This window comes from Corvus kubaryi, unplaced genomic scaffold (assembly GCF_017639235.1).
Source record: "Corvus kubaryi isolate FWS band 111438036 unplaced genomic scaffold, C.kubaryi_AGA036_p1.0 37354, whole genome shotgun sequence".
NCBI classification, from domain to species: Eukaryota; Metazoa; Chordata; class Aves; order Passeriformes; family Corvidae; genus Corvus; species Corvus kubaryi.
The window spans coordinates 4,184,943-4,250,770 of record NW_024581116.1 but is presented as its reverse complement, the minus strand read 5'-3'; the positions used below and the strand labels follow the sequence as shown (position 1 = coordinate 4,250,770).

General features: G+C 40.5%; 1 protein-coding gene across 1 annotated transcript; it reads right to left on the bottom strand.

Annotated features, from left to right (window-relative positions):
- Window positions 1-15,420: 15,420 nt before the first annotated feature.
- Window positions 15,421-52,264, bottom strand: OPN5 (opsin 5). Its single transcript, XM_042032961.1, has 7 exons — window positions 51,917-52,264; window positions 41,023-41,175; window positions 34,796-34,915; window positions 29,249-29,419; window positions 26,515-26,849; window positions 24,125-24,360; window positions 15,421-23,536 (listed from the first exon to the last, which is right to left on the bottom strand). The coding sequence occupies exons 2-7, from the start codon at window positions 41,159-41,161 to the stop codon at window positions 23,473-23,475; spliced, it is 1,065 nt and encodes a 354-aa protein (XP_041888895.1). The 5' UTR covers window positions 41,162-41,175; window positions 51,917-52,264; the 3' UTR covers window positions 15,421-23,472.
- Between the last annotated feature and the right edge of the window lie 13,564 nt (window positions 52,265-65,828).

Genomic DNA, 65,828 nt, shown 5'->3' with positions numbered 1-65,828 from the left:
GATCATCAGTGGGCTTTTAGAACAAGCCTTCTGAGAGAACAATCTGAGACTGTGTTGACAAATGCACCTCAGAAGAGGTCTGGATACGTACAAGGGAATCAGCAATGAGGTATCTACCAAGAAGAGCTGCATTATTGCTATGTTCATTGCTGATGCCAATCTTGGGGTGACAACAATTAATTGTTTTCAGTAGGGCTTCCATTACAATCCAGTCTTAAAACTGTATGTATATTTGTAGCTTGGGGGGAGGGGGGTAAAATCACAGAAAAATATCTAGACAGTGTCTAAAAGTTGGTAATTTAACAGTGACTATTTTAGACAGTGCAATATACTTGCTCAGTGTAGTAATAAATTATGTACAGTTTGCCAAGTAATTTACCCAGTCCTCTTTTCATCATTTCAGCTTCAAAATGCTTTAAATAAACTGTGACATTATGTAAATGACTGTGTATTTATTTAACTGTTTCTCTTAGACACTAATCATGCAAGCGAGAAAATACCGGGTATTAAATGGACTATGCAAAATAGATACAAAATCCCAGACTTTAGACTCTGTTCTATTAATTAGATATGAATGATAAACTGTTCATCATTTTAATGAGGAACATAAGGCAATATAGATACTGTATATTCATTTTTCATAAGAGATTTCATTCCACTGCTTGGGTTCTTCTTTCCAGGGAAGCAGCTGCTTTGTAAACATGCTGTAAGCCAACTTTGGGCCATTTCCAAGTGCCCTCGCATGGGTGAGTTCAGGAGTGGTCACGTCCTTCGATGCAGTTCTATAAAAATGTCCAGGTTTCAGTCCTGCACCTTCAGTCAAAGTCTCTTTGTGTCAGTCCCGTGTGGCTGGAGCCCCGCCGCGTTCAGCTGGAGCATCCCCATCCATAGGCATGCCCACAGCTCATAGCAGCACAGCACACCAGCACCACGTTAGCAGCACCCTGCTGCCAAATCTGTAATGTGAAACTGCAAGCTCGACTGTGTAATTGATTCAATGTTTTCATGCTAATTAGCACTGGAGTTTTCTTTTTAAAAAGACAGTGTTATAATCATCAAGTTCACTATGTGCCCCCTGCAGGCTGTTGTTTTGCTGAGTTTAGAACATTAAAATTCCATGTATGGGTTAAGATCTAAGCTTGCTGTGTTTCCACTCCTGCCATTAAGTCACAGAAAATGATTAATAAATCATCAAATATTAATATCATCCCTTCAAGTCATAAAAGGCTGCAATATACATCTATGGTTTTTAAATACAAATTGATGAATATAAGTTTTTTTGTAATTGGGAACATAGTGGGAGGGGGAAGAGATAATCTGATGAATGCTTTTATTTATTTTAACTTTTATATTAGGTTCATGAAAAAAATATTCTCTCTATAACATACCAAGATTTATCAGCCTGTGAAATTTTATAATAAAGAAAAGACTGGTTTTCTAATTAAAGATTTATCAAAGAAAGAAAATAAGTGTGCATGTATTTTCTGTCTTTGGGGTACAGTCATGTAAAATAAAATCGTTGAGCTGCATTTGCAAAGTGCTGTGACAATGCATTTCCTTGCTCTGTGCACATCCATTCCCACTGCCCTGCCTGAAAGTGGTTGTCAGTGCATGTGGATAAAACACAGAACAGGCCCATCTCTCTAAATGATTAACCTGGCATTAAATTCAAATTTAGCCTACCCATTTTTTGATGCATGTGCCTGATGTTCTGAAAGCAGCAGAGCTGTGCCAGGGGATTATATCACTGTTACATTGGTGCATGGCAGATTATCCTGTCTTTATCTCCCTCCACTGACTGCCCAAAGAAACCAGAGACAAGGTTTGTGCTTAAAATTTTGCTCTATAAGAGATGGGATGAATCCAAGCTCAAGATTTCCATGAGTGAGGTGAAATTCCTTATCAAGTCCTACTGAAAACACAGACATGCCACATAAGCTTCTTTCTGTGGCAGGGACTTGTCAATGCCATCAAGAAAAAGTGAATGCCCACAAGGTGCAAATTAAATGTCTGGAAGACAAGGTTCAAAACCTCTAACAAAGGCAAAGGGCTTTTTTGTTCTTATTTATTAGAATTCCTCTTGCCATTCTTGCTATCTTTGCAATAATTCACTCCCTCTTTGAAGGTCACTATGGTCCACATAGTACTGCTGCTGAGAGCAGGAATTCCACAGACCATAAATCATCTGAAAAGAAGTATTCTATTCCAGGGTGTGAAATTTGCCACAACTTGATTTCATTGACAATCTTGTTGTCCTTGTGATGTACACTTCTCTTTTGCTACCCCAAAATCAGTTACTGACAACCCATGTCAGAAACTCAGCCTTCCTGTGAGATCCTGTTAATCAAAATAACCCCTCCAATTCCTATTCTTTTCTTCCCTTTCACAAGGAGAGAAAATTCACTCCTGGGACTCTTGAGACAGAAATATATTTTTCAGAAGGACCTGTTTATTTTAGGAGTCTTGGACACACTGGCATTTTTGGCCTTTCAGAGAAAGGTTAATCCCATTTTCTATTTTCTGTTTCACTTTTCCTCCCTCTATCTACTCCTGTTTACTTCATTTTTGAAACCACAGAATCAGCCTCACGTGAAAGGCAGCTCTTTGCAGACACAAACAGTCCATTAACCCCACTTTGGAATACCTACTATCCCTTACCTCTGTAAAAGCAGGACCAAGCAGTGGTCACAGCACATTTTCTGGGCCATAGTTTATAACAGCTGCAATGCTGAAGATCAGTTTTCTGACATCCTTTCCAAATTAATACCTACATGATAATTACAGCAGCCAGAGTGAGATAATGTTAGAAAATCAGCATTATTTCAGCCATTTTTTATAGTGCTTAAGCTTTGGTACTTCCTATGTTGCCTGTTTGATGTTCTTGTCTTTGCTTTCACCCCAAACAGATCACTGTTTTGCAGAGCCCACCAATTTTCTTCAATTATTTGTGAATAAAGGTGAGAATTTTTATTGGGACCCACACAGTGACTGTAACCAGCAGACTTCTGTCTGTGGGGAACAGAAGTTCTCAAAGGTGGGATGAATTCTCTCCTCAGGCAGCTGTGCCATGGCTGATGTGAAGTTAACCTCTGGTGCAGCTCCATAAACACCCAGACAGGAGTCTGAAAGGAGATAATTTCCCCACACAAAGTTTGGTGTGATGAATTCCTTAAGTTGTTCCCTAAGTCAAGTGAACTGGTTCCCATCAGTGTAACAATGGGGGAAGGTACCCAAAGAGAGTCATATTTGAATCATTTGAAGTTTTATAAGTCAGTCACTTTGCATCATTGTGAGGAAGGATTTTGCAGTGGTTGCAATCCTGCATCTGTAATCTGCCTTGGACATGAGACCAAGGGGACAAGCAGAGGGACACAGCCACTGCCCAGACTCCCCTGCCAGCCGAGACACTGATGGAAATGTATGTTCTTCAAAAATGGGATCTTCTCCTCATACAGTGCTCTGCAGTCTGCATTTATTAGTGTCAGCATTAGTAAATGTAGGGAAAATTGATACAGAGCATTTGTTTTCAGCACACTAAATCACAGTGCCTTCAGTAATAAGGGTAACAAATGAAAAACCGGTTCAATGAGATTGCTCAGCACAGCTTTGCTGTGATGACTAAATTCTCTGGGATCTCCAAAGGACCCTAAAATCCACATTTTTCTGCTATGCATTATGTATAAATATGAATTTCTAATCAAGATATGCACTCTCCTTCTGGTATATATAGAACAGTCCTGAGTTAGTAAGAAATAGATTTCTGCTCTCTTAAAAACTGAGATTCTTCTCTAGTGGGTCTTTAAATCTTTGTTCCAGGAATTGATCATCCTGTTTTGACGTCAATGGCCCATACTGAGGTTATTGAGTACAGCAATTTTACAGCCAGCTCCTCTGTTTTCCTTCATGTTTTACAATTAGCCAAAGTTTTAGCAGAAATATCAGCTGGGGAGAGAGCCTCTTGTCATTTCAGATTCATCAGCTGCAGAAGCCACCAAGAAAGGTCAAAACCAAAAGCAAACATATGTCTTCATATTTACATTTAAAGCAGGCAGCCCAAACAGCAGAGAGCTCTTTGCCTTTGTTAAGTACAAACAAAATGTTCTCAAGTAGTGAAGTGTGAAGGTGACTGGTAAATCAACCAACAATATTTTATGTTAAGTGTTTACAAAAAGAATAACTTAGGATGGAAAACACCACTTCTCCCTGAGAGTATACTACCCATGATTCCACCTTCAAAATGGCTCCACATTAAGAAAAAGAAGGAACTATCTTAACATCTTCATTTCTTTGCTTCTATTGTTTATCTAGGTGCCATTTTTTCCTTTTATTCCATACTTTTTATCTCTGAAGATGAACCTTCTTTCCAGATTGCTGTTATTGCTTTTTTTTTTTCACTAACACATAATTTTCCTTCTTCCCCAATATGTAGAGCTACACAGTTGATAAACCAGAGTAATTTTTACCTATTTACCTATTGTTTTATAGTTTTACCATTTTGGTTTACCTATTGTTTTATTTATTTACCTATGGTTTTCCATAAAAATCACACCCAAGCTAAATTTCACAAGTTTTCTGTTCACCTGGAAAAAGTATGCATACCTTTCATAACCTGGGATTAAACTTGCTGACATTCTGCAGTGGCCCAAATTCTGACAGAAAAATATTTTCATATTTTTCTCTTTGTAGTAGCAGAGCCCATTGCCTGAACCATTTGCACCATTAGAGTTCTATGGCTGCACACTGTGATGGGTATAAAGTGGACTCACGAATAAAAATGTGATGCATTTGGTCTAAATTTTGTGGTGTAGTATGGAATTACATACCTCCCCTCCCAGTACAACAACGACATTGCCAAACTGGGGAGATTCCAGCTGAACATCCCTGAGATGTTCAGGAAGGTGGAGATGCACATGATATCCACAGATATGTTGAGGGAGGGGGGGGTTTTCAGATTATTAAAAAGAAATGTCAGGTCCTCACAGGAGATTTCCATAGTCTAATTTGGGCTACTTAATACAGATAAAGCCAGACTTTTTCCAGAGAAGTAAAATGAGAGGACAAGTGACAGTGGGCATGAAACATTACATAGGAAATTTTGATGAGAAAAAAGATAAAAATGGTTTCACCATAAGGGTAGTCAAACATGGAAACAAGTTGATCAGGGAAGTCATGGAATTGCCATATTTGGAGACACTCAAGCTCAGTTGAACATGGAACTGCCCTGTGAAACCCAAATGGCCTTGAAGACAGCCCTATTTGAGGTTTGGGCTACCTGACTTCCACCTGATTGCTCTCTACAGCTCCATGAAAGGCGGTTGAACCCAGGTCGGGGCTGGTCTTTTGTCCCAAGAAACAAGTGACAGAATGAGAGGACCTGGCCTCAAGCTGGGCCAGGGGAGTGTCGGGATGGACATCAGGAAGAAGTTCTTGATGTAAAAAGTTGTTTAAGATTGAAATGGACTGCCCAAGGAAGTGGTGGATTCACCATCGCTGGAGGTGTTCAAGAAATGACTTGATGTGTCACTAAGCTGTCAAGATGGTGTCAGTCAAAGGTAGGACTTAATCTTGAAGGTCTTTTCCAGCTTAAAAGATCGTGTGATTCTGTGTGATTCTGTGATCTCCAAAGCTAACTCAGTTGAAAATAAAGAAATAGCTACACACATATAGCATGTGCCTAACCTACACTGACACTTTATTGGGTTTCTCTCCTCAGCTCTAGTGCCAGGAAGGAGAGGACCTCTCTGGAAGAGGTTTGGAGCTCTCCTTCCCTTACCACATGGCCTGTATGTCAACAGATCAACTGCAAGAGATCTCAGAACACTCAAGTCCTGAAAAGCACTTTGTGTACAACATCAAAACAGAGTGTAGGAAAGATTTTTTTTGTAACTTGGAATTATTCTATGTTTGCTACCATTGAGATATTATTTGTTGGACATACCGTAGCTTTTGATACCAATTTGCTGACCTTGATCCAATTAAAACTGGAATGTCAGAAACACAGTAGAGTTTTCATGACTTTTTCTAAATTAAGTTGGTCACACACATTGAATATTTAAGAAGATGATAGTGTGAGATTCTGGATTTTTCATTCTTTTTAATTTTTCCTAAAATAGAAAGCAACATTTATGAAAGCCTTTGTGGTTTTTTTCTTCTTCCTTTTAATCGTGATCAAAGTTTTCAGTGGGAAATAAAAATAGAAAAAGCCTTGCCTAATAATGTAAAATTCCCTTTCTGTTCTACACAAAGGCTTGTTGATGCAGTTTTATACTTTATATATTTATATAGTTCCATGTATCGGCATTGTGAATAGTCACAGAAGACATGGAAGGAAAAAAGTCTTCTGACACCCAGTGCCCAAATTTTTGAGCAGAAAAGCTACATCTGTACAAGGATTAAATAGTGTTAGGGACCATTTTCTGTTGCAGAAGTCAACTGGCACAATCTGAGCAGGTCTACAATATTAAAATAAAGTATTAAAACACAAAATCTGAATACCTGTGCACCAGACTCTTCCCCAGCTCCATGATGCCCTTCCCTGGGTTGACTCCAGCCCCTCAATGTCTTTCTTGAAGTGGGACGCCAAGGACTGGCCACAGTACTTGAGCTGCTGCCTCACCAGTGCTGAGTACAGATGGCCATGGTAAAGTTCTTCTCCTGTGTTCCTCTTTGTCTTCCTCTTTGCTCTTATTGAGATCAGTGTTAAATTCTCATTGGCTTTCCCAGGGGAGAGCTGGATCTCCCACAGCTGGATCTCCCACAGCTGGATCTACCATGTGTATCTCATCTTTAATGCTTGAAGGATCAGTAAACTCTTCCATATGCACATAAGAAGACACACATCCAAGTGACCATTCAAGTCTTTTCCTTCCTAATTAAGACCTGAATCACTGAACTAGTTAATATATACAATAACCCCTGTACTGTGCCTCTACCCCCAAGGAACAATGACTGTGATTCATAAGGTTCATTATGTGCTACATTTGGCACATTGTCAACAGTGCTGCCTTTTAAAGAGCCAGGATAAAGGGTAATGGAATGGAAAATTTCCTTTTATCCCATCACTGGGTCAGTCTGGGTGTATCCCATGTGTTAGTTTACAGCCAAGAGGCAGAGTGTGTGTCTTCAAATCACATACCCATTGGGAATTTCTAAAGGGAATACTACTGGCACAAAGGAAAAGGAAACAAAGTAATGTTCAGCAACTCTAAAGAATTCTTTTATTTTCTTTCCTTTTTCTTTTCAGTTGTTCTTTCTAAGTCCTAATTAAAAGCATAATTCACTCAGTGGCTGTCTTCCTTTCTAATGCTAAATATGTAGGTTGAACAGTACATATTGCCTGGAATTTGGGGTTACAGATGAAAACCATTCACATTCCTTTGACAATGCAACCAGTGCCTGGCATCAGAACTTGGGCTGATTTTACAAGATTGTACAAATTGTCTTTGAAAAATCCACCAAAACCAAAGAGATTTTTTGTATTCAATCCTGAATTTTCATTCCATCCAAGCCAGCATTGCCATATTCCAGTTATTACCTATTTTTATCTCAGATATGGCAAACCTGTTTCCCCCAAATTGCCTGTCTACCCTGTGATGCAAGGCAGTTCAACAGCTGTGCCAGCTACAACATCACACCTGAAGGCTTGGGCTCTGTGAGCAGTTGCTGCTTTCCAGGATTCAGCTTAAGACAGAAAACTTAGAACATTTAAGAATGTGAATTAGTGAAAATAAGTATTTTCAGCAATTTAACATTCTATACAAACTGCACATTTGCCATTGCTGCATCATTAAAAGTGGAGCTGAAGTCTGTATGGATAAGCTGGCTATTGAATAGTCACACCAACAGGTTAATTTAAAGGATTTTGCACAAAAGAAGCAGTGATGAATAATGATGATTTATTAAACTCAGTAGCAGAAAAAAATTGAAAAAAAAATACCCCAACATTTTGAAGAGTCTCCATCCATCAACATTTCTGTTTGAGGAACCAGGTATTACACATCAGGAAAAATGGCATCCAAGATCTTGCTCTTGGTTTTTCCCTCTTAGTTTTGTTGCATTTGCTACAGACAGAAGCAACATCACACTCACTCCTAGAAAAATGCTGTTCCCTTGTCTTTTCTTAAGCTTTCGGGTAAATTCTTTGACTCTCTGTCTGTCTAAAATAATGTTCATGGCCTCAGGAATGTCTTTATCTCATTCCTGCTGCATGCTAGGCTATATTCCATTCAGCTGGCCTGATCCATATGCATTTCTATTTTCCAGATAATTACATTGTTCTACTTGTATCATTAGCTTTATTGTTGCTGTTTCTAAGAGGCTTTTCCCACCTTACAAATTTCCTGGTTTTCTTTTTTGAATTTTCCTGAGATACTGAGTTAGAGGAGAAAGCAGCAAACTTCTTCTGCTCCTAATCATAATCCCCAGTTTCTGAAACCTTGAAGGCTTTCTCATTACTACTCCTAACAAAAAGCATTTTAAAGCCATTATTTCCCTTCTTGATGCTCTGTAGAAAAAAACTGTTTTCCTGATATAAAAATTCCAGGTTTGAACTAAAGACATCAAGGAATGGGGAATCCACCCCTTCCCACCATAATTTGTTTCAACCCTTAGTCAAGAGCTGTGCTTAAAACAGATTATCCTAGTTTTTATTATTTATTATATTTATTATTTATGCTCTCTGTTTGTACACTGCAAACACAGTCTCCTCTGAAACATCTGCCAGACTCCATAACCGGACACAGTGACTTTTTTTCTGGGATGGAGGAAAAATGCTCCTACTCAGCTGCTCCTGGAAAAAGGTGATTGTTGCTACCCTGTCCTACAGTTAAGAGCCAGCTACCATTGTTTAACCTGCTGGTGTGAGTTGGTGTCTCCCCAGTCCAAAGCAAGGAGGCAGCTCAGACTGGCTGAAGAGGGTTAGTTTGCCCAGGACATGTGTCCATGGCCTCCTCTATCAGTATCAGTTCAACTCTGGAAGCCCCAAAAGTATAGGAGACTTGTTCTGACTTTGCAGGTATTGCAGCAAAACCTCCACAAGCAGAAATGACCCTGAAAAACCTCTACTGCGAATTGGTGTTACTTAATCTGGTTATTACTCTTCTAGCAAGCATCCCAAAAGACAAATGCACATTAAATGTGGGTATTCCAACTCAGCTTTGATCCCACCAAGTTGGCAGTACTTTTAATATCAGTGCTTGAATGAACACAGTCTTCACGGTGATATTCATCAAAGTTTAATTACGATTCTGGTGTACACATGGTCCCTATTAACAGCAGAGGAGAAAGGAAATTTAGTTGTGACTAGCAAAAGGATTTTTCTCTGGACAATAACTTTCCATTCTTAAGTACTTTCACAGGCTTGGGAGTCTGGATTTTTCTCTTGCAGAAACACTGCTTTGCCAAGTATCCCTTTTATTAATGCAAATCTATCAGAGGTGCCACACCATTCCTGACTTGAGCTGAACCTGACCTTGCAGGAGCACAAGGCTCATTTGGTATTTGAAAACAGATAAACACCCTGTCCTTCCCTAGTTGCCCCACAACTTTCTTTGTATCCAATTGCCATCCTTTAATAAGTAAAGGAACTCTACAGGAAGGTAAACAAATATAATAAACCAATTTCTTTGAAGATGAACTGCATCTTCTTTTCATTTTTTTCTTCCTGTAAGTCTTCAAGACTGAAATTCTAATAAACAGCAGTTCATAGGATATCTCCTGTCACTTTTTATTTGTCTGAAACATTTTTTTCCCATTGGTATATGTTTCAGCATTTACCTAAGCCAGAAAAATGCTACTTACTGACATTAACAGGCTTGTAATATTTAAGTAAAGCATATAAGCTATTTACAAAAAACAGGTTGACAGCAACATTTCAAAAATGAGACTATAATGTAATGAAAACATTATCCTGACTCATGTCTGATGAGGGAATAAGAAAATGAATGAAATATTGTGGCAAATGAGAACTTGGAGAATTTTCCAGAGAAGGGAAAAATTAAAGTGGAGCTAGAGAAAAACAAGGCAAAACCTTCCAAAAAGGCCATGTTTGACTACCAGAATTTATGGCTTCTCTTCTTATCTCAGTGCACCCTCTGTGGAAGCACTCACCATACCAAACCTGAATGATTCGTCAGCTACCCACTAAACCCTTTTTCTTCAAAGGGCTTAAGCACAGTTACATGTCCACTGTATTTCCACAGAATGGTGCATCCATGTTTCAAACAGCAGAGCTTAATTCCTCCCTGAAAGCGTCCCTGCCACTGATGTTAACAGCAATAAATGTGGCAGACTGAAGGTGTATTCCCAGCAGGGCTGTGGCAGTGCTTAATGCAGGTCCCTGTATGCCCACCTGTGTGGAAACAGATCTGTTACTTGATGATGTCTCTTTCTATTCAGCCGTTCAGGTGCAAACCTTTCTCTTGTTGTCGTTCCTTGGTGAGATACAGCTTTTCTGTAAATAGCACCACAGGTTTATTTCTTACTTCTGTTCCTTCAAATCATGAAGCATAATCTCTGGAAGCAACAGGTTCTGCCACCAAAAGTGGGTGAAGTTTCTGATACTCAACATGACTTTTATTATGCTATGCTATGCCTCTGTGCCATGCAGCCCTTTCTGGCATCAATCCCAGCAGCATCCCAGCAGGGTTGTTCGTCTTAATCAATCTCTTTATAGAGATGGAAGAGAAATGAGTGATAGGAATCTGCACAGTTACTCAACAACATAGCCAATGGACTATTGCCCAACCTAGCTATATAGACAAGTCAAACTGGCACTGAAACTGAGAGGAACCTTTGGAATAAAGGCAGTTACCTGAGGAGACAGAGAAAATGGCAGCCAACAAAAAAAGTAGGGGTGTTGGAGTACAGCCAGAATATTAGTGTGCTGCAGATATTTTTGCTTGCCTGTCTTTGAGATTTACTGTGACCTTGGAAGGGTTTGCAATGGCATGAAGTTGTCCCACCCTTCTATGCACAAGGCAAGAATAAAACAGATGTTAAGCCAGCTTGGTGTGCTTCTATTTCTGCTCAGCAGAGTTCAGCCAGACCGTATCCAGGTTTCTCTGCTCGTGCAGTGCCCCAGCAGTGGGGCATCAGAAGAAAGAGGCAGGTAGTGAGTGTGCAGCTCCTGCACATCCACTCGTGCCCCACTGTAGATCATGAGGAAGAGCTTGGTGTGACCAGTGGATAAACAATTTCATTTTGCTCTTTTAAGCCTCAAGTCTTGTTTAACACACCATGGAAGTGGGCATCATCATTTTCTCACTCTCTTTTCCAATGAAACATGGCTCACTGTCTGCTCAAAGATGACTGTGATTCATTAGAGCACTAATTCCTATCAATTTCTATGCAAAACTCCACATGAGTAAAATCCAGTGTGTATTTCTCACCTCTGGAAGATTATGAATTGGATGAGAATGGAAGAGGAATAGAAAACTTCAAAGCTACAAAACTTTAAACTCTTTTATTTAAAGCTGGAGGTTTTGTCTCTGTCATTTGTGATGTCTTTAGCCTTTATTCCACTTCCTTTCAATAATCATCAAGACTTTAAATTTTTTTTTGTTATCCCCAAATGTACCTTACTGTACATGTGGACAGAGCAGCAAACTGCTTTCACCTAGAGTATAATTTTCTTCCTTTTTTTCCCTCATTGTTCTTCTTTCTTTTTCCTGCTGATTTTCTTCTTCACATAGTAGTAGTTCATGTGGGTTCCTGAGATAGGCACAAAACTACATCCCGTGGCTATTGATTTATACAAAACCCTAAACACCTTTCCAGGCACTCCACTAAGGGATTTTAAAACCCACACAATTATTCCAGGAGAAATTCTAAGTACTGCAAGATTCATCTCTATTTAAATGAATGAATGCCTTGCTAAAAGACTTTTCTTTCACCATGGTAAGGAAGAACTGTTCTAGGAAATAATTCCAGCAAAGACTGATTTCATAGTTTAAGATACTGGTCCCTAAGAGTGAATTTGGCAAAGACAACATTCAGAGAAGTAGAAATTGAGCCTCACATCCATATGAAAAAAGTTTGTGTATGGTTTTTGGGGTAGAGCTTTCAAGGTTACAGTCTAGTTCCTTGGACAAGAGCCCTTGTTGCACAAAAATATTTAATGGAAAGATATGGATATCCATCTCAACTTCTCCTTCTCACTCTCTTCGGATGGGCAGCACACTTTGTCTAAACAGTTAAAGAGCGATTGGACCAGAGGAAAATAGAGAAACTAATGGTACAGGCATGTGACCCAGATTCTTTGAAATACAGTAGTACCTGATTAAAATCCCTTTTCCCAATGGGAGGGAAAGGATGCTTGGACCTCCATCATCCCCTTGCTCTGTGTGCACCCTACACTACTCAGCGTGACGGATCCCAAGTAAAGCTTTCAAAAGTCATAATAGAAAATGGGGAAAACATCTTTATTACACTTGCTATTTACGTGAGGTATTTAGACTAGAGTCTGACATTTGATTCCCACTGGATATGTACAGCCTTTAAGTCCCCCACAGTTTTCCTTCTGACTGTCATATTTTAAGAAGGAAAAAAATCTGAAAAGTTATTTTTAACCAGTATAGCTGGAATCAAAAGTTGTCCCTATCCATCAGCACAAAATCAAAATTAGAGAAGTCAAGATATAAAATATAATGATCCGGAGGAACAAGATCAGTGAATAACCCACTTAAAACTTTGTCCAATTGAGTCATTCCACTTTCTGATTTAATTCTTGTTCTTTTTGACAGTTAAAGAGAAAAAATTGAGGGGGAAAAAAATCTAACACAAAACTTAATTATTGTTGACCGCCCTGAAACATCCTAAAAGGGAATTGCCTTCCACAAGGTGAATATCCATCTGCTTTAAACATTAGGTCTGTAGGAGAAATCTTGCCTTCACCACACCACCATCCTTTCTACATGCTGAACACCTGGAAAAATGGCAGCAAAACTAAAGGTGGGTTCACACAAATTTGTTTTCTTGTTGCACAGCAATTTTATGAATGTGTTTCTGGCCCACCCAGATTCCCACAAACCACGGCCCTGCACCCTCAGGGACTGCAGCTATAGCCAAGATGGGCTTGTAAAATCTCAGGGGTAGCCCAAACTGACTCAGTGAGACTTAGGGCTGCTCCAGCACCACATCATAGAAGTACTCATGGTTCACAGCATTTTACATCTGAAAATCAAAATCAGATAAAGAACTAGTCTTAGTTTAATACAACAGTAAAACCAGTAATTCGTATTGGGATTCAAACCCCTGTTTCATTTCTAACTGCAAACTGTGGTTGTTTTAACATCCATGTGTAGGTGTTAGATGCACCAGAACCACTTCTTTTTATTAAATCCTCATTTAATTCTTCTTTTATTTTCAGCTTCAACTCCAGAAAAAGCTTACCATAAGCAGAAAGCTCCTCACTAATCTCCAAATCTCCATGGAGAGCGCATCTGTTATGGTGCTCCCTCTGATCTTATAGTTTTTCTACTGATCTAAAAATAAATATTTGCTCATAATTTATTTTAAAAAACCAGTTTCTTTTTCAGGATATCAGAGTAATGTCTATGAAAGAAAGGAAAAAAAAATCTGCTCTTTTATTCTGGCTTTGAAGAAAGCTAATAGAAGTAACACCTGATTCACTCAGAGAACTATTTTTAAGCCGTTTATAAGCACGACCTTCAAAGAAAGACAAAACGCCTTCTTCAGTGCCTGTCATTGGATCTCAACCTGCCTCAATGAAATCAAAGTGCTCTGTTTTTCTGGACCCATAGGATGTGGGCAGGACCATCCCTCCCTGGGGTCATTAAAACCAGTCTGTTTGAGAATCCTTGAACACTTTTTCAGATAAAACTCTTTATGTCAGCTCTGTGGGACAAGACCCTGCCAGGAAGAACTCCTGTGGCTCCTACAGAAAAGTCACTTTGTGCCTTTGCCTTTGTGTGATCGCGAAGCGCCTCTGCACAGTCAGCCAGTGGCCCAAATTCCACTGCTGGATGAATGCTCCCTCACCACTTAATGCTGTGCTGTCAGGACAAAGCCTGTCCTTCCCTTTGCCTCGTGCCTGATGTTTTGCACTGGGACATTTTATTTGGTGCCTTCCAACTCCTGCTTCATGAAAAAAACTGTAAATATGATCCTTTCATCTTTTCCTGGCTACTTGTGGCCCCTACTCTATCCCATCAGATTCCCCCTCTTCCAAGATGAGTCCATTTAACCTGACATTGTACAGAATCTGTTCCACAATTTTTAAAAAGGTTTTACTGCCCTTAACCAGTTCTTTCCCTCTTCTAACATTTCCTGGGACAGTGCATTGGAGCTGTGCATGACCGGTGCAGATGTGGTGCGCCAGAACTCCTGGCAGCAGCCTGGCACCGTTTCCCAGCTCAATCCTAGTTCCTCCTACTAAGTTTTTGCTGTATCTGAGCTCACTGTGTGGGCAGAGTAAAATGGGATTGAAACACTGCCAAGTCCAGTCAATACCACCCAGCACTCAGGTTTGCACTGAGGAAATCTGCCGTTTCTGAACCTTGGCTGGTCAGATTTACAGACAGGTAAGGATAAGGGGGAGAGGATGAGTCTGGGAGGAAAAGCCTCCACCTGCCTGTATCTCTGTACCTGATGCCAGCACTGCCTGGCAGGGTTTTCCACTGTGTACCTGTTGTCACATGAACAGAGAAAAGAAGACGAATCCCTCTCCCCAGTTTCCAATTCTCCTCAGATGCCTCGAAGAACAGGACAAAGCTACTAGTAAGAAGGAGACCATCTAACTTTGATGTCCTCTCAGGCAAGAGCAGGTTAAAAGCCTTTCCAGGTAACACTCCACTGCACTGGGTCAGGATGCCCAAACCATGGCAACTCCCAGATCTTGATTTGTAGGATCCCTTAGCCAGAGGTGTCAATTGTCTTTTGGGGTCAGGGAGAAAATAGGTGGAGACAGTATTTTTTCTTTATTTAGAGAATCATTTTATTCAGAGTATCCTCAAATATCTTCTCAAGTGTAGGCTTTGCTTGTTTCTCATTAGACTGTAATGGTCCTCACACACTTTTTGCAGCCACTCAAGTCATAGAATCATAAGGGCTTGGGTTGGAAGGGGTCTTAAAGATCATCCAGTTCCACCCCCTACCATGGGCAGGGACACCTTCCACTATCCCAGGTTTCTCCGAGCCCCATCCAACCTGGCCTTGAACATTTCCAGGGATGGGGCAACCACAGCTTCTCTGGACAATCTGTGCCAAGGCCTCATCACCCTCAGAGGGAAGAATTTCTTCCTAATATCCAATGTAAACCTACCCTCACTCAGAACAAAGCATTTTACTGCAGACACGTGCAGGTTATGGATTGCAGTTAAATGTCACCAAAAGCAGCCTTGATGTGAAAACATACAATTTTGTGATCAAAACCCAAGACAAAACCACAGGTAACAGCATTGATCCATTCTCTTGCTTTATTTGAAAGCACATTCAGATAACAAAGTGCAGAAAATAAAGTCTGCCTGTGATGTCATCTATCTGGCGGGGTGTTTAGGGGACTGAAAACGGCAGAGAAAAATGATAATCACCACTGTTGTTCCAACACAGTGACAGTAAAGTGTCCCCTGATGTTAAGTGCAGTCAGTAAGTAAGGTTCTTTACTGCTTCATAACACAGTATTGTATATTAACAACATATTAACTCAGCAAAACCACTTGAGAACTTACACAGTTATTTACAGGCTCACTCCATAAATTTTCTCTTACATTGGTGATTGCAGTTCCAGGACATTGCACTGACACACAACGTGTTGGAAACATTGATGGACACAAACAATTGAATTTTATACTGTGAGTTACAAAATCAGTAGTTAATGTACTCTCCTACTGGTCTGACCTCTGAGGTTCATTAATCACCATACCTAGATCCTCCATTATGATTTGAGCTCCAACATGATGAAAAAATTCAGTAATAAATATTTTAGGAAGTTTTGTATTAGTTTCTTACAGCTTTGAATGTTGCTTACAACACCAGCATGCTATGACTGACACTTCAGCTGTGTACTCCAATGGGTCATTGGGAAGGTCAAGTGCATCTTTTAAGGACTATAATGACACAGAACAGGAGGAAGCTGAAATCACTCAAAGCCAGGAGCAAAGTGGCCTTCAGCCTTCCTCACCTTTGTGCTACCAGCCAAGTTAAATCTTTAGTGCAGTCAGTAAGTCTCCTCAGCAAAAAGGACCCTCTTAGCTCAAGGTCTGAGTGTTTACATCAGAGTTAGAGAACCAGATCCCAGACAGTCGTCAGTACATCTGGAATTTCTTGGGTCTCATAAAACTGAAAAGACATTTTCTCCTTTTATTTCTATCGCAGTCTCAGAGCAGTACCCTGATTTTGGTGGGGTTGCTCCTGGTTAATCTCATCTTTAACTGAGAAAGAAGCCCACCCTTCTTCCCCCTTTCCCTTTTCCCTATGGACCCAGACTCCCTGTTGTGGGGGTTGTTAACCAGATGCAACTCCAACCAGGCAGCTGAGGCTGTTGTGGTGGGAGATGAGCAAGGCAAAGGAAACACAAGACCCTTTTTATGCATAAGAAACTGGAAAGAGAAGAAGACCATGGACTTCCAAGCAGATGTGCACATATTTTCAGCAGGAAGGAGTCTGATCCCCTAAACAGAACAGAAATCTATCTAATACATGCCAGTGATTTCTTTTTCTACAATATTAAGCATAGACCAGTATCAGGACACTATATGTGATTACAATCCTACTGCCAACAAACTGAAACAATAAATACAGCACATATACACAAAAAATTACACTTGAAATTATTTCTTAATAGGACACACCATCAGTAGTAGAAATATATCTCTGTACAATTAATACACCTAAGCTTTGAGATAACAATCATATTTCAGTTATTTTGAGTCAGTATCACTAAAAGTCTATTAGTGTCTTTGTAAATTTAACTCTATTAGAAATACAATTCCTAAGAATGAAAATGTAGCTCACAAACCACTAATATATGTTTTTCTGAAGGTAATTTTCTCATGTAATTTCCCTGTGGTTGTTTGGTGTATTTTAATTTAATGACTCTGGGATTCCAGATTTATTACCGTATTCTCAAAAGCTCAACAGCACAGCTGAAAATATTTTATTCCGACAAATTGTCCATGGCAGTAATTACAGCACTTTATTTCAGCTTGAACTGCAAGTGTTGCAGAATGATACCTCTCTGAAAAGCTCATCTAATAACTGTGAAAGCAGAGCTACTTCTTTCATTATAAAATTTAACTCGGCATCTGCACATGCCACTGCATTGCACCAACTTTGGATTTTGAAACCACTTCATTAGAAGTGAAGTTTCACTATGTGAGGGGTCTTTTGAAGCCAGTTCCAGTGTAAACAATCCAGCTGTCTGTACAGCAAGGTCAGCACTCATTACTTCAGCAGCAAAGGCAGATTCTAAGGTGAGATACTACTAGTGTTTAAATTAGGAAAATGCTCAGAAATCCAGGTATCAGGACTAAAAATGGCTGTTTAGAAATATTGCCAATTTTTAACAATTTTTGTTAGTAGATTAAATAATCTGTTCTTGAATAACTGGTAGATCATGCCCCATCTTCTTTCCTTGAGAACTCTTCCAAAGCTTGAATGTTCCTGTAGTTCAGAAAGTTCCATTCCAGTTTTTCCTGCCTTAGCTTCCAGCTTTGATTCCTCATTCTATCACCTTCTGAGACTGCAAATAACTCTCTTTCTTCATTTACATTATTATTGCCTCAAAGTTGTTTATACACTGATATAATTTACTCTCAGACCTTTCCTCTTTTATACTACTTTGCTTAACCCTGTCACCCTCTCACCTTAGTTTCTGTTACCTATACGTTATCATTTTTTTTCTCCTCCCTGTTACACTTTCTCTAAAGCTTCCCGTAGCTTTGGGGACCAGAACTGCAGACACATAGGCAGGTTCTCCACCTCTCAATCTGAGAAAATGATTTGTAATTAAGGAACGAGAGTCTTTAGGTGCTCCAGGGAAATACTTTTCAGTGTTGCAGACTGCCTTCATGAATGCAAAGCCGTAAGATAAAATCCCTTCCTTGATATGTTTTGCAAGATTTGTGCAGAAAGAGCAAGACTTCCACACCAGCCTCTGATTTTAGGATGCTGAGCCTCTGTGTAGGCCCTTTTAGAACCCAAAAAGGTCTTCCCATCTCTATTTTTGTACCTATTTTCTACAAATACATATTTCCTAAATGTTTCGTATTTTCACTAATGTAAGATTATGCTTGATGCAATGTAAACAAAATTTATTGTGTACCACACATGTATCCATCATCTAAGTCTGAAGCATGTTCTGTGCAACATCAGGTTTTGGTCAGCACAAAGTTTACTTGATATTTCACAAATTTATTACCTATATTCCACAAAGATTAAGAAATCTACTCCCAAAACTCACTTTAGGCGCTACATCCAAAATACAGACCAATGATCATCTTACTGACTCAGGGAACCTACCAAACCTTTATCAGCAACTTTCATTCATTGCAGTCACCTGATTTGATAGTGAATGTGTCTCTCAGAATAGAGCTCTAACAAACCAGATGGGTTTTCTTTTCTACCCAACTGACACACAAAACTGCAGTTAGTATTGGGAAAGGCTCGTTATTCATGGATGGTGAAGCTCCCTTTAAGTTCAGAAGTAACAAAAGCATGACAATATGTAACTAAATCTTGTATTTCGAAAGGTTTTGCTCTGGCTTACAGGTCCAAGATCCACTCCCCCAGCTACAAAGTGAAAGAGGCATAACTGGGGAAGTGCAGATCATTCCAGGCAGTTACAAAAACAGCCCTCACCATGTGCACCGTGTTCCAAGTGAAGGAGAATATGAGCCATCCTGAAAAGCAAAGCATGTAGGTAAGAAAAAGGTGTGGGATGCACAAGAGCTCAAGAACATGGTGATGATATTGGAGATGCTCGTCAGCAGCTCTCCAGAAAATCTAGTTCAGGCAGTTAAATGTTCTTCCTTGGGGCCAGAGAGCTGCAAAGGCTTGTGAAACTTGGGAAAATACAGATGTGAAGGGAACCAACAAGACCTTCCTTGGGAGGAGGGAAGAAGAGAATTTGGTGTTATGGTGAACATCATTTTTTAAGAGCTTCTTACCCAGGAGAAACTCATCTGGGGACATCCTGAGCTGGGAAATGTGACTAAAAAGATGCCAAAGCAACTCTCCTGAGGGATGCAGTTTGATGTATCTGAAAGTTCCCTGGTGGGAAGAAGAGGTACAAACAGAAACACAAAATTAATAATGTAGAATTCTGGGAGAAATAAGTGCCTGGTCATTTAGCAGCTATTCAGATTTATTCTCATGACCAGGATCACCCTGCACAGTGGAGGTGGGACAACCTCCAAAAGACATTGTGTGCCAAGAGGAAAGTTCCACCAAGGAATCCAATTCACTATCATTGTGCCTGTCATTCATTAATCACACTCTCTTTGTATGAAGGCACATCAATTTCCTCTTTTGCTTTTGATGCCACAAAGCCAAAAATCTTCTGCTATCAGCAGTCTTTTGCTGTGGGCGATAAATATTTTTAACAAATCACTTGCTGGGTTGGGTTCTTTTCATTTTTATTACAGGTCTAGAAATAAAATTTGCTACAGCTGTATTCACCTGCATGGACAAATGCTCTCTACTCTCTTCTAAAATCTCACAACCATAACTTATATTTTTAGTACTTTATTTTTTCAGCTTCTGTCATAAAAGTTTGTTTAAATCTCCTATTTCAAGAGTCTCTTCAGGCATTTTAAACCTTGATATTTCTTCATTGTCAACATATTTCCAAGTCTGCAGAAGAAGGTTTATAGTCATTCTTCATCTATGACTGAAAATGACAAATAAAAAATTTCCATATCCACATGCTTTGCATAATTTCACTATCACTTCAAAATACAGTATTGCTCTCATTACTCTCTTACTCTCAATCTTACTGTCCAGGTCAGCTCATTATCTAAGTGGAGTCTTAGCCTATGTCAATTACTTCCTTCAAGTCATGGACAGTGAATTCAAATAGAATTTTGCTTCTTGGCAGCTCAGTCTGAATGCACACAAAGGTTACATAATAAAAGATCCTCATTTATAGCTATTATTCTTGATGGCACTATTTTCATTGAAAAACATTAATGTTTATACATAAAAAGAGGAAATTTCTTAATATAACAAGGAGGATGAAATATTGAAAACGCAATAAAGAAATCTTCCTTCAGAGTCGCGTTCCTTACTCATTCATCACACTGAGTAGGTTTTATACTGCTGGTGCTTTGACAAAGCCCAGATCACAAAATAGTATAAGTTTGGAATTTGTAAAACATTTAGATTTCTAGAACAGCAAAGTGAGAGATTCACTGTCTTTTGATGCTCTCAGACCAAGGTTACATATCTCAGTTTTATGGAATAATCAATTATCAGCCTCAACACAGGGAGAGGAAGAAACTCTGCCCTGAGCATCAGTAGCAAAGTGCTGTCTTTAGAACCATCTGGGTACAACCTTCCAATCAATTCAAAGTTGACCTTGAAAATTCAAATCCATAATAAGACCACTCACTCCTCTACCACTGTGATCCCAAAGAGAGCACAAATTGTATGAGCTGCTTTATATACAGGTGAACAAAGAGAGTGCTCCAGTTCTCTTTCGTCATTGAATCCAATGAGATCCATTTGCTCTTAGGTTCAGATTCTGCATTTAAATTAAGCACCACATGCTGGAGTGTGCATGTCCTGCTTGATTCAGGGGAACATCTTTCACTGGAACACATGCTCAGCATAAACTTGTCTTTAATTCCTGCACAAGCTGGAGTCCTAAAGTTTCTTCTAGTGCAAGATACTGTTCAGTCGTGGCAAAACTGAGTTTTCAGACAAAAATAACTATGGCACTGAATAAAAAATAAATAAATTTAAATAATATGAAAATAAATATCTTTAAGTCATATGAAACACATTTATCATTATTCTGGAAGTTCATATTTAGAGTTTATTAAACCTCTGAACTCTTTAGGTAGCATGTGTATCTAGTACATTCTCTATAGTGGAATTCAAAAATGTCTTTCATTCTTTAAAAATATAAAATTCAGCCCTACCACAAGTGGGTATCCACTCCTGGGATGACCCAATAGCAGTTCTGAGGAAAGTACATAATTTTAAAAAATAAAGGGAAAAACTTCCCCAATTTAAATTAGAGGACGGGTTCATGCACAAACTATGGGTTGATCTACCCCTAAATCTGGGTGCCTGGTGTGTAATTCCTACAATTTTACCAACAGTGTTGCTTCAGCTAATCTCATTTATAGGGCCACTGTATGTCTGATTTACATCACACCTTAGTTATGATAAACACCTATAGATACAAACAAAAGTTTGCCTGGATGAAGAAAATAATAAAAGCTGCAGGAAGATGCAGGCAAAGTTGTTAATGTCTTCATAACCACGTCTGCAAATACTGTACAAGATGCCTTCTGCTCTGGATCAATTTGTGGGCACAATTTGCAACCATAGTTAAGAGATAAATTTGCCTTATGCTGAAAGGTCTGTAGAAATGAAAGAACTCAACTTCTGGGGAAAAATTAGCACAAAACAATGTACAGGTAAAAGGGCAACTCTTCGTACCTCTGCAAGTTTTCTTAGTATTTATTCAAAATTCTTTTGTTAAAACATTGCAGAGAAGGAAGCAATACCCAGCTTAGGAAATTCAACAACATTCTACTTCTGCTACGTGGTCTGAATATCATTTGAGAAAATAGCAACTGCAGAATGGGAGTGCTGGGACATGCCAACAAACATCAGATTAAACCTTTATGATATTATTGTATAAAGCAATATTAACATCAACACAGATCAGCTACAAAAGAAGTTCAGTTCAGTGTGGCAGGAAATGCATGTTAAACACATTTCTGAAATAACAATAGAATAAATTAACATTAAACAGGAAATATTAAACAGGAAAGTAATCGAAACTTTTTCATAAATGCTTTCTTTCCTTAAAGGAACAACCCAGAAGAAAGCTTTGCCCTTGTAACTTTGTTTTTAACAGCCAGCAGAAATCTGTGTGGGAGACTCTTTGACTTACAATTAACTTATTTTTAATAAAATCACATCCTTCTTGAAGAAATGACACAGAAAAATCAAAATCATTACTTTAAGCATCAAAAATCTGCTTTTATTGAAATGCTAGTTTTTGATCTATAGTGATGCCTCTACCTTATAATAAATCCAAAAAAGAAAAAGTAGATAATAGAAATAATTATGCGTCTTACCCAACACAACTGTTTTGGCTGCCTTACTCTGCAGGTCATTTCAAAGCACATTATTTTTCTATTTAATGCATTAGGAACTTGCAAAACTCCATTCCCCTAAATAGTTACTAATCTTCATCTTTCCAGGACTTAGTGTTTAAAAACTACTCTGCAGCTGCACTTTGGAAAGACTCCTCTGTCAGCAGGGCTGTGACCCTTCTCACAAATACACTGGTTTGAATCTAGTTTCATGGTTTGGATTGAGGAAGGTTCCGCCATTTTATATCTCGTGAAGTGATCTCATAAAAAATTGTGATGAGTAAAATACAAGATGAAAAATTCAGTTATCAATCAAGAAGGCAAATCTTTCTGCTTGTTGCCATCATATTTCACTGTAATTTTGGCCAGAGAATGATAAAAATGTGTGAAATATTAGTTTCCTCAGTTTGGCTTGGGCTGACTTCATTTCAGTTCTGCTTTTTTATTAAAAAGTTGTTCATAACTCCTAAATGAAGCTACAGTTTGAGCAAGAGACCTTTCCCCTCTCATTCACAATTGAGTAAGGAATTGTTATTCTATATCTTGTAAAGTGGTCCTGTGTATGTGTGATACCTCTGACTTTGCTGTCACTAAAATCAAAATATTTCTGAATATTGAAGGACTGAAGTCAAAGTTGGTTCAAGACAGCCTCGTGATTTGGAGAGATGCTCACCAGGGAAATCCAGTCAGCTAATGTTTCGCCACTGTGTAATTCAGAGCCCTGATAAGTGAAGCTCCAACTCAGATTTGTCCTCTAAGGAATCCTTTCTCTTGTGCTCCAGGTCTCCAGTGACTGCAGCAGGAATTTAGGGAGATTAGCTTTGGTAAACTAAAACTGGCCTTTATGAATACTTTCCTTCCCCTGAGGGGAAATATCATCCAAACTATCATTTCTGTTAGTGCTAAGAAGAGCAAAAAAAAAGGGCATTGTAAAGCATCTGAAGTGAAGGAAAATTTTAAATAAAACTAAATTTTCTCTGTTTCTCCTTCCTCTGAGTACTTAAAATATTTGCCCAACTCTAACACACTATTTTGGTCAGGATGGAAAGAACTGTACATTGTACATAGGAATAGTGAGTAAAATAAACCTGTCACCATGTTTTAATTCATTTACAGAATGAGGAACTTGAGCCAGTAGTGTTGTTTTCATCATGTTTTCATTTGCTGTGTGTGAGATGAGCCCTCATGCTTCCAGCTGGGTTTCGTTCATCACTGCCGAGTCCCTGTGTGCAGATATGGTGTATGTCCTGTGGGGAGGAGAGGGTACAATGGTCATTTTCTTCACACCAAGTTGGGAATTAAGGTCCTACTTCTGGGAAGTGATTCCTCCAGATCATTTTGTTCGCTGCACAGCCCCAGGGAAGCCAGCTTGCATTCAGCATGAGGGACTAGGTGAAACCTCCTTCTGTGATTCGGTGGCTGAAATAGTATCAGCAGGTTAATTATGGAAGGAATTAACACAATTCTCTTCCATTTGCTTCACTTGCAATAGAGGTCATCAACACCTTCTGGAGGAAACTCATATGATCACATGGAAGAAAAGGATGAGGAAGACAGGATTGATCCAAAACTCACTAAAACCAATTAGACTTTTTTCCAAACAATATCAATGGAGTTGGGGCTGGATCTAAAAGCAAGGACTGTCTCCTTGCTTCTCTTTATACACCTTGAGTCACTTTACAAATTCCCATGGCAAGAAAAATCCCAAACCAAAATGGTCACGGTCAAACCCAAGAAATAAGATCCAATGAGCTGTGATCCTTGGTAGACCTTAGTCTGGTCGTTTTGGAACATCATGTTCTCAAAGGTATCCTACTCCCCAAAGAAGAAATTACCTTGATTTCTTCAAAGAGCTCTTGGCCTTCAGCCCTCCTGACCGGCAGCAAGAAAACTTGCAATCAATGACCTGGTAAATGATGGGGTTGTACATGGCTGCTGACTTTGCGAGCAGTGTTGGTATCACTGAGAACTGGATGGGGACTGAATCTGGCTGTCCAAAGGCTGACCAGACTGAGACTACGGCGTAAGGGATCCAGGCAATGAGGAACCCTGCACAGATCAACATTGCCACCTTGTGAGAGCAGAAAAGAGACAGCGAGGTTAATTCAGAAGAGTCAAACACTGGCAGAGCAGCACTGAGCTGGGAAGAATGAAAAGGAATTGCATTCCACTGAATGGAAAAGAAAAATGATAACTTGCTTCTTCATATAAATATACAACATGAACAAAATCTGCCTCCTTATCTCGTGCCTGTGCTTCTTTCACCTGACACAGCGCAGTTAATGAGTCTGCTTTAAAAATGCAGCAAAGTCTGGCTAAATATGAGAAAACTAAATGAGATTTCAGAAAATAATAATAGCTTGATATTGAATTCAAATTATTTAAGGAGGGGGTTTCTTTCGAAACACAGAATCTCTTTTTTAGGAAAATACACAGATAATAGCAGAGCTCCAAAGGTTTTTGAAAAAAAATCCTTTGAAAATTGGGACTTTAACTGAGAGTGAGAATGCTAGTAAAACGTCTAGATTTGTTTCTCCTAACCCATATCATGGATTTGCACTCCATTAGAATATGTAGATACTTTAAAAAGCAAATTCATATTAAATATTTCAGTTCTGATAAATGAGTTCCGGGTAAATTAGTAAGTGACTTGCTTATAATATGAGGAAACATAACCATAAGAAAGTTTAGTAAAAATGCCAAAGAAAAACTGCTTGGGGCCAAAATTTGTGATTAGCATACTTTACCTGAACCAGCCTGTCTGCACTCAGTCACAGCCTGATATCACTTCGAATGATACCACGTCATAATACATCCTGAAAAACATCTGCCTTTATACTGCTGCCATTGACAGATAATTGCTGCATCCAGACTGGTAGCAACACATGTGCACTCATTTGGAATAAGGCAGTTAGCAGGATTTTATTACAAAAACAAACAAACAAAAAAATCCAGAAAGCACAAGGAGTTTGGACATTGCATAATCTTTCCTGTAGCCTGTTCTTTTTGTTGTCTGTCACTGAAGGAACAGTGCAGGTGAGCCAAGGATCTCAAACACAGACTGTTTGTTATAAATTGTACTGTGGAGTCAAACAGGTTAAAAGGGAGACTAATTTTCCATATTTATATTTATCCCAACATTACATTCTCCAGTGTAGATCCAAGACAGGAGGGAAAATTACTGGTGTTGCAACTCAGATCACATTGAAGTTTTACATGATCCTCCCAATATGCAAAAAAAAAAAAAATCTGCAGCCTCAAATCAAAAGTTTCCATTGCTCTTCAAAGGAAATTTGCTAAATAACCACCAAAAAAAAGTAACAATTTGAAACATCCCTTTGAAAGGCAAGTGCAGTTGCACCAGCTGTACTGGCAGCACTGGCTGTACAGGTACGTAGCTGAGATTTTCAGATATGTTTAGACATAATGACCCTTATTGCTCTATGTTGTATAACTTTCAGTTCAACTCCCAAAAATTGTAATAAAATTTGATCAGTCAAGCAAAACTTGCTGCTTGTCTCACTCTTGGCATGGCTTGCAGAGGTTGGTGAATCTTTTACAGATAAGGAATCTGGTTTTATTCAATACAAGCCTTTATTTTGAGAGGTTTCCTGGCACAATAACCAGTATCAAGGATCATGGCTGTCACCATTGTCAAACAGAAAATAGATTCAATCAGAAAACAGGATATGGTCTGAAAAGGAAAATTAATTTTAGCACTTCAGCATTTTTATTAGCAGTTCATGGCTGAGCCTAACTGATAAATTGTTTGCATAAAAACAATTGCAGTGTCACAGGACCAGTTTTGGTTTATATCTTCATTAACAGAGGAACGAAAACTGTCTGAAAGCTCTATTTCCCTGCTACAATAATCTGCTCTTTATCTGTTTTCTGTTATAATTCCTGTGAACATCAAACTCCTTAAATTAGTCTTTACAACTGTTTCTGAAAGCAAAAGGGTTTTTTATGGTGGGGAGCAGGGCCACAGGGAGATGATATGACTTGTAAGGTCACAGGGGGATACTGTGTCAGAGCTTTAGAGTGAGTCATGATCTCAGGAACTCAAGTGCCCTAACCACAGAATTATGTTTCCAGTCCTGTTTTTCCCCATCTTGTCAGTAACAGAGGAGAAGGCTACAAAAGCACCTTCGGAGCATCACGTTATTGTCTCCAAACGTGCTCATATGACCCAACAGAGCAAAATGAGGAAAATGTTCCTACCTACCTTGGTCAGCTTCATCTCAAGTATGTGGCTGTTCTGAATCCTGGTATCGTAGTGAGCGACTTCTTTGGTGGATGATTTGACTTTTAAAATTATTTTGACATAGGAAAACACAATCACTGCAGTTGGGAACAGGAGGCAGAAGAAAAGGATGCTCAGAACAAAAGCCTGTCCAGCCACCGAAGCCTGCGCCAGCCACCAGTCCAGAGTGCAGGAGGTCCCAAAGGGCTCGGGGGCGTAGCTCCCCACCCCAGCAAAAGGCACTGTAGCCCAGAACGTAGCATAGGCCCAGATTATTGCCAGGCAGATAAATGCATGATGTCTCTTAAGCCAGGTACCTGGAAGAAAATTCAGGAGTTACAAGTTCATGTCCAGATGAATTTGGCACAATGGAATACATCGTGTCACGTGGAAGTGTCCAAGGCCAGGCTGGATGTGGCTGTGAGCAATCTGGTCAAGTGGAAGCTGTTCCTGTGGAGACTTTGGAACTGGATGGTCTTGGAGGTCCCTTCCAACCCAAACCATTCCATGATTCTTTTAAATATGAGTTTGCTTGACTGTTTGACAACAATTCTGTCATGTTCATCTTGGCTTTTTCCAGGTATCCACAGTGACCCTGCACTCATGTTGTGCCTCATGAAGACAAAGACACACTCATGTGGAAGGCTGCACCTGTCCTTATTTCAGATCTTTGCTTTAAGTTGCGATGAGTTACAACTGAGAAGAGTCCAGACTAAAGCAATCCAAACAACCAGCTCAGTAACAGTTGTTAGAATCTTGTGCAGTAATTTCAATTCTTTAATGTAACTTAGGTTTTTTCCTGTTCTTTCTCTCCTGTATTACCTGACTGAAGTTCAAACTCTGTGACTGAGAAATAAGGCTTTACAAAGGAAATAAGATAGCTAGGATTTAATTTTACTTTGTCATTTTTTTCCAGTACAGAAAATCAACATGTGTGTCCTGTCAGAAATATCTGTAATAGGTGTTTTCATGTGTCCTTGCTCTTTTTTTGTTAATTAAATGCCAATAGAATTCCTGAAGATCAGAATATTGTTTCTCTGCTCATCGTGCATACAGCTCTAATTCATCTAGAAAAAGTTTCAGTTTGCAGGGTTTTCCTCATCATCTGTGTTCAACATGTAGGACTCAGATAGGACTAACAAATTTAAATCTTTGGTTTTGCAGAAACTTAGAGTAGGGTGTTATAACATCTCCTTCCATCTAGGGAGCTCCAACTTGTTTGCAGTCTCTGACTCACAGGGGAGTTTTCACTCACTTCACACTAACATTAAGGAACTCTCTTCAGGGTTTCAGAGTGACTTAAAACAAAACCAAAGCAAAGAAACACCTGTAACTTGGATGTGTCCAGTGTCCCTTCCCAGCTGATTTTACATGTCCAGATCACTGGAAGGGAAACAAACTTTGCCTGACAAATGATGTATTCATGTATGATGGCTGAGAGACAGAAAGGTGGTTCATTATGTTCAGGGGTGGAAAAACAAAGCAACAATAACATAAGTATTAAAAGAGAAACGTTTTTGAACCACCTAGACTGAGCATGATAAATCTTTGTTTATTGTTTATTTTGTATGGACCACCATGATCAGAGCCGTTTGGAATAATGGTTTTGAAGCATTTTCTCTCCCGTGGACTAAGATGTCATGTTAAACACCACAGCTGGTGGCATGAATGCAGCCAGCTATGAAATATTCACTTCAGCTCACCAAGTCCGTGAAAAATTGTCTATGACTTGGATTACCACTGAATTATTTTGAGAAGATTTCTCCAGAAAGAACTGAAATCCTGCTTAATACTATTGGTGTATCTAAAACTCAGCTAAGGAGGCCTCCCCTGTACTCCCATTTAGGGAAAAAGTTATGGACACACCAGGATCTATGATCTATAGCACATCTTAGCACAGTAGCACAGCTTTTACCTGCTTGCACAGACTGGCTTACTTACAATTCCTAGCTGCACACAGTCCTCACAACTTAACATGATCGATATTATATGTCATCACAAAGAAATCTCTTGGGTGCCTCAAGTCACATGGGCAAAGTGTTTCTTACTTGTAAAGTCACCTTGAGCATCCTTTGTATTTGGATGGGGAATTTAGTCCCTTACAATGCAAGAAGAACATCCTTTTTAAACTGTGACAATATCCTTTAACTGGAAAGAATGAAGCATATAATACATCATATTCCAGAGGTACAAGATATTGATGGATATGGTGGCAACACCTTACACTGCTAAATTAATTTCATCCTCTCAGGTTCCATTTCCATACTTGGGAGACAGTTTCACATTATGACTTATTGCCCTTCCAAATCTCTTAGGTGTTTTAAATAGGTTGCCACACACCTCAGAGGAATTTAGGCATCTAATAAGGAATATTTCTATGTGTTGGTCTATAAGACCCTGCAATATGTGCAGTACTTTCCTCTGTTAGTGCTAATAGGCCTTGATAGAAATAAAGTGATTTGTCTATGAGGGGTTACAAAAACACATGGCTTAAGCAGGCAGCAGAGGGTGTTATGTCCAGAAAAATGAATTTAACTGGAATTTCTTGGATCATGCAATCATGTTTTTCTCATCTTTGTACTCCCCTCTATTTTTAAGAAAAGCATTCTGAAGAGCTTAATTATGATTTCAGTGCAGTAAACTATTGCACTTAATATAGGTTCTCTGCAATCACAGATAATACAATTACCTATACATAGACATATATTTGGCTTACCATAGGACAAGTGGCAGATCTTCAGGTACCTGTCCAGGCTGACAGCTGTCATAGTGATAAGGCTCCCACAGCCAAAGAAGAAACCAGCCCATCCATACCAGCGGCAGCCTAGCCATCCAAACATCCAGCGGTGGCAAAAGAAGGAGATGATGCTGAAGGGTTTACCTACAACTTCAAAAGGAGAAGAGAATGTCAGTCCGCTGGAAAAATCCATCATTGAGAAAATCTTCTTTTATCAGAAAGGCAAACTCCCTCCTTTGCACAAAACACCAATAAAAGTGCTCTGCAATGTGGAGAAAGGGCTTCAGGCACAGTAGATGTGATGACTTTAAGCTGAAGGAGAGTAAATTTAGATGGGATATTAGGAAGAAAATCCTTACTGTGAGGGTGGTGAGGCCCTGTCATGGGTTGCCCAGAGGAGCTGTGGATGTTCCATTTCTGGAAGTGTTCAAGGCCAGGTGGGATGAGGCTTGGAGCAACCTGGTCAACTGGAACGTGTCCCTGCCCATGGCAGGGGGCTGGAACAAGATGGTCTGGATGATCTCTTCCAACCCAAAGCATTCTGTGATTCTATGACTTGTGTACCCTCCATGCACAGGACTGACCCTAAGACAGCTGTAGCTGGATCCTATGGCACCAGTGCATGCACAGGACTGACCCTAAGACAGCTGTAGCTGGATCCTATGGCACCAGTGATGTGGTAGGAGGAGCCAAGCCTGCAGGAGGGCTGGAAATAGGTGCTTTACTATAGACCCCAGGAACCAGTGGTAAACCAAAACTCTGGACCCAGTCAGGGGCAGGCTCTTCCCAAACTGAAAGCTTCAGAGTATGTGCTAAGTCCACATGCAAACACATCAGTACAGAAACAGGATCGATGACAGCAAGTCTGAGCTTGAAACAAGCACAGATCTACTTAGTCTACATCCCTATAGCAAACTGAGTGTCTTCAAGCACAAGATAAAGAAATTTGCCTTCAAAAATGACTTTTGCAAACCTGTCAAGGCCCTGCAGTAGGACACATAGCAAGGTAAAGTGATAGGTGGGAAGGACAGATATGGTCACATCATGGACTTGAGCTGCAGAAGCAGTTTCAGCTCCTCTCCATGCCACATATTTCTTTGGTGCCTCCTAGCAAGTCACCTGCACACAGATATCAAAACATTCTAAGCTTCCCCAAAAAGATGGGAAATGCATAACTATTTTTGAGGCTCCCTGTTAGTGGCACTTTAGCTCGCTCCTCCACATGTAAAAGTGAGTGCTGCATTATGGAAGAAGTGAAGTTCGGTCAAATGTTGTTCTGTTCTCACCTTAAAGCAGATTTACATTATTCATATTCTTTGTAAGTATTGTAACAAAGAGAAATTTTGAAAATTGTAATTTTCTAGTTGGAAATCTCAGCTTTCTCCTAATTATTACCTTTTTCTTGGTCTTAATTTAGGCAAAGAAAAAAAAAATCAACTTTAATGGAACAGAAAAGTCAAAAATTTATAATCTAGGGACATATGTTTTCCAAACACTTCTGTTTTACTTACCAGCCTGACCTTAAATTCTCCCAGCCTGAACATTCCAACTGCAACATTCAAGCAACATTAAATATTGAACTCCATGTTCCTGTGACTGTATTCCTTCCCGCACAGGAGCAGCCAGAGCTGTCACGATCTGCTAATACAAGCGGGGGTCGTGATGGTTCATTTATAGACCTCAGAGTGCAAAAGGACACAAGGGATTTCAGTTTTAATCAAAAGAGTGCACCTTTATTAAGTGCCCACAACACGGTAATGCAATAGAGGAGAGAAAGAGAGAGAGATAAAGAAAAACAAAGTAGAGAGGGAGAAAAAGGGGGGCAATAGCTACCAACAGATGAGACAAAGTCCTCGTGGTCTTCTGCCAATAGATTCATCTTCTTTCCATAGGGAGATCTCGAGCTCAGTTATTTCAGAAAGTCCCTTTATAGTTCTTTTCAGAAGCGAGGGGCAACTGGCCAAGAGGTGGGGAAATCTACAGCCGTTGTTATGGTGCCCGTTGCTTTGGGAAAACAGGCACAGGAGAGGTTGTACAGGACAGGTTGTACAGGACAGACGTACACGACAGACGTACACGACAGGTGTACAGGACAGGTTGTACAGCACAGGTTGTACAGGACAGGTTGTACAGGACAGGTGTACAGGACAGACGTACAGGACAGGTTGTACAGGAAAGGTTGTACAGGACAGGTGTACAGGACAGGTCATTCCTTTCCGCTTCAGCGCAGTCCCTCCCACCTGGGCAGCAAGAACGGCGCAGTCCATTGTGACCTGCACTAATTTTCCTCAGGAATGCGTACCAGTTCCCAGCGGGCACACCTGCAGGCAACACTTGGCAGACAATCCCACCTCAGCCAGGCCAGGACTCCTGTGCTCAGTCTCTGTCCTCGGCGATGATCGTGAGGCAGATGAGGGATCTTCGGACCGTCTCTTACAAGAGCACCTCATGGATTTGAAAACATCTCAGCTGCTCTGGGCTGGATTCCCTGGCTGAACTACAGTGTCAATAACGTCATAGAAGCTCAGTGAATTGGTTTATGAAGAGAGCAAAAATGATCTTGCAAACTGTATTCCCCACAAGGTAAGCTATTCATAAAAGCCAAGACAAAAATCTCTATTTTGTTGAAGTGATCTGTAGGAAAATATTCTTGATTTTTCCTAAAATCATTGCATTTTACATTGAACTGATGCAAAACCATGCATTCTCTTTTCATTCTTAACAGAAAATTAAAGCATTTCTACCAAAACCGAATCTTGCAGAAAGTTACCTTTGCTTCACCTTCTATGCCAAAAGCATCAGGATTGAAAACCCTTCAAAATGAGATGTGTTTTTAAAAAAGGTGTATTTGGATTACTTTCCTTCAGCCTAAACCTGTAAGGAAAGTTCTGCCTGTGCTTTTCTCTGATGTGCTTTTCTCCAAGCTGAATAAATGCATTTTTAATTTTTCAAGCAAAAGCTGACCTCAGTGATTAAGGTTTCAAGAAAAACATTCAATATGGCAAAGTCTAGGATTTGTGCTAACACTCAGCAACTTTAGTCATATAAATAACTGCCAGCTTTAAAGTCCGACACTTTTGTTGGCACAAAATCAAATTTCAGCCCCAGGACTTGGAGCAGCCCAGAGCATGGTGTCAGTGCGAAATGAGCCTGATGCAGCTTTGAACAAGGGGCTGGTGCCATCCTGTGGAAATCTGCAGGAAGCAGAACTCTGTTCTTATAAAAGTTGTTAAGACAAGTGTGTGAAATATGAAGATTTGAGATAAAAAATCCTATCTTCAATTCATTCAGCACACAGAATGTGTCACATTTCCCAACTTAGCACCTTCCATTAATAAAAAAAAATTAGAGAAGGCAGAAAAACCATGCATGGCTCTGCCAATCACTATTTTTAATTCCAAAATTTAAACACCCAGATGGAGTGATTTCCCAGGGAAGAAAGCAAGGTGACCAAGTGATGAGTTGGTAACAGACCCTAACAGAGAAATCAGCAGCCCTCACACTAAGATGGGTCCATGGTTAGGACATAGAGTTTTTTTGGTTAGAAGATACCTGTTAAAATTCATCAAGTCATAAAATCACTGAATATTTTGGATTAGAAGAGATCTTAAAGCTCATCTCATTCCACCACCTGCCATGGGCAGGGACACCTTCCACTAGACCAGGTTGCTCCAAGCCCCATCCAATCTGGCCTTGTACACTTCCAGGGATGGGGCAGCCACAGCTGCTCTGGGCAACATTCAAGATATAAAACTGGGGAAATTCTCCTGAAACACTCCCTCTCATTGGGGTGACCGTCATAGGAGTCAAACAGGAGCCTTATAAGACAGATTCTTAAAACACAAAGAAAATGGGAATATCACAGGAGAGGAATAAGCTAGTCTGGGGTTTTTTCCTTAACTTCTAATTGTTGTGAGATGGAAATAGTGTCTCCATGGCAGAAATGCCAAAGAAAACATTGGAATTTCTCTGCGTGGTAGCAGTGATATTTATACCAACATCTTTCTTCTACTGAATTAGTATTTCCTTCAGAAGTCCAAGTTTACTGACCACAACCACTGGAATGTGTAGGGATGAGCATCTCCTTGGTCTTGTGCCGTGAGAGCTCAAACAAGCGTCAGTCTGGGGAGGCTGGGAACCATCACTTTATATTGTTCAGTGATAGTTTGGGCATTTGGATGAGAGCAAAAGCATCTGGCAGACAAGCTTAGGTGTGGTGTTGTATTTCCCACTGATTCATTTGTTAAATGCCTTTCACATTGTTACCTCCCCACTTTCCCCTTCCCCTAGTCCTGGCCACTCCCTCGGGTTCTCCCTATTGGTTCCTGTACCCCAACTCCACCCATGGACCACCCCTGTGACCTGACAAAATCCCCCTGCACCCGGATCACGAGGTCTCTCTGCCCCTGGGAACCGCCTGAGCAAGGTGGAACATTAAAGGTCCTCAGAAGCCCTCAGGGAGGGATCCTCCTCGCCTCCTTCGCCATCACTGTGTTGTAAAGCTGATAGCTGGACGGAGCCAAACCGTGGAGCCATCCAGAAAGGGCTGCGGGAGGACTGAATGTCTGCCCCGCCCCAAGCAGCCCTGCTGAGCTCCCAGGGAAAGCTGCAGCTTGCTGAACCAAACCTAGCACTGCAACAGTTAGGAAAAGGGTGCACTGGAGCTGAGGGCAGAGGTCCCAGCACATACAGCACATAGGGGACAGATGACTCTGCAAGCATGGGAACAGAATTCCATTTATATGGCACTGGGGAGATCCCAGAGCCAGCTGGATTCTGATACCCACTGGATTGTCTGCCATCCAAAATATCCTTTTCTAAAGGACATCCAGCCCTTTCCCTGTATTTCCCTGTGAGCAGCTGAATCAGTCTCATGTCAAGAGCCAAAACAACCATCTCTGCAACTCCGCATAAACCTCTCCAAAGCTCCCTCCTCCCATGCCAGGACATCCAGACTGTGGGGTTGAAATAAAAATCCTCCCAGTTGGCTGTTATTGCTCATACTCTACAGATTGACACAAATGCTTATTTTTTCTGATCCAGAGACAAAGGAGGACAGTCACTAGAGAGAAAACTATTAGCTTTGATGGGCCGATGGCCACTGGCATTTTCCAATTATTTGGCTAAATGTGTAGTTTTGAGGCACTTGGGTCCTTTCTATTTCACCCTGTGGCAAGAAAACATAATTTTCTGCACCTGTAATACCAAGATATTTTGTGGTTATTGTGCCAGATGCACATGGAAGCTGCCTTTGGAGACCTGCCCAGTGCTGGGGTGAACAGGAGCTCTGACTGTTTGATAAAATCAACCCTAATTTTTCCTCTGTACTGTTCATTTCTTCCCATCAAGTTGTTCAGGAATGTTGTTTTCCATCCTCCCATGTTATTTACATGCAAATAATAGAGCAGAAATATCAGTAGCAAAAGGCATGTGGTGCTCCCATGACTTCCAGAGGAATGTCTCTTGCTGCTGCCAGGCAGAACGGTGAGACAGTAGAAACGAGGGAAAATAAAAACATGAAATTACCTGAAATGCCCAGATCACACACTGCTAAATTAACAGTCATTATCTCAGCAGGTCTCAGCTTCTTTTTTCGCTTTGAGCACATAAAAATAACATACCCATTTCCCAGAGTTGAAAGGATCCCTGTAATAATGGAAAACAAAACAACATTCAAATTAGAATCCTCCTCAAAAACAGCAATATCCCATCCTTGTGAAATTCCCTGATGTTTTCAGCCTGAACCTGTGGTCCTAAGGCTGGGCATTTTACTCTGAAATGTGATCTCCTCTGTGTCATTGTGCAGCTCACAGAGACCTGGACTGCAGACATGTCCCTGCCACAGCAAATGCTGTTTTCCCCTCTGCAATAGGGCATTGCCTTCACCAGCTGAGCCTGCACAGCCATTGATGGAATGCTCACCACAGAAACCCCAGAATCCCTCTGCTCTGACCAACCCAGCTTTCACTTAAACAATTACACAGCCACAGGCATGAAATTCAGCTCTCTGTAATCACAGGGACCACAATCTGACCAACCTTAACTTTATTAAATAAATAATCAGATGTTGAGGGATACATTTCTAATATAATTTAAATTAAGATATTAATATCAAAGCTTAAATCTTGCATTAAAACTGATTACTATCATAAGAAAAAAAAATTATAAAATAGATCTGATTAATCTGATTTTAACTTCCAGGTGGAATTCAGTGCATGAGCAGGGATCATTCTCATATTGGCTGACATCATTTTTTCCACATCACCACCCAAGGACCTGCAGGTCCACTGCAAGTGGTTCATCTGCCATGTAATTAATCACACCGGTACAAAAAACTGTAGAGTTTCCAGTTCCCTTTAAGAAAATGTGTCTTCACTAATTCACGTTTGAAAGAGTTTAAGGTGAGAGTGAGAGCTTTGCTGTGGAAACACAGGACAGCACACAATATCCCTCTCATGGAGCAAGAGTCACACCTGAAGGTGAAAAACCCAGCAGGACCACGGTCCATTGAGCCTCACACCAGATCAGGGGAGACATGTGAGACGTGAGAAGGAGGGAAAGGCAGAAGAAAAAAGTGAAGAGCAAAGAGTGCCTGTGCTGCCATTGCCTCACCAAAGGGACCTACAAAAGCAATGAGGGAAATGTTGAAGAGAAGTTCAGCCCTGGAAAGGGTGAGGAAAGGCGTTTTCCATAAGTATTTTAGGTTTGACACCTTTGTTTCTCACTACCTAAATGAGTAATTAAATGTTAAGCTTTGGGGTTGGAACCACGTGATGAGAGTTGGAACAAGATGATCTTTAAGGTCCATCCAACCCAAATCATTCTGTAATTCCATGATTCTGAATTTATTCCCCTCAAGGAGCCTGCTTGCCCACTGCAGTAACTGGGAGTGGATCTTCCTGTCTTTATCCTCACCCTGTCTTCATTTCCACAGCTTTTTCTCTGCCTGTTTCCTCCCTGTCCCACTGTGAGGGCTGTCCTGGGTGCTTGGCTACCAGCTGAGGCCAACTTGTCACACTCCTACAAAAAAAGTCATAAACAACCCAACTTTCCTTGGTTGATGAGGCATCAAAGTTACCCTTTGTGCTGTCTTGTATTCGGAGCTCTGCTGGGGCAAACCCTGTTTCCAGAAGACCCCAGCAGCCCCCCAGCCTCTCAGCAATGCTACCTTCTCCAAATATTGTACCTTTGAATACCATGTCATTTTCATCTGAGTCTTCTGGCAGGCCAGACCTCAGGAACTGAAGCTCATTAATTAAATGGGTATTCATTTATTTACTGATTAATTTGGTAATTCAGTAATAAATAATCCAGTATTTAAATGGGCATTTTATTATTTACTCTGGTCCATCAAAGGAATGATCCCCTTGCAAAGGTACCTTGTCCTCACAAAACCAAGAAGCCCAACCTGGGAACATCCATGACGCAGAGAGGGAAATGATTCCCAGAGACTAAAACCAATTTATCAAGAAATATGAGTGACTGTAGAACCAAAAGTTTGCCAAACTCAGGAGAAAAATACTTTGATTTTGAATTTTTCAGTATTAAATGTGACACTTATTGGAAACTCTTTTTATTTTTATATTGACAGCATTGCTTTCTATATTGTTTTTAAAAATAAACCGAAGGACAGAAGCTGGCTTATTATTGATCTTAGGTTTTCTCATCAAATTTGATTTACCCTTGGTGAATTAAATTTTAAGAACAACCTACTTGTATGGCTTTGCAAACTTAATCTGAATGATAAGCAGATAGAGGCATTTATATTAATAATTTTCTTCCTTGCAGCTGAGTGAATGAATCTCAATGCTGTGAGCATTATTCATATATTTTAGTCCTTTTCTCTCTTAATGCCATTTTTCTCTCCAGTGATATTTAGGATAACTAGAGTGCCAGCATCCAGTTTGAAACACTTTTTGAAAGCATTTGACATTTTCCTGAATCTTTTTCAACTTACTGGCAGTCTAGAGAGACATCTCTATCAGCCAAGCAGCTCTGAAGTTGCCAAGTTGCTCTGAAGCCGCTGCTCATTATTAGTATCAATGTTTCAGAGAGCTCCAGCACACTGACCTCCTAATCCCATACCTGGAAAGGGTCTACTGATAATTTGTGTTGCCTTTTGTCTATGCCTGCATCTGACAATTGCTTATTTGAATTTTTTTTTAACTCCTTGGTGATCAAAAGTTTATAATCTCCTTAGATGAGGCATCTAATGCTCCATTTCTCCTGCTGTTAAATGACTCCCAGAAGTCAGCTGAAGCCCTTGCTGGAAGAGGATCCCAGCTCTGCTAGGATGGAAACAGGGGAAAAAGACTCTTCAGATATAAAATAAAGGCTCTTTGCTAGGAGAACTGTCCATGGCATCATGGCACTGTTACACATATACAAAAAAAGAGCCAAGGATGTGATAACTAAAAAAGTGACACCTGCAGAGAGAGAGCCAGGCTGAGACACAACCTGCAGTGAGAGGGGAAACTGAAGAAATAAGCTTTACTTGTCCAACCTGACAGCAGCACTAAACCATCAGAGAAAATAAAATTTTTAAAAAAAAAAGATTGTTTAGGATTTTGTTTTCAATTAAGCTGTTTCATAACAGGCTGGGGAAGTGTGCAGCAACACTTTGTAAATCAATAGTGACTTGCCAAGGGGGTTCAGAGGAGCTGACAGCCAGCGGGTCCCTGCTCAGGAGTTTGTCACCCTACATGGCTGTACAGTGAATCAATCAAGGCAGTGATGAAAAAGCTGGTGGGGGAAGTGACAAAGACAAAAGAACTGGATTCTTATAACCATGAGCATAGTCTGACTTTTTTTTTCCTAGACAATTAGAAAGGTACACATGGAAATGAATTATTCAGGACAAAAGATCATGCACTCACGGAGAATTTATCACAGACTAGTCAAGACTCCTGATTTTTTTCAAAGACAAAAAAAATATTTTTCTCTTTCAAACTGCAATACTTCAGCTGTACAACCAGTCTGACCCTAAAAGCTCTGCTGAGTTTCCTGATAAGATCCATTCTTGTTCACTCACTCTTAATCTTCTTCTCCTTTTTGAAAGAAATTTTAAACTCACTGCACCTTACACAGCTCAAGTGCAAAAAGATGCACAAAAGCAGTCCTGGCTTCCTACCTCCTGCTTCCCTCTCCCTGCTGTCCCTCCCTGTCCACAGAGTCCATCCTCAGGAGGGGCCAGAATTTCTTGAAAGGGATCTGCAAAGGAGTAGGGAAAGTTCAGTGGAAAAATGTGACAGGTTTAGTCTGAATCACAAGTTATAATGAAACAACACAGACACGGAACCATAAAATCATTAAGGTTGGAAAAGACCTCCAAGATGATCAAGTCCAACCTTTGACTGAACATCACCGTGCCCACCAAACCATATCATGAAGCGCCACCTCCACTCATTTTCTGAGCACTTCCAGGGCTAATGATTCCACCATTCCTGGGCAGCCCATTCCAAAGCTGAACCATTCTTCCAGTGAAGAAATTTTTACTAATATCCTTATTCTATGGATCCAAGTCCAAGGAAGATGCAAATACATCATTAATATGAATAAATGAAGACCATAAGTGGCTCTAATGAAAGCTGCTAGTGGAGTTTGTGATGCCCACAAGGCAAAGTAATTAACCAAGTAAAATGCAACGCAGAACAAACACTTTACAAATAAAGTAAGAGAGCTAAAGGTAGGATATGATGTGTACAGCTATGTACAGGTACAGCACAGCTGTGGCCTGAACTACCCTGCTCAGGACACTGGATACAATGAGTTCACAAGTCCAATATCAAAACGATTATGAGACCTTTTAAAATTATACTTTCAGTTTCCTCACACTACTCCCAAGAGTCTGTTCCTTTACGATTGGCTTTTGGCTTTTCACTGGAAATTTTTGATTCCTGTTCCTTGCCTTAATTTGATTATGTCTGTGTTTTTCAAGATGTTTCACACCTGACATGGATAATTTTTGGAACAGGATAAACCTACATTAAATACAGTGAATATAACAAGGCAGCACAGTGTATATTCGGAAGAATCATCCATCAGACATATTTCCTGGGATTAAAGCTAAATTTACTTAACCAAGTGAAAAAAGACCAGAAGTGGGGGTTGTTTTGGGCAGTTCAGTGAAGACCTCTGTCTACAGAGCAACAGAAAAAAAAATACATATGTGAGAAGTGAGGATATCTACAAAACAGTATATGAATACCAAGAACAGCACTGAGATACAGCTTCGCCTGTCACTTCTGCTGCTCTGAATTATTTTTTCAATAAAGACATAAGCAGAAGAGAAATGAGAAATAAGCAGAAACATAAATAGAAGGGAAATAATAATAGAAAACTCCTCTACCTGTGGAAAAGAGTACATTACTTAGATCAGTCAGTGGAAAGGCAGTAAAAGAGAGTAGAAGGGAGGGATCTAAAGCAGTGAATGAGAAACACAAAAGCAGGACTAACTGACAGATCTTTGTGCAGAACTGGTTGAACAAGACAATGAATCAAAACTGCAATAAATGTCAAAAAGTCACTGTGCACTCTGTATCCAGCCTTGTCTTCTGATACCTGGAATCTAGGTTTTGTAGAACAGTCCTATGTCCTTAGCTCAGCTTTATTGAGAAAACAGCTGTTGAGCTGTGAGAACCTGCATGAACTAAGACCATAAAGCATAAAGGAACTTAAAATATATAAAGAAGAATGGAATGGAATGGAATGGAATGGAATGGAATGGAATAGAATAGAATAGAATAGAATAGAATAGAATATCCTGAGTTGAAAAGGACCCACAAGGACCATCGAAGTCCACCTCCTGGCCCTGCAGAGCACAATCCCAAGAATCAATCCCACCATGTGCCTGAGAGTTTTGCCCAAACACTTCATGAGTTCTGTCAGGCTTGGTGCTATGACCACGGCCCTGGGGAGTTCCAGTGCCCAGCCCCTCTCTGGGTGAAGAACCTTTTCCTGATACCCAAACTAAACCTCTCCCGACACAACTTCAGGCTGTTCCTTCAGGTGTTGAGGCAAATATGGACACAAAAAGATATAACTCTGCCCTCCTCCATAAAGCAAAGAAGGCAAATTGTCAAGAAAAAGGACCAGTTTATCCCTAGAAGAAATAGAGACCAGCATTTTCCTGCTGAATGATAACTCCTTGGCATGTGAAAACTTTAAAGATAAATCAGTCCCAGCTATCATGGGTGTGCACTAACCAACAGATAATTGTATTTATTCTGCATGCAAGGTCACTTGGAACCTGGTAATGGGCTCAAACACAAAAGGATAGGGAGGGTGCTAGGCAGAAAATATTGCTCAGTATAACATGTAACAGAGGACAGATGATGCCAGGAGCTGAGCAAGGGTCACATGAGCACATCTGAGGGTGTTCACTGCTGCATAGGCTTTGAAAACAGGCCATAAAACCCACATGGCATAGTGAGGAAAACCCTATTCTGCCCAGGGAAAATTAAACTGCAGGGTAGCAACCTCCCAGTTATTAAAAAAAAAAAAAATATTATTTCTTCACTTTTTTCTGGAATGTCTACTGTTATTTGGCTACCTGCAGCAGCATTATCTGTTGACATTAACTGTTGACACCATATTTCTAACACATTCTCTCCCCTCCCTCCTAGATTTTTCTTTCTAATATGAAAAACTATGTAATTACACATCTAATGAACAGCAATTTCTGCCTCCTTTCTGAGAGCTGCAAGGATGCAGTGGCACGGTCATATTTCAAAGACCAGTTATAAAATCATTACCAATTATTGTCAAATAAAAGCCAGCTATGATATCAGCTTCTCTAGAAAGCTTTGATGCAAAGGGGTCTTCCTTTTGGAGATAGTGTGGGATGTATTCTTCCTGGGAGGAATTGTTGTGATCTGATGCCATCCCACTCATGTCCAGTTAAGCACCTGAAAAACAAAAGAACAGAGTTTACAATAGATCACATCAGCTGTTACAAAATGTGCAGATATTTTTGCTCATACACAGGATGCATCTTCCCATCTTCAGTTCTGCTCTGACACTTCCCAGGGCATTTCAGGATATAACTCAAAATTGCATAAAGCATCCTGCCATGATTTACTTCATGACTGACTTTATCCAAGAACATCATTATTCACATGGCACCACAATATGAAAAACACATCAAGCTATTGGGCAGTGTCCAGAGGAGGCCACGAGGATGGTGAAGGGTCTGGAGGGGAAGATTTGTGAGGAGAAGCTGAGGGCACTTTGTCTGTTCAGCCTGGAGGAGACTGAGGGGTGACCTCAGTGGGGGCTTCAATGTCCTCATGAAGGGAAGAGGAGGGGCAGGGGCTGATTTCTTCACTCTCATGACCAGTGACAGGACTGGGGGAAAGCTGGAGCTGCGTCTGTGCTACTTGTCTTTCTCCATACACTCACGATGACAAGAAACTGGGAATCATCAGCAAGACAGTCCCAGCAATTTCTTTGTATCCTCAGGGGCATTATGTCTGCAGATGGCAGCCCTGCAAATTACATCCATAAACTCTCCTTAGAGTTCCTTAGGTGTTGTGTTCCAAAGCAAATAACTTCTCATGGCCATGGTTATAAACTATAATTGCTGCAGGAATCATGAAGCAGCAGGAGTATTAAATAATAGACTCATCTAGGAAGGCTTGTTGGGGTTTTGTTCCATTTTCTTTTGTGTGGAAATGGGTTATTGAGGTTAAATGTCCTAATATAAATAAAGTGAACCCTGATATGGGAAAATGGGAATCTGGCAAAAACCCATGAAAGTTATCCCTCCAGGACAACTGAAGAAGTAAAGTGAGGAACTCCTGCATAAGACAAAAATATTTCTGCCGTGTTTGAAACCACACAGCCAGGAAATATTGAGGGCATTCAGACACCCTAATTCCTCTTGCCAGTGCTTGGTGGGGCAGGAGTGGCACTCAAGAACTCAGCACTTGGCTCAGGGCTTCCATATCTTTTGCTGTGGGACCTGGGACAAGATGTGAAGCTCTAAATTTTTCCCCTCAGAAGTCCAACCTGGAGGGAGACTAAATGAGAAGAAAAAAAAATGTTTCATTATTTTACTCATTTGCTCTCTCTTCTGCATCTTGAAGACAAGCAGTCTTGTCAATAACAGACCTGTGTGGCCAAGTACACCCATGTACACCTAAAGCATTCACAATCCTCTCCCCACTGTCCTTCTAGCTTTGGGAAAAAAAAAAAAAGATTTTACTGAAGGGGATTGAATCACGAAGGCACACTGCTACTCTAGACATGGGAGAGAACAAAAAGTCACCCAGGCATGTGGCTCCAAGCAGCATCAAATATTTAAAGTTCAGCAGTTTCATTGGAATTTTTTCTTTTTTTAATTAAAAGAAAAAAAGGCTGATTAATTTAAAAATTAGTTTATTAAAAAAAAAAAAAAAATCACTGTTCCAGACAGCAGAGCAGCCATTTAAATTTGGATCAGATACTGTGGTACAACAACCTGGACAGTCTAAAAAGACCATCTTGTATAAAAGGATAGCCAAAAGCATGAATCTAGGAAATAATCAGGATCATCCTGTCCATCCTATCATGCCACAGGCCTTGATCCAGATTCCACCTGGCCTTTAAAATGATCCTGATGCTTTTCTATCCCCCAGCTTGCACAGTCCCACAGCTCCTCTGTGGCTGCAGCATTTGAACCACGTGGGTGGCTGAAGTGATGCAAATGGAAAAGCACATCTGGGACCTGTCAGCACAATTTGGGTTTGATACACATACCAAAATGTTTAATGGCAAGTTCCTCTTTTAAGCCACAGCAGAATCTCCCACTCAAGTCAGTATCAGGTGGCTCACAAGGACAATGTTTTGCTACTTACAAACACAAAAAAAGGAGCTCTAAATAGGAAATTTCAACTTCTATGTATGCTAAACCCATCCAGAAGTCCAGACACTGGATTTTAAATCTGCCTTGAAGCAAAGGTGCAGGTTTGTCAGAGAAATCACAGCCTTGGGACAGGAGGGAGCCCTCTCTGGTCCACATAGACATGGAAAATTTTCCTGCTTCATTTGATATAAGTTGTTTACCTGCTTGCAAATGTTAATGTTGTGACAGACTGTCCTCTCTGGTTGCTGAAGAAAAAACACTTTATCTCAGCTTTACGTAGAGAGAGCACATTATTTCTTGAAAATTTTCAACAAAACTAAAAGGAAATTAATGTCTAACTTCCAAGTAGGTATGCAAACATTCCTTATTATTTTAAATCATGTCTGGTGAATTAAGAATAAGTTCCAGATATAAGAAGATAAAAACCAACTCCACTTGATTTACACAAAAAGTGCTACAGTGAAATATAATGCAGGAGGCTAATACTTGATTATGGCCTTAAAAGAAATTTATCATCCTGAGTAGACAGGAATTAATTGTGCCCCCCAAAATGAAGTTTTATTCCAGCATCAACTTCACTTTTAGAGTTCATAAAATGGAAAAGGAGGTAATTAACAGAGCAGAGTAATTAATACTCTCATAATTCCAAATCAAGAAAAGCCATAATCCTAATCAGCATCTAGTGTCTAAATATTGGGTAAAAAAATATGGAAAGGTATAACTTTCGTACTAGAAGGAGAAGCCTAGCAAATGTAGGGGATGTGCATTTTCACAAATGAATTATTTCAGGAACCAAGATTTGAACTGCCAACTCTGTTGATTTTATTTATACATGTGTTTTATAAGGTATCACAGTATTAAATGCTTCATAAAGGTCATAAATCTTCTGACCCACAGCTCCTAAAAGTAAATGAGTCAGCAACAGGGACTATAAAATACTATTTTAATAGAAACACCAGTGATCCGTGCTAGTACCAATCCTCATAGCTTGCAAGTTCATGTGAACTCCTAAAACATTTTGGGAAGCTACAAACGGGAGGTGTACCAACCCAGGTTCAAATTATTGTGTCCTCTTACATGGGGCTTAGACAAATATGGGTACATAGTGGCAAAATCTGAAGTCTTTAAGTTAGTAAGAAATATAAATTAGTAATTAACCTAAATTAGTAAGAAAACAATCACTGTGCTCATGTTAGCCAGCCAAAAATGAATGTACTCAATTTATGTACAACAGCCCAACTGGTATGAGGTACAGAATGCATTTTTGTAAATTTGCAGGCAAATGAAGGAAATATTAATGCCAACTATTAAAAAAATATGAAAAAACTAAAACAATGTTGTAGCTCAATGAAAAAAGTTATTTAGTATGGGAAGCAGCAGTGTGTAGTGAGTGCCATAGGAATCCCAGAAACTGAACTATTCTCAGATGCTGCCAAAATCCTCTGTGGAAGTTACTGTGGCAGGGATGCTTTAATGTACTTGACAAGAGAGCACAAGAAATCAAACATTATTTCCAAAGTCATGGCCCACAGACAAGTGTTGCAATTATTTGTAAAGGCAGATTAATTTATCAAGGGATAAATGGCAGAGTGAAACAAAAGATGTCCATAGCAAGAGTCAGTAGGGCTCGTTTTGAAAGATTAATACAGCTAAAGTGATAACACTATCAATTGTATTAATTAAGAAAATAATTTTCTGCTCTCTCATGATATGTTAAAAACAATAAAACTATGAATAATTTTATCAGAGTCAGTAAAAGACAAAAGCTAAAATCATTAATTAGTGCCAGTAAATACTATCTTTTTAAGAGGAAAAGAGGTAATTATCTCTTCCTTTAATTTGTCCAATGACATCCATTTCTCAGTGTCTCCACAGCAAAGTCAGTCAGCTCTCAGTGTCTGCTGGGTCCCAGCTCACACTGTCAAGTATCATTTCTATCCTAAACTTTCCCTGGGTATATTTTGAGGAGCTCCTTTCACAGTCTGGGGCTGTGGAAGCACAGGCAAAGGTCCCAGTGGGCATTTCCTCATCCTGCCCCACCATCCTGGCTGCTGCACTGGTGACACGGACCATGGTGACTGTCAAAACTCACAGCTACGACATACATCCTTAGCCAAGTATTTCCCAATAGTCCAACCAGACACTTTATTTAGGAACACAAATAATAATGATCAGAAAACTTATTTCAAAACAGCTACAGAGCACCATCCTTTTTCTTTTTTTTTTTTTTCTTTTTTTAATCTCCTAATGTAGTAGAAGAAATTCTCTTAAAAAAAATGGGTTTTGTTTAATCTCAGTTTAGGGCTAAATCCTGAAGATTCAAGCTGTAGACTGGAAATCTGTCTTTTGTCCTTAGTAGGCTTATTTAACACCAGGCTGCTGGTTATTTTACAGTGGATTCACTCCCACCTGTTGAAGAGGAAACATCACTTTGAATGCACTAAATTAAAAGTTTAACATGTTCTACATTTCAGGTGTGCACTGTGCTCCATCCCATCACATCCCACTGCTGCTTTTGCGCTAATAATGATATAAAACAGGAAATTTGGTATGCCTCATGTTTCTCCCACAAGAGAGAAACAGAGCTTTTGGAACAACAACTTTTGGTCTGCTGATACCAAGAAAATGCTTCAATTCTGCCTGTCACAGAAGATCTGCCCAAACAACCTAAGGCAACATCCCACAGGAGCACTGGAAGGGCAGGGGTGAGAGAAAAGCGACACTCAGATCACAGAATCATAGAATGCCTTGGGCTGGAAGGGACCTTCTAAGGTTATTCCATTCCAACCCCTACTGTGGGCAGGGACACCTTCCACTATCCCAGGTTGCTCCAAGCCCCGTCCAGCCTGGCCTTGAACACTTCCAGGGATGGGGCAGACACAGCTTCTGTGGCAACCAGTTCCTCACTGCCCTCAGTGTATGTGGTCCCCATCTCAGGCTAAACACCACTCAGGTATTTTAAATAAAGTCCTGGTTGGGTATATAATAACCTAATAACCATAGGACATAACCCTATGTCCTATGAAGTAAAACTATTACTAAATAGTAATAGGTTTCGTGTTTGGCCTAATCAATTTTTTTTTAAATGTGACAATAATAAGTTCCCAAGTGGTTATGTGAGTGTTTGGTGCTTCCTTCCCCTTAAGGATTGGTTGTCAGAGTGTCTGCAGCTACTTTTACTTTCCTAGGCAGTGCAGACCCACAGCAGTGGATCTGCAGAGCAAAACAGCTGCTGTTGAGGACCTTCATTTTTCCAAGGCTTTCCACTTTTCAAGCACTAAAAAGAAAATAGAAAAAGAAAATAGAAAAAGAAGAAAAGCAGAAAGAAAAAGAAAAAAAGAAAAAGAAAAAGAAAAAGAAAAAGAAAAAGAAAAAGAAAAAGAAAAAGAAAAAGAAAAAGAAAAAGAATAAGAAAAAGAATAAGAAAAAGAAAAAGAAAAAAGAAAAAGAGAAAAAGAAAAAGAGAAAAAAAGAAAGAAAAAGAAAAAGAAAAAAAGAAAGGAAAAGGGAAAGAGGAAAAGGAAAAGGAAAAGGAAAAGGAAGATAGTGAATGATAAGCCTGTTTATAATTGATTCCTTAATTCTGGTTAATAACCATAGATCAAAACCCAGGTTCTCAAAAGATATTTCATGGCATAAGTGCTTCATGCAAAGTGGTAGGCACACTTGGACAAGCACTGGGAATTAATCCAGTTATCAAGGACTGGTTTGGTTTTGGTTTTGCTGCCTCAGAAGACCAAAGGATTCCACGTTGGTACATCTCCAATGTCCAAAGCTGGGAGCAGAGAGCACTGCACCACAAGGTGCCATCCAGCCCATCTACTGACCTTCTTTCCAGCACATTCTGTGCTGGAAGGCGCCCAGTGCCTGTGAAAAGAGATTTAAAACCACAACAAAAGAAACCAACTCGTTCTGATTATTAGAAATGAGTTTGTGCTTGTATCAGTGCTGCAGACACTCATCTTTAATTAAGACAAACAATTCCACTTTTAAATAATATATTCTTTAAAATGGAACCGTTCCACTATAGCCAACCTCAGGAGATGCAAACTCCTGACTCAGACACTATAAAATGTCAATACCTAGCCTCAAAACTTCTGAGATTAAAGAAAAAAAAGTGATTTGAGGTTTCTTGTTTGGCCTAATCAATGCAGCTTTGCCAGCCCTACGTCTATTTTGCTCCCTGCTTTCTTCTCATCTCTCACTGGGGGTGTTTCAACGTGTCCTTCATGGCTTGGCCAGGCTGTTCTTACCCTGAGGGATGCCAGGGCATGCCATCCCCACCTCTTTCAGGATAGAAGTCAACCACATAACAATGGTTACCTTCCTGACCTCTTCCTCCTGTAGGCAGGGCACAGAAGGAGGGGGGAGAAAATCTTGGGTTTTGCTGCAAAGCACCTGATGTTTTCTCTAAGGTTTAGGCAAATCCAGGGAAATTTCACCCAGAGTTGCCACAAGCATGATGTTTTGCAGGAGTTGAGTGACAGCAACCAAAAGGACCTGACCTTTACCTGTAATTTATCACAGAAACACAAAATCATAGAATGGTTTGGTTTGGAAGGGACATTAGAGACCATCCAGTTCCAACCCCCTGCCATGGGGCAGGGACACCTTCCACTAGGCCAGGTTGCTTCAGAGGTCCATCCAACCTGGCCTGGAACACTTCCAGGGATGGGGCATCCACAGCTTCTCTGGGCAACCTGTGCCAGGGCCTCACCACCCTCGCAGTAAAGAATTCCTTCCTGATGTCCAATCTAGCCCTGTCCCTGTGAGTTTATTTCCATTATTTACCGGGCACTGACATTTGGTTTCAGGGGTTTGCAGACCCCCCAGTGACTGCATCACAGCAGGCACAGCAAGAGACTTTCCATGCCCCAAACAAACTCCAGTGTATGAGGTCTTTAGGTCCCATATTCCTCTACAACATCACCTGGAGAAGGTGGGAACTTTAGGGTAGCTGCTGCCTCAGCAACTCTAAACCACTGTCACAACCTGTCCTGGCTGGGGTTTTGTCCATTTATATTTCATCAGACACCAAGACTTTGCCACTGCCCATCATTTCCATCCTAGTCTACCTGTTTTCCCATCTCCTGAAGGAAATTCTTACAGTTCCCTACCCTTCTGAGGGAGCAGAAAGGTCTGGAGGACCAAGCACAGAGCAACCCCCAGGGTCCTGCCAAGTCTCATCCCTTCTACTTGATGTGCAGTTTTCAGCAAATTGCTAAACCTCTTCCCCCCAAAGGAAAACAGAGGGAATCTGTATCTACAGGGGAACGTGAGCCAATGGACTGATGTGTTCTGGTGCAACGGCTCCCAAGTCCGTGATCCGAGCAAGAACAATGTGTTCTGCTGGTTTGGAAAATGATTATAAACCACAAGGTGTCCTGAGGGATGGGGAGGTACAGTGAAGTACAAATGAACTTCTTAGCTATGACAGACTAAGATTTTGCAGGCATACTCTGAGATCTGAAATTGTGGGGTTTTTTTCCCCCAGGACAGCATCTTCAGAAGAAAACTGATTCACTTACAATAAAGAGATCAAAACTGAAATTTCAGATCTGTCTCAGCAGCCTGTTATGTTTTCAATGTTTGATGTGAAAAACCACAAGCATTATTGTTTTCGAAAGTTGTACAATTAGTCCTCAATATCCAGAAGACGTAACAGCATCCACAAGCCTGCAGTCAACCAAATTATACAATTTATTTGTGGGTTTGTTTTCCCATATCTCAACAAAACAATAAATAATGCTCTCTGGCCTGCTAATATCCCTGAGAATGGCCATATATGTGTGTGTATATATATATTTTTTTTTGGTTTTGGTTTTGGTTTTGGTTTTGTTTTTTTTGTTCAGGAACAGAATCTGAAGGTGCTGGGGCATGCAAATAATGGAATGCTTCTTTCAGCTCTTATCTGATTTCACGGCAGGTTAAATCCTGGTTTTGTTGTTACAGATGAGCGTCCAGACTATTCCTAATAATGGAAATTTCACAGCCTCCTGAGGTAAACTTTTCCTGAGGTTAATCAAAATTTTCAAAGAAAGAAACTTGAGATCACACACTTCTTAAAGAACTTACATCATTAGGTCAGAGAGAATAATTTTCCTCCCAAATCCTTAATATCTGATACAGGTAGATCCTTTTGGGGAAGAATAATATTAGGGATTAATTTCAGTATTTTAGGGGTGCAATTAGTGAAGATCCAATAATCTGCTGCATTCAGCCTTGATAAAAGTCTTGCTAATGCAAAATGGATTATGAACAGGGCTGTGCACAAGGAAAGGAAATTCAAGTGCCTTGAACAGGTAACACACATCAAGAAGGGTAGGAGAATATTGAACTGGCAAGAATTGGGCATCAAAAGTGCTTTTAATGACTCAAAAAAAATTGCAATTCACCATGATAATATACCACAAAATATGCATGAATTGCAAGAGGTCTAAGTGCAGGAAGGTGAGAGGAAATCAATAAAGTTCAGAAGAACCTGAATTCAAAAGCAAACATTATTTTTTCTGGTGAATAGAAGGCATTTAAGAAGCACTGAAAACAACTCAATTTGAGAAATTAAAATTAAGAACTATGTAAAGGTAAATGTTTGGTAAACAACAATAAAGATTTCCTTCTGCTTGGGCTTTAGTCCATAAACCCAACCTAAATGCAAAGCATCATAGGCAACAACCCCGCAACAAGATCTGATCACTCTCTGCAAAGCTCCTCAGGGTTGGTAGCCAGCCTATTAGGAGGAAAAGATCTGTGTTCCCACTGTATTCCCAGGGATCCCACTGACACATCAGAATTTCCTTACATCCATGTTTGAGCTCACCTTGATCACGAATCTGAAGGCACCCGCCCCTGCTCTTGTCTGGGGCAGACAGGGCCATATTTTCTTGCAATATTCTTCCTGGCAGTGCTGGTAGTGACCAGATCAGCCCTGTGAAGCTGCCACAGCAAAGTAACCTGGCAGATTTCTGGCTCTACCCTTCTCCTTAACTTGCAGTGGGAACCTGGCTGTCTCTGTAGACCTGAGCCAAAACAAAGCTAAAGAAAACAGAGGCAGACACTTCACAGGATCTGGAGAGACTGTAAAGGTTTTATTGAATCTTTCTGAGGTAGTGACAGCACAGCATTTCACACTCCTGCTTCACTGAGGTTGGCTTGGGAAAAAAGCATGTGCCACTCAAATGTGGGAGCTACATAATCAGCAGAGACTGTCTAGGAGAAAATGTAAAGCAGTCACAGCCAGGCATCGTTTAGAGAGTAACAAAAAACAGTCTCAGTAACCCAGCAAGTGGCGTTTTAACCAAGAAAACCCCAAGTGTAGCACCACTAGAGAACTAGCAACAAGGAAAAGCCATGAAAACAAGACCAGCTGAAGAGCAGAAAGGCAATGCCAGATCTCAAGAGACAGCACCTGAAATCTCGTTTAGGCTCCTGGAGCACTTTTCCATAGAAGTTTCCTATTGCAGAGGAAATCCTGTCCCTCTGCTTCAGCATCACTGCCCATTTGTCCACTAAACAAATGTCCTGGAGACACACAAACACCCAACTCTGTCCCAGGGAAGAACAAGTGACTTCCTGGCAGACCAACACATGAAATCTCATCTGATCCTTTCTCATGTAAAACATAAGGCTTGGGGTAAGTAAATGCACAACTATTTTCCAGCTCATAAACTGAATTAGAGCGGCTTAGTCATCTATGTGCAGTCATGTAACGAGTCAGGGGCGGGGAATGCAACTTTCTGCTGGATCTCTCTCCTCTTGTTACAGGCTGACCCTGATACTAAAATTGTCCTTTTGCTGCCTGTTTACCATTGAGGAAGTTCAGCACTGCAAATTGGGGTGCAGGCAGGCACACAGAGCGGGTGTCTGCATCCAGCTCAGCAAAGAAACATCCCCCAAATGCATGCAAATACAATGATATATTGATGCCTAATTCTTGGGTGAGTACTTCAGTGCTATTTTGTTATTAAATGAAGCTTAGAGCTCAGCTAAATACAAAGAACTGTATATTCTTTGGTGCAAAGTGCCATCACAACCCTGTGCTGATCTACAGTTGTTCAACTCTGGGCAGTTCCCTTCTGTCAGTGAACAAAGTTTCTGCAAACACTTTCTCTCTTGTTGTAAGGGAGTTTTTTGGGATACTAATTTTAATTTCTTACTTTGAAATCAACTAGTAATCAGCATTAAATCAATACCAATCAGATAATCAGTATCAAATCAATCGATGTTTTAGGCTCCTGGTATTGCCCACAGACACAAGTGATTAATTCTCTTCCAAATTCATTCTGTAATAAAGGCAATGCCAGGTTTGTGCAGAACTCCAAAAAGATTAATGGAAAAGCCAGCCCAAAAAGGACAATATTTATCAAAATGCCATTAGACTGACCAGTCCTGTTACATCATGAAATTATCCTTGGTTATATCACACACGCCTGAAGACTCCAATGCCTTCAAAAGGAGTGGAGGAGAGAAAAGAATAAATGATGCTGTGCAATATCAAAACTTCCAGAATCTTTTCCTGAATTTCTCAGATACACTGCAGAAGGCTGCACCCTGACATCTTCATTCCTATGATGAAACATTTTACTCTAGAGGAAGGAGAAGAAAAATAGAATAACAATCAAAAGGATTCTGTGAGAAACTAAGTATGAGAGAAGATAATATGAAAATTACCTAAATTAAGAATACAGTGAAAATAGGTAATGTAAGCACCCAGGTGTGCATCTGTGCATGCCATTTTGCACCTGCATATTCTTGTGCATGTAAAAACACACTCTTTCAGCAAGAACAGGAGAAACAGAACTTACCTTATTAATGAACTCTGTATAGACCATCCCCCTAGAGCTCCACAGCTGCTTTTACTTCAAAGTCTGGACCACAATGATCTGTAAAAGCATAAATCCACAGTGGTCTTGGTGTTTAAAGTTTTAGAGTTCAAGAGGAAGAGGAGAAAATCATTCTGTTCCTCAGTACGAGGCAGTCTCCCTCCTTCTCGCACTTCCCATCTCGGACTCCCAGACCCTGGAATCTGCGCTGTTCCTCCCTCTCTCACTCTCCCCAGTGGTGCTGCTGTCAATCATCCATCTCACCCCATGAAATTCCCTCTCTGGAGCATCCTGCCCCTCTGTCCGTGCCAGGCAGCTTCCCAAAGTGCAGGGACCCCGGGAGTGCAGCAGGCAGAGGAAGGGGCGTAAGCCAGAGCCAGGCAAAGTCTGTCACACCACATGTCACACACTGCTGGGAGCCTCCTGCCAGCACAGCTGGAATCCTGTGCATCGCCCCCGACACAGAACCTAGGATGCTTTTAAACTTGAAGGTGCTTTTTCTCATCAAGTTATTCTGACTTTTCTGGTAAGAGAGGAAAAAGACCTGCAGTCCTAAAAGGTGCTTTCACAAAGGTAATAAAAGCATCTTTCAGTATTGCATTTCACTTTTCTTCACCAGCACCACCAGGCAATTATAAGGCTGGGCTGGATGGTAAAAAGATGTGTGTGTAAATCATCATCACTACCCCCAACTCAGAAAGTTTTTACATTAACTGGAGACCTGACTTTCAATCGCCACTGCAGCAAAATAAAATCTGAAGCCTGCAAAAGAAGTTTACAAAGATGAAATACAGGGATTGATCCTCGATTTTCTTCACTGAGGCAGATTTCTGAGTCTGTACAGCCAAATCTCAGAGTCAGTTCTCTTTCATCAGCTCTGATTAAGAATCACTTTCCTAGGTAACACAGCAAACTGAATCCAGTCCTAGATACAGAAAGAATATTGCAGGGAACATTTTTAGATGCTTCGCATCCCAACATTTACCCTATCACCTTTCTGCCAGGGGCTAGGAATTAAGGGGCTGCAGAAGTCACTGAAAGATTTTAATAAATTACTTCACTTGGCATTTTAGTATTAAAGATAAATAGAGAGGATGACACTTTTTTTGTTTCATTAAAAAAAAATCATCATGATTTCATGGGTGTCTTTCTGTGCTTGCCAGAGGTGGAAGGATTGTGTTCTAGCAGTAAAAGACAAAAAAAGGATTCTCTCCTAAAATGGTAAAAGATAAGAGGCAGCAAATGATTTCCAGAATATGGATATTCCTCTTAGCCAGTGTAGTCTCCCAGTGAGGCTGGATACCACTCTCTGATGGTTACATAAAACAGAAAAGCAACCTGTTTTCTCCTTTCCTAATGAAGGAACTGGGAGTAGCCCAGTTTTTGGGTACAGACTGGCCCCAGTCAGTTCACCCTTCCTTGGCACACACCAGTCCTTCAGCACAAAAGCACTGCATGTAAAGGGAGGAATCATGAAACTCCAGAAAGGGACTCTCTGACTGACCCAAAATCCAGGCTACACCCTCAAAGACCCTGTGTGGCAAGTGACTTGAGGCCAGTTCACTGCAGGATTAACAGGAACACAGAGCTTTATGCTCGGTTGGTTTGAAGCTGCTCTGCAGAGCATGCTCATCATTAATGCCATGTTTTATTTAGGGGGTGAAGAACCCTGGCAGAGGAAGGTGAAAAGTACATGATTTTCCAAAGAGGAAATTCACTCTAGGTAAGAACTTCAGTCTTCCAAACTGTCACTGCGTGCCAAAACAGCTGCAGACACCAGCTAAGCTCTTGGGATGTGGAGCTCTGAGCCCTCCAAAACCACCCCTGTGCTGCAGCCCTGCAAACCTTTAGAAGAGAGCAAGGCAACTGCCTGCTTTGTAGGTGTGAGTCCTGGGGACAGGTGACACCGTGTGTCCCTCTTCACCTCTAGTTTTTCGCATCAACATGGAGCAGAGCACTAAACATCAGCATTTAGTGAGGGTTAAAGACAGCAGCATAACTCAGGATGGCCAGCACTTGGAAAGGGTAAAGAACGGTGGAAAAGGAGGAGGAGATGGGTGTAATTTAGAGCATCACCCAGAGCCTGCAGCACTAGGAGATAGCAGAAACATGGTTCTTCTCCAAACACTGGTTTCTTTAAAGAGGTCTTTGATAGTTGCTCTGGACTCAAAAACCAATAGATGTAAAATATAAATCAAAGTCCTTCTGGCACATGTCACTTATCTCTAGGAAAGAGTTTGCAGAAATCATAGCTAACAACTCATGAAAGGCAGCGATGGAAGGAAGCTGAGTTTATTCCCCAGTTTATTGCAGGTGGTGACATTGCCATTTTTAGTAACAGATCACTGATGTTGTCCCCATCTTAGCTCCCATCTTAACTGGTCTTGACTTCCTTTCCTTGCTCAAGAAGCAAAGTAGTCAAGGCACTAAAATCTTAACAGCAAAATAAGAAAAGTGGTGAGAGGGTTATTTTTTTAATCACAGTCCTTGTTCTCTAAACCTTGGACTTGCTCATATTTGGCAAGATTCAGTCCTATTACATATGGCAAAATCCCAGCAAAGAACCACATGTGAGTGAAAGTCCTGGCAGAGTAAGGGTTCATGGCTGGGAAAGAAGCTCACTAACAAAAATAGTATAAAAATAGCCCCAGGCAAACCGCAAAACCGAGGAGTTTTTGAAGATTTTTATTGTGCCAGGCCAGGCTGAGGATGTAGTTGAATGTTGTGAACTGTCTCATGAACTAGTTCAGGCTTAGTGAAGAGGTGAAACTCAAGGATTCAAGTTGTTGAACAACTTTTTCAGGAATCTCAGAGGAAAAAACTCACAGTTTGGAAAATGTTCCACTTACTGAGGAAAACTAAGAAACTGCTGGTGTCCCCAAGCTTGGATGAATCTAAGTGGCATGTACCATGAGAAACAGAGAAATAAAAGCCAATATTGAATATGCTTGCAAGGACAGAAAACTGAATACTTTATTGATTTTTTAGAAAACAAATGTACAGGAAAAAAGAAAGGCTCAGAGAAAAATATCCTTCAGCCTACCAGTTCATTCATTCAATTTTTCTTCCTATTTTTAAAGCAGCTTTTTAAAAAATTATTGATTTAATGCAACAGCAAATAAAGAATAAATCAGAGTGGCAGCATTTCTATTACTGATACACCACAGCTCTGCAAGGTGTCTTCAACACCCAGCACGAGGCACAGCGAAGCTCCATGCTCACTGCACAGCACTGTGGGGTAACCCTGGTGCAACACAAAGAACATCAGTGCAGAGCAAACATGGTCGTGTGCCAAGGGCAGGGCGTTTGAAATGCTCAGCATATTTATTCACATGGTTATTAAAAAAATAATAATTGTGGCTTGATGCTTAATGTCACACTGATCAACTGAGATAAAAATTAACTCCCTGCTCTGCTTACGCCATTTCATCTTGGCTACATGAAGTGGAATGAAAGAAGGGGGTTTGAGTGCGAGGGCTTCATCCATCTGGATGTGTCCAAGGAAACTCTTCCTATTCCTATTATTGCCTCATTAAGAAATAGATGCCAGGACTCATTAGAGGGCCAGGCTGTGCAAACCTCCAAGTCATACACTGCAGCATGTGACACAGCCAATTAACACAATGCCAGTGCAAATCTTGAGGCACAGAAGAGCTTGGTGAGGTGGGTGCCATCCTGTCCTGGAGGCTCATCTTCTGTCTGCCAGAACACATTAACTGGGCCATGGACTCTGCTGGGTCTACTCAGGCCATTTTGAATGATATTTTGAATATCACTGCTGCAACTGGATTATCACTGGATTTGCCAAGTGGAGCAATTGTGCACATGCCCAGGACTTCCCTGTTGTGGAACTAGAGGAGCTTTAAGGCTTCTTCACAGTGCCCCTTCTCTCTGGGAGATACCTTGCTCAGCAAATGGGTAGGGTAATGAGAACCAAAATAAAGTCTCTAAACACCCCTCCCTTTTTCCAGGGCTCAACTTCACCCTGGATTTTCTGGCCCTCCTCCCCTCAGTGGTGCAGGGGGACAGGCAAGGGGGGCTGTGGTCAGTTCATCACATGCTTCTGGAGATCCTTCCTCCTCAGAGAGAGGACTCCTTACACTGGTCTCCTGCTCCAGTGTGGGCTTCCTCTCCCAGGAGACAGATCCAGATCCCAATCCCAGGATGAACCGCTTCAGTGTGAGTCCTTCCCACAGGCTGGAGTTCTGCATGAACTGCTCCAATGTGGAACCCTCCCACAGGCTGCAGTCCCTCAGGAATGGGCTCCTCCAGTGGGGTTCCCCCTGTGGGTTCACAAATCCTGCCAGGACCCTGCTCCAGTGTGGGCTTCCTGCAGGGTCACAGCCTCCTTTGGGCATCCCCCTGCTCTGTTGTGGGGAGGACAACATGGCTCCATGGCTGCAGGTGGATCTCTGCTCCCTCACGGATCCCCATGGGCTGCAGGGGCACAGCTGCCTCTCCGTGGGCTGCGCCGGGGGCTGCAGGGGAATCTCAGCTCCAGTGCCTCCAGCAGCTCCTGCCCCTCCTTCTGCACTGACCTTGGTGTCTGCAGAGCTCTTCTTCTCACATGTTCTCACTCCAACAGGGAGGCTTTTTTCCTTCATTCTTAAATATGTAATCACAGGGGCCATTTCGCCTCACTCAGAATGCACAACTGAGAGTAGTCAAACAAACTGCCCTCTAAAAATGCCAACTTTTCTAGAACTGGAGAACTAAGTCTAAAAGTAGTCCTAACTCTAACTTTTCCTCACACATCCCCCCAAAACACCTTGCACCAACCTCCACTGCAAACGTAGGCAATGTCTCCTTTAGCACGCCTGCATGGAGTAATGTATTTCTCTTACTAAGCCATATAAAATCTGTGTGATCAATCAAGCCACTAATTCTGTCCTCTGGGTGTGCAGAACTTGCCAAAGACAACTTTAAACTAGGCCACCTGCTGACAGTTCTCTCAGGCCATCTGGGTACATCTCACTTCAAAAAAAGGCCTCTCTCCAGCAGTGAGGACACCTTGGGATCCTCTGCTTTCAGCCAGTGGTCCCCGGCTCCCGAGAGGAGGGACAGGGATGGCACAAAGCAAAGAAACAGCCAATAAATAGCAGGTGAGCAGAATTCCAGACTTTATCCTATGGCATATGAAGATCATTATATGTGCAGGCTAAAATCCATCTCACCTAATGGGAGTTGCTGAAATGTTAAACATCAAAATTTAAATATCTGTCAGCTTTTTATCTTTAAGCATGAGGGAAAAAAACCCCAAAACCAGAAATCACTTTTACCATGGAATCATTCAAAAGAGGAAATTGGTTACAGAGAAATAGAAAAATGTAGTTTGATTAAAAATTGGAAATTAAAATTTCTGATGTTAGATACTTCCTAAAAACTCATTTTTAATTTCTTCATCCCTGAAAGTACATATTAATTCTGAAATTGAATGGAAGTTAAGCAGTTTACTTGCTTCTGGGTTTTTTTAGGGGAATGAGGACTACACAATTACACTGCCCAAGTTTTACCCAATAACTTTTGAACCTCAAAAACAGAAACAAATGGAAATCGCTAATTTATTTGTTTATCGCTAAACAAATGGAAATCTTTTAATTCTTTGAAGAAATATCAAAAAACATAGATAAAGGAGATGCAGAACCATAGGCAAAGTAAGGAGAATCACCAACTTTACAGTTTGGAGCAGCAAATCCCTTCTTTGGCAGCAAATCCCTTCCCTGTCCATCTTTATCTGGAGAGATGTGCTTGGCTTTGTACCTGCCATTCTTTCAGCTGCAAACTTCCCTGCTATTCGTGTAAGTTTTGTTAAACTAATCCAACTTATGCCAGTTGGTTTAGCAAGTGGTTTTGATAAGGTTCCGTCCAACCCCTTTCTCCTAATTGGGAGAAATAAGGCTCTGCTTGTGCAGTCACCACTGCTCCAACAGCATCCTTTAGAGATAATAATAATTTTAACTCTGTGGTTCTCATTTCAGCTCCTGTTTATTCAGTTTCTGGACATACTGGCAGCCTGGTCTGACTACACTCCTTTGAGGCAATGACAGAGAGAATTGAGACTGTCTTGGTATCACATCCTTAAAAAAAAAGAAACTGTTTGCAGGACTGGGGAGAAGGTGTGAAATGAACCAGGGCTGGGGGTGGGGAAGGGGGGGGGGGGGGTGTTTATGTTTAGTGAATATGATCTGAAAGTTTTCTTCACCAAAAGGGTTGTCAAGCACCAGAACAGGCTTCCCAGAGGAGTGGTGGAATCACCATCCCTGGAGGTATTGAAGAGATGTGCAGATGTGTCCCTGAGGAACATGGTTTAGTGGTAGGTTGCAGTTCTGGGTTAATGGTTGACCCTGATGATATTCACAGTCTTTTCCAACCTAAATTATTCTGTGATTCCATGAAAAGTTGAATTTTTTGGTGGACCCCATATCCTTGAAGCAATGTTGCATCTTTTCCTATGACTCCAGGCTTTTTCAGCTCCATTCTCCTCAGAGAAAGAAGGGAAGGAAACAGAGGGAATATTTTTTATCAACCTCTGTTGATTTATCCCTGATCATACAAGTTCATTTGAAAGCAGAGTTTTGTGCTATGTACCTGATTCCCAGGATCTCACATGAGCCTCCCCTGGAGTCACTGGTTTATTCACCACAATGAAAAGGTTTGATTGTGCCTGCATGACCTCCAACGAGGAGCAGTGACTAAGGAATACAGCAGTCAGATCAGACAGTTTAACACAAGGATGACTCAGCTGAGGCCACCATCTGAGATGTCCAATGGCAACTACATGTGTAAATTGTACTTTCAAGTCTTTCTTTACACTGGGTACTCTTTGGGCACAGCAAACAAGAGAAAACAAATTCCATTCTATAAAACAGAATCTCTTAGAGAGAAGAGAGAGTGGTTGCAAAAGAGAAGAAAAGGAAAATAAATTAAGAATGTGCGGCAGCAACAGCAGTAGAAGGTAGGAAAAAAAAAAGAAGAAACATTTTCCAACCAGTAAAAGCAAGAGAGAAAAGTCTTGAAGTAAAATGGGTTGGAAGATGAAAGAGGCTCAAAGGAAGAGTTTCTGAAAATACATCCTCATTCATTCAAACTGCATCTTCTGTGATTAAACAATCCCCCAAATCCCCTTTAGAGTTTCAGGGTAGGGACATCTCCTCTTTTCAGCTCCCTGTGCAGTTCCACACCTCAGCCTTGTCTATCACTTGCCTTTTCCCCTCTCTCCCTGCTCCCTTCCCAGGCACTGTTGCTTCCCTGTGCATGTTACACGTTTTAGTCCTTGGACCAGTCTCCTCACCTTCCCAGTCCCACAAGTGTCAGGCTGGAGTTTATTTACTGTGCTCCATTTACTTGGAAGGAAAACCAAGGATCTGTGAGGTGGTTTGGAGACTTTTGTGCCTGTTCTGGGTTATATCCATAGTGTGGTCCCAACACAGATTGTCCCAGCTGATTAAGAGCCAGTGTGGGGGCGGGGAAGTCTTTGCAGGCAGCACAGTGGTGAGAAGGCTCTACCGTCAAATTAACAATTTTACCACCAAAAACACCCAGTCCCAAACAGAATTACCTTCAATGCCATAAAGAAAAATTACAAGTTTCTCAAGTCACCTAGAAGGCATTGGAGATGTCCTCGGAGATGTGAATAGATAGATATATAATCACAGCAAAAGGCTATTTCTTTAAAAAAATATTCTTTTCTGGAAAATAGTACAAAGGAAATAAATGTTCCATTTTCTCTACTTGAATGTGTTTCTAATGGGTGTGAGACACTACACGCAGGGTGAGGGTTTATGTTTTATATATGCGTATATATATCCCATACCTGAGGGACTCAGTCTTCCTGTGGTTTTGAAAGATTTCTGTGATAAAACTTAGGAGACCATCCAGCTTTTTGACATCAGTGGAACGAGGGTTGTGTTGAGACCATGATGGAAAGAGTCTTTCATGTCAAGATAAGCTGAGCCCAGGAAAAACCATAAGAGCAGTTCCTCACACTATTTCCCAAGTACCTACCTTGTCCTTGGGACATTATCTCACCCCGTTTCCACTTATTTCAGACTTCAGTGACTCAGATTTCATTGGCCACTTTACTGCTGGGAAATCCTTCCCTGGCACTGAATCTGTCATCTACACTTAAGCTGAATGTTTGGCCACATTTTTGGCCGAGCCAAACCAGCACCCAACAAAGAAATCCCAACCCTGGGCCAGGAACTGTTCCCAAAAGGGGGCTTGGATAATTACATCATTTTGGAGACCAGAGTTTCTCCACAGAATGGAAATCCTGGCTGGTACCAGGGCCAAAGAGCTGCTGTGACCCTGATAATGCTGCTCCTGCCAATTCACCCTGCATGTGCTGGTTTAATCTTCTCCTGATGGGCATCAGGGACAGGTACACACCTGGTGTATTCCTGGTGGCTTAAACCAGTCAAAAGCAATATTTGCCTTTGCACTAAGGATGATTTTTGTCTCTGTAGCAGTTAGATGTGAATACAAGGAACTAAAAATGTTGAGGTACCCCAGCCTCTGAGACAATACTGACATTTTAGTTTCCCAGTCTATGGGGTTTATGAGCACTTTGTCCTTTTAAATATTAAAGTCAATAAGAGACTGGACTTTTTTTTTTAAGTTATTTTTTAAGATAGCAATTGAAATAATGTCCTCCAATAATCCTGAATGGAATTTTTGTGTTACCCCATGGTAATATTACACAGGGTGTTAAAGGGAGTAAAAGCAAGTCCTGCAAATAAAATCTCCTTTTTTGACTAGTCATTATGCTGGGTTGATGGTTGGCCTTGATAATCTTAAAGGTCTTTTCCAATTTTAATGATTCTAAGATTCTATCAATGCATTTCTGATAAAAAGGCTACTTCTCCACTTCTTAGTAAAGGAAGCAGTACCAAGAACCTTTGCAGTATTAAAAAAAAAAAAAGGCAGTCTAAGTGTTCTGAAAAAGGACAAGTTGAGGTTTAAGGAAGTTTTGATCATTAATATGAGAGGAAACAAAAGTACCTCTGCTTCTATACAAAATATGTCCTGATAACAACAAAAAAATATTGCCTAATTCTTGAACAGGCATTGTATTATTTGTATTTTTTCTCCACAAGCACAAGGATCACCTCTTAAGCAATAATTCTTGTTCACACTATACCAAGTTGCAAAGCTAATGCTGTTGTTGTCCTCAGATTGTGAGCTATCATTAAATCCAAAAAGCTTTTATATAAATCAAACAAACTATGGCTCAAGGTGGGGGGTTAATTACTTCAACATGCAAATAAGTAGAGAATCTATTTTCTGATTATATATCTAAGATATTAAGTACAAGTTTAATATAAGTAAATTCAGCATGCATTTAAATAATTTACTATGATAGTATATTTTTAACAAGATGATTGATACTTTGAGACTAAAGTAGGTTAATTGGGAGATGATAAAATGAACAGAGTAAGAATTACAAGCTGAGTAAAATCAAATCAGGCACTGAAATTACTTAAAATACTCCTAACAGATTATATTCACTGAGAGACAGAGACCAAAGGAGAGGTGGAGCACAGAGTGACTACAGCATGGAGAGGTGAGGATGGAACTCATGGCCATGGTAAGCAGATGAGCCTGGCTCAGTCTTGGAAAGGTCAAGGAGAACAGACACAATTTTTTTTCTAAACCCCTCTTTCATGATGTTCTTATTGCAGTATAAATCATACCATCAGCAGGGTGGAGAAAATGCTGTGTAAATAAGAGCCCTCTACACCCAGTGGATTAATTTTAGTGCCTTCACATAAGAGCCTAATGTCCCATGTGGCAGCTGAGTAAAGTTCCAGTCAAAAATGTGCAACCTGAAGTGTTACCCTCTAAAAACATTTTCTTCCTAAAGGAATAAAAGATTTGAAAACATGCAAACCCATGATGGTGGATAAGCCTTCACCTCAGCCATTCCAAGTCTTCAGAAAGGATCTATTTGTTTATTTTAAATCCCTTGCTGTTTGCAGTCTCTCCCTCTAAAAGGTGACACACCAGTGTTAGGATCTCTGCTGGGATACTGGGAGCTCCCAGTCAGAGGCTGGACCTTATAACACAAACTGGAACTTCAAAAAAGGTCTATCCAAGAAGCAGAAAATGATTTAATAAATAACTTCATTAGAACTGCAAATACACCGTTTGAAAATAATGTTCGCTGGAAGGCACAGAAGGATAAAAGATAATTACTGGAATGATAGCTGGAATTTTCACAGCTTTGAGAGCAATTCCTTGAGGACTGGTAAATGATTAACACCTTTGTCTGGAAGGAAAGATGTTCAAAAACAGACTCAGGTGTATCATGACAGGGCATCACACTAACCAGCCACTGCTGAACATGCTTAGATTATTCAAGAGCATCCACATAAATTATATATAAGCTGCACATTTGCATACAAATGTGCTGGTAGGAGCTGGTGCAGTGCATATTTCCAAGGTCCCTGAGCTTTTCTGTAGGAAAAAGTGTTTTGTCATTAATTTCTGCAGTGAAAAGAGAGAAGCCACTATTAAATTCCTTCATTATTTCAACCTTACCAAAACCAGGAAGAGCAGATCAAACTGAAACAGCACATTGGCAATTTCTTTTAGCAATAAAAACAGAAAAGTTTTCTACTCCTATCCAGCTTTTTTTTTTTCCCCCGAGTGATTCTAACAAAAGGGAAGTATACAGCTACTTTGGAAACTAACTCTTGAAAAAAATGCAGGTGTGAGTGAAGCATTCAGTGCTTTTCCTTCATTCCCAAGAACTTTGAGGGAATTCAAACCATTATGTAGGAGGCAGGCATTCATGCAACAGTGAATATTTATAGGTACTTCACTAAACTGTTCTGATCTTGGCTTTGATGAGGTCCCTGGTCCTTCTACGCCGTGAAAAGAAAACCAATTTACTTTTGCTCTGTCACAAGCAAACACAGACCAGCCACTAAACCATTTCTACCAGGAAAATGTGTTTAACTCTCTGTCTAGCAGCTACACAAAAGCCCTGGGAGCTACAGCCTCCAGTGCATCATTGGAAACACGTCCACCTGCCTTCATGTGCACAGTTGAGAGATGTCTTATAATTTTATTTTAGTTCATTGCTACATTATGGTCCTCTAAACTCCCAGTAAAATCAGGGTCTCTTCAAGCTTGGAAAGGTTTTCTGGCTAAAATCTATGGTCTGCTAACTACATGAGGTTGAGATTGTGCACGATTATTTTTTTCTGAACATGTCATTTTATGACATTATAATCCTTGTTTCTTACTGCAGATTGCAAACCTGAAATGACTACTCTGAAGCAAAAATATATAGGTAAGTTTTTCTTTCTTGCTCCCAGAGAATTTGATGAAAGGGTCCCAGATATTTCACAGCAATGTTTTCTCCTTACACCCCAAATCAATTTTAAAATTATTTAACTAGTAATTTTCTGTATCTATTATACCATCCATTCAATCTTCTTGAGATTTTTGAAATCCTGAAATATAACTAAAATATTTCTACAATTACTGTTCACAAGTCATAACAGAGAACCTTAAAAGAAAGATATGTTTTTCTATACCTTTGTGACTGGCTTTTAATAGCCTTTCAGGGCATAATTTAGGGTTTTTCTTAGTTAATAATTTGCCAGCAAAACTAGTGCATGCCTAATTCATGCTAAAGTTCAAGATGATCAGCACATATGGGTGGTTTTTTTCTGAGAAAAGTTCACAGCCAGAAATTGCCTCAGGAATGTTAATTTAATCAGGTCACACTGACATTTTCCCCCTAAAGAGAAATCAGACAATAATAGGAAAAGTCACATCACCTCACATTTCTAATGAAAACAAATACCAACAGCATAAAATGTTCAGCTGATGTAGCCATTGTACATGTGCAAAGGTGAAACTGCATTAACTTGTCAAGACAAAATGATGTTTCCATTATTCTGCCTAAAGTATTCTTTCAACCTTTTTTTAGCTGTGATTACATCTAAGAATGCAACAGGCAGCTCCAGTGAGAGAGTATTCTTAAAAAATCCCAAATAGCACAGAAGATCTAGAAAAGTGATTAAGAGGGTTTTCTGAGAGTGCATTTAGTTCCAGATGCAAATCAGCAGAATTGTATTTTGATACTAAGAAAGAGAGACTAATGTGTCACACATGGAGGAAGGGGGAAGGTTGTGAATTAATTCTAAAGTGTGTCTTGGGCATTTTTTTAGATTAGACCCATGTAGGAACCCAGAGTGCCGAGAATATTTCTCTGCCAGTTTTTAAGGGTTCTTACCCCCCTGAACAACACTGTTTTAGCTTCAAACCTTGGAAAAAATTACCAACAGTCAGACAACAACTAGAAAATACAGTGGTGTGAATTAGGTGATCGACTACTATGTAAGATTGTCACAGGGTGAAAAATTTAGAGGTTTTGGGCTTCTCTTTGTAGTAAATAGATAAGAGTAAAAAGTATCAAAATGGAGGATTGTTGTTGTTCTCTAAACCTTCTTCTCCTTCTTCTACTACTCCATATTCTGCAGTAAAAGTAGTTTGGAATGATTGGATAGAAAATTCCGCAGTTCCTAGTCGTGTTGCTGAATAATTGGTAGGAAAGTGAAAATAATGTACGTTTTTAGTAACTATTGGTTAAAATATCTTTAAAAGGCTGTGTAAATCTTGATAATTAGACTCACTCCTACTTTTCTTCCTTCTATGCAGTACCTGGGTCACGCTAGTGGCTCTGTCCCTCTGATAAGACTTAATAAACAATTATCTGGAAGCATTGAAACTCAAGGAAAACTCTTGGTTTATCTTTGAAACTCCTTGCAAGGACTTTCAGCAAATTCTCTCCCATCAGGAGAGACTTGATTTACGGCATGGTAAAGCGTCAAACCCACTTTGGCTAAATTACAGTTAAACCTCCAGTCAGAGAGGTACCAAACTGCTACCAGTTACTCCATGTGGAAAGAGCTTGGAACAAATAAAGGGATTGGGGAAGCAAATGGAGAGAGAGAGGATGAACTGGCCTTCTAAAACATCTGCTCATGTTTGCCCATAACACAAGAAGCAGAACTGGAGGTGACGTTTGTTATTGCTGTTGCGTTTACAGTCTGTGGTACAACTGTATACAAGTGAAGTTCTGGTAGCAAGTAAATCTGGAAATGAAAGCTTTCATAGGGAGAATACTGACTTACTGTCTCCATAAAATGTTTATCAAAATGTTCACAAATTTGAGAGAACCCCACCTTTTTCCACAAAATATGGGTGCAGTGAAATTGAGAATAGAATTCCAGTTTTATCCACTCATTGTTCTGTCATTTTCAGAAATTTTAATCAGGATACAGAAAGATACAGAAAGATACAGATGGAAACAGAAAGAAGATTTATGACTCATTCTGAACAACATCCACACCAAAAATTAACAAATGCACCTGTGCTGGCGATTTTCTTGTGCAGATGATCCAGAATTTCCTTTCTCCTCATTCTCCCTGCCCATCTCTGACCCCACCCATGGTCCCAGAAGATACTCACAGTACCCACACCCGCCCAAGGGGGAATAATGCAGTGATGCTCTGGAGCATTTCCTGGCTCACCCCCCCAGGAGGAACAGACAGACATGGATTTTTTCCAGGGCAATTGCATTTTGCTCATGGAATGCTGCACTGTCTGTCACAGAGCTCAGGGAGGGACAGAAGCTGAGGAAAGCTGCAAAAGCCTCCATTTGCAAATTACTCCATTTCCTCAAAATTTCCCTATGGCAAAAGGCAATAACCTGTTTGAGAGTCGCAGGGAGAGGATGGCAAGGTGCAGGTTGAAGGCTGGGGGAATTTTTTGCCTGAGTGACTTGAGGTCTTCACCTCATCACCTTTGCTCTAAAAACTCAGGTCAATATTTATAGAAAATACAAAGCCAAATGCAGATATCTGACGTTTCTGAAAGT

What these genes read in the sequence shown, in the direction of transcription:
- OPN5 (XM_042032961.1), bottom strand. Translation starts at nt 41,161, where the DNA reads ATGAGTGGGATGGCATCAGATCACAACAATTCCTCCCAGGAAGAATAC. An exon ending in CTTTTATTTGACAATAATTG is followed by an intron (nt 34,916 to 41,022) that starts GTAATGATTTTA and finishes CCATTATTACAG; the next exon opens with GGATCCTTTCAACTCTGGGA. An exon ending in GATCTGCCACTTGTCCTATG is followed by an intron (nt 26,850 to 29,248) that starts GTAAGCCAAATA and finishes ATTTTCTTCCAG; the next exon opens with GTACCTGGCTTAAGAGACAT.